Below are 60,948 nucleotides of genomic sequence, written 5' to 3'. Positions count from 1 at the left end.
GCAGGCTCCCCACGGAGCAGGGAGCCCGATGCGGGGCTCGATCCCAGGACCCTGGGATCATGACCTGAGCCGAAGGCAGATGCCCAACGACTGAGCCACCCAGGCGCCCCATCTTCAGAGCCTTCTGAAACACTGTCTCCTTGGCAAGAGTCCTCAGTAACCTACGGAGATCATATATCTACTTCCCCAATTTTGTGGTGTGAAAACTAGGGTCTACTAGCGAAGCGTCCCTCACAAATTGAGCATCCAAAAAGCTCAGCTGCTAAGCAGGTTTTGTAAGAGATTGCAATTCAGTAGGATAGGAAAGAGCTGAACACATGTAATGATTCGTTGGGAATTTATACTCAATCACCATGAATTTTTTATTTTTTATTTATTTTTTTAAAGAATTTATTTATTTATTCATGAGAGACAGAGAGAGAGAGAGAGGCAGAGGGAGAAGCAGGCTCCCAAGGAGCAGGGAGCCCGACGCGGGACTCGATCCCAGGACGCTGGGATCATGACCCGAGCCGAAGGCAGACGCCCAACCATCTGAGCCACCCAGGCGCCCCACCATGAATTTTTTAACAAGACGGTATAGCAAGACTATTACTCGGTGCCAAAAGGGATTCCAAAGGCTATGAACTGTGGCTGGCAGGAATTCCCCGAGCAACCGGCAGTCTGTGCAGAAGCCCTGGAGGACAGCGAAGCGCCGGGGTCTCCAAGCGCTTGCAGGACCCGAGCCTGCACCCACCTTCCCCCTCCCGCCCCCGGACAGCTGCGCGCAGGCGCCGCCGCGCCGGAGCCCGCAGCCGGCTGACCATAGAGCTTCCAGACCTCCAGGATTCCTAGAGAGCTTCCGGAAGTGCCTCGAGACAAGATGCGCGTTGGTCGATGTTGTGCCTCCGCGGGCCTGGAAGTTCGGGGCTGCGGGGCCCTGGTCGGGGTACAGCTTTCTGCCGGCTCCCTCGCCGCCCTTCCTCCGGCTGCGTCCGTCCTCTGCAGCCCGCCTGCCCCAGCCCGGGCCGCCGCTGGAGCTCGCGGTGAGTAACGGCTCGGGCCCCGGGCGGAGGAGCGGAGCGCTCTGTGGCCAGACTGGGCCGCCGCTGGGGACGGGCCTGAGGGTTGAGGGTCTGCAGGGGGCCCAGACGCGGGGGCGCCCCGGGCCGCCGGGGGTCGGGGTTGGTCCCCGCGGGCGCAGGCCTGGGCCGCGGCCCCAAACTCTCCACCAGGGCTCTCTCCCGGGGGTTCGCTTTCTTCATCCCGCTCCTCTTTGTGATGTTTTTGCCTTAAAACGCGAAGCCGCCCCCACGTTATCTTTTTTCCAGCTGCTTCCCCCGTCTGAGCTGCTTTTACTTAGCAATATTGCATTTCCTTCAAAATACGGTTTTTTTCCTTTTTTTTTCTTCCAAGCAGTATTTTGCTTTTGGAAGCCTAATTATCCTTGGAAACCTGTTTTTGCTCCTCTGCTCTGTAGTGTATCCAGAAAATGGTGGTGTATTGACTGGGTAATTGTACAAAAGACAGTTTTCACAATTTTGGGGTAATACGGAATTCAGCCTTACTCTACTTACCTTGCTTATGAAGGGTTGCTAAGGTAGATGCCTGGGAACTTCTGGAGGGGCCCCATTTCCAAAACTCAGGTCCCTCACGAGTCATTCTGTCAGGCCACTGCCACCTCCGAGAACAATCCAGATTTCTGTTGTTTGGTTAGTTCAGTTAAGTGTATTTATGCAGTAATCATAGTTTTTACAGATGTGTAAGTATTTTGAATTTGTGCTGTGGTTGAGTGTGAAATGTGGTCGATATTAAAACCGGCTTCTGCAGTTTGAGATAACTCTGAAGGACAGTTTTTGCTTCACTTATTTTTTCTTGATCTTTAAAGCCTGAAAAATCACTTTCTTGTTTTATTTTCAGTTCCCAAACATCCCAAAGTAGACTTACTTAGTCCTAAGGAAGAAAACATTCCTTCTTACCTCTTAAAACAATAATGCTTTAAAATCTGAGTTGTGGGGCACCTGGGTGGCTCAGTGGGTTAAGCCTTGGACTCTTTTTTTTTTTTTAAGATTTGATTAATTTATTTGTCAGAGAGAGCCCACAAGTAGGGGGAGTGGCAGGCAGAGGGAGAAGCAGGGAGCTGGATGCAGGACTCAATCCCAGGACTCTGGGATCATGACCTGAGCCAAAGGCAGACGCTTAACCAACTGAGCCACCCAGGTGCCCCAAGCCTCTGATTCTTGATTTGGGCTCAGGTCATGATCTCAGGGTCCTGAGTTGGAGCCCCATGATTGAGCTCAGCAGGGACACTGCTTGAGATTCTCTCCCTCTGCCCCCCATTCCTCTCTCTCTCTGAAATAAATAAATCTTCACTCTCAAAATGCTGACAAAATAATGTTTAAAAGAATAATAATGAAATAAAATCTGAGTTTTGCCTTTAGTAGTTGACAGGATTATAGCGTTTGAGATCAGAAGAGTCTTTACAGATTGACTATTTTAACTTCCTAAATCAATAAACTTGACCAAGTATTTTTTTTAAGAGATTTATTTATTTATTTTAAAGTTTTATTTATGTGACAGAGACAGCGAGAGAGGGAGAAGTAGGCTTCCCGCGGAGCAGGGAGCCTGATGCGGGGCTTGATCCTAGGACCCCGGGATCATGACCTGAGCTGAAGGCAGATGCTTAACGACTGAGCCACCCAGGCGCCCTGAAAATTATTTATTTATAAAGATTTTATTTATTTATTTATTTGAGAGAGAGGGAGAGTGTGTGCACGCACACACAAGCGGGGGGCAGAGGGAGAGAGAGAGAAGCAGACTCCCTGTTGAGCAGAGAGCCTGTTGTGGGGATCATGACCTGAGCTGAGGGCAGATGCTTAACTGAGTGGGCTACCCAAACACCCCTATTTATTTATTAGAGAGAGCGAGCTCACGGAGGAGGGGCAGAGAGAGAATCTCAAGCAGACTCTGTGCTGAGTGCAGAGCCTTCCCCAGGCTCGATCTCTCCACCCTGAGATCAAGAGTCCCACAACACTAACTGAGCCACCCGGGTGCCCCTTGACTGGGTATTCTTAAAAGAGGATGTAGGGCGCCTGGGTGGCTCAGTTGGTTAAGCGACTGCCTTCGGCTCAGGTCATGATCCCAGGGTCCTGGGATCGAGTCCCACATCGGGCTCCCGGCTCAGCGGGGAGCCTGCTTCTCCCTCTGACCCTCTCCTCTCTCATGCTGTTTCTCTCTCGCTCGCTCTCTAATAAATAAATAAATAAAATTTAAAAAAAAAAAAGGATGTAAGAAGCAGTGCTTACCAATTTAATGCAGATGTGTATACATGAAACTGAGAGGAAGGTAAATAATAGACTAATTTTGTAATCTGTATTTTTGTACTTGATTAGTTATAGGTTGTAATTGTCAAAAACTTGATTGGAGAGGAAAGAGACTAAAAAGTGGAAAAAGAGCCACTAAAAAGAATAGTCAGGGTGGGGAATGGACAAGACTGGTTGGCTGATTTGGTGTAAATTATGAACAAAGCTGGTAATTAGATGACTTCTATCAGTCTCACTATTGAGACTTTATTTAATATCATTTAATATGTTAATTATTTAATATCTTAAACAATATAAAGTTCTCGAATGGTGCACACTTAACATTGAAGTATTTTTTATCTACTGTTGGTAAGGATTGACTATAAGACGGAAGATGGCCAGTTATTCAGTAAAGATGAACGTTGGCTTTAAGGAAATTCGTAAGACAACATGGTGAAACTGTGACTGTGCAGCATCACATTCTAAACAATTAGAACTTAAAATAAATGTCCCATGGTAATGATCTTTTAAGTTTTTAAAACATAAGTAGCTATTTTAAGAACATTTAAGAATTTATTAAATTTTGGGCACCTGGGTGGCTCAGTTGGTTAAGCGACTGCCTTCGGCTCAGGTCGTGATCCTGGAGTCCCGGGATCGAGTCCCACATCGGGCTCCCTGCTCGGCGGGGAGTCTGCTTCTCCCTCTGACCCTCTTCCCTCTTGTGCTGTCTCTTATTCTCTCTCTCAAATAAATAGATAAAATCTTTAAAAAAATAATTAAAAAAAAGAATTTATTAAATTTTAATTAACTTAAAAAATAAATTAATTTAAAACCATGGATATTAAATCTGGCTGTTCAAAACAAAATTGATTACTCTTGTCTCAAACTCTCCAAAAAATCTCAGCTTCTTGCCCAGATTCGCTCTTCCCTCAACTCTCACTATTCCAGGAAATGTCCCCACTTCTCCACAAAATAGCAGATATTTTTCACATGGTCCAAATATAGGACTTAACCACACTATGTAGAGTACTGTAAATGTGTGCCCATGGCCATGGTTTTCTTGCAAATGTTTGTGGCAGTGACCTTTTCCTCTGTATGTCTTTTTTTTTTTTAAGATTTCATTTATTTGACAGGGAGCACACAAGGGGGGGCAGGAAAGGGAGATGCAGGCTCCCTGTGGGGCAGGGGTCTCGACACAGGGCTCCATCCCAGGACCCTGGGATCATGACCTGAACCGAAGGCAGACGCTTGACTAACTGAGCCTCCCAGGCGCCCCCCTCTGTATGTCTTTCTAAGCAAGAAAGTTGTATGAGTTATTTGTGTTCCAGAAAGATGGCACTGGCCGCCCTGCAGGCAGTGGAAAAGAGCATGACCAAAGGCAGCGTACCCAGAAGCAGTCGGCCAGAGATGTGCACGGTGAAACCACAGACCTGTGGTCTACAGAGCAGAGAGAGACAGGCCCTTAGAAGGAGAATCACGCTACATCTGTACACTTCCTGACATCAGTCTTCAAAGCAGTGCCTTTTTCAGGAGTGTATTTTTTTCTGGAGGAGGGGAAGGACGGGGTAGGGTTTCTGCGATCACATGAAAACACAGAATTTCTCCCTAGAAAAAAGTCCATAGGCACAAAAGTTTACAGTCAATTTCAGCAGAGTTCACAGACCTGACACCCATCCAATAACTTCAGGAACATTAAGAACCCTTACTTAGAGGGGTGCTTGGCTGGCTCAGTGGGAAGAGCATGAGACCCCTGATCCCCGGATTGTGAGTTTGAGCCCCATGTTGGGTGTAGAGATTACTAAAAAAATAAATAGAAACTTAAAAACAAAAACAAACCCTTACTTAGAGAGTGTGGACAGAAGGGGAAGAAAATTATCTTTAAAATTAGACAAGGCTGGGGGTTGCCTGGGTGGCTCAGTTGGTTAAGCTTCTGCCTTTGGCTCAGGTCCTGATCCCGGGGTCCTGGGGGTCCTGGGATGGAGTCCGCATCAGGCTCCTTGCTCAGCAGGGAGCCTGCTTTTCCCTGTGCCTGCCGCTCCCCCTGCTTGTGCTCACTCTTTCCCCCACCCTCTGTCTGACAAATAAATAAAATAAAATATTTTTTTAAAAAAGAGCCTGCTTCTCCCTCTGCCTGCTGCTCCCCCTGCTCATCCTTTGTCACTCTCTCTGACAAATAAAATCTTAAAACATATATATATATTTTGGTAGCACCTTAATCTGCTTGGGGTGGTGGAGTACAGAGTGGGGGTGATAGAGAAGACCTCATGAAAAAGGAAATAGGTAAGCTCAGACTTTTAAGTTAGAGTTGAATGGTCTCAACTAGACCAGGATTTATCACCCTTGGCATTGACACGGAGCCAGATCATCCTTTGTTGTGGGGATCTCTGTTACGCATTGGAAGATGTTCAGTAACATCTCTGGCCTCTACCCGCTGGTAGGCCAATAGCATCCCTTCCCTTCGGTTGTAACAACCAAATATGTTTTCAGACAATGTCAAATATCCTTGGGAGAAGGGAGCAAAATTGCCCCTGGTGGAGAACCACTGAGCTAGAGTAAAGAGCTCTGTAGCAGAATGGAGGTTTAAGAAAGCCACGTTTGGAAAAAGCTATATGAAGGTGAGCTTGTAGCAGATAAAGGTAGGCAGGTTTACGTACCATAAAGGGCCTTGCATATTGTGCTGAAGAGTTGGGTTCCCTGTTGAAAGATTTTAAAGTGATGAGTTGTATTACGTATTTGTTAAAACAGTCTCTCTAGCAGAGTATTAATTTCATAGGGTAACATACTATATAACAAAGTATCACAAGCTTGGTGGCTTAACACAGCAGAAATCTATTCTCTCTCAGTTATGGAGCCCAAAAGTCCAAAGTCAGGGTGTCGGCAGGGCCACGCTCTCCTAGCTTCTGGTTGTTACTGGCATTCCTTGGCTTGTGGCTTTGTAACTCCTGATCTCTGCCTCTGTAGTCACATAGCTCTCTTCTGTGTCTGTCTTCACATGGTTCTCTCTTTGTCTCAGTTTCTGTCTCTCTTCTCTTCTTAAAAGTACACCAGTCATACTGTATAAAGCCCTACTCTACTCCAGTGGCTTCACTTGATTACATCTGCAAAGACCCTACTTCTAAATAAGGTCACATTCACAGGTATCAGGGGTTAGGACCTCAACATATCTTTTGGGAGGACACAGTTCAACCCACAACAGGCAGCAATGTGGAACACAAATGGGATAAAAGAATAACCAAAGGCAGGAAGACCACTTACCCACTGCCAAGTGCAGGCAAGAGGTGATGTCTGTTACCAAAGATAAAGGCCATAGGATATATCCCACAAAGAAATAGGACCCTGTTATTGAACTCTTTGGACCTCCAGGTTTGTATCTAAACCTTGCTCTTTAGCAAATACAGATATATTCTGTGTTAGGTGTTATAAATAATAGCCTTTGAATGTTCTTCATTCTTTATTGATAGAATTATCAATAAAATAAAAGATATAGATCTATACTCATGGGGAACATACAATCAAGTTAGGAAGTCAAAACTTCTTTGCAACTAATAATACATAACTACAGGAAAAGTAACATTAATAAACACTTTAAAAAAACAAGTTATAAATCTTTTATTCTATGAATATGGTAAAATGAGAGAATACATTTTCCAATTTTGTATTAGCATTATATTCCTAAAATAAAAATCACTTGAACATCACAAAGTGATAAACATTTATGCAACAGAGGTATAGAGTAAGAGGGCAGTCACTTCCAAATGGAGTCATCAAAAAAGGATTTTATTTTTTACTTTTTTTTAAAGTAAGCTCTACACCCAGTGTCGTGCTTGAACTCACGACCCTGACATCAAGAGTCACGTGCTCTTCCGACTGAGCCAGCCAGGCACCCTAAGAAAGGATTTTAAAGGAGAAAACATTTTATTTTGTCCTTTAAGAATAGGTAGTAAAAAGCGACAGATTTATATGATCTGAAGAGAAAGAATAGGTAGTTTGGGCACTAATGAAAGCAATCAGAGAAGACTTGAATAAATGGAGAGACAGACTGTGTTTATAGAATGGAAATTAAAATGTCAGTGAGCTGTAGATTCAGCACAAATCCTGTTCCAGGGTTTCTTTTTGTAGGAATTTATATCAAAAGACAATGGAATTAGAAAAATCAAAACAATTTTGATAATATACAATAAAGTTTCAGGGCTCTTAGTACTTGATTCCAGGATTTTGAAAGCCACAATAATCAAGACAGTTTTGTTTTGGTGAAAGGATAAAGGTGTAGGTCAGTGGAACAGAATAGAGATTCCAGAAATAGACCCACACATATATGGTCAATTGGTTTTTGGCAAAGATGGGCAAAGATAATTCAGTGGGTAAAGAGTAACCTTTTCTGCAAACAGTGCTGGAACATTTTGGTATCTTTGTGCAAAAAAAAAAAATGAATCTCTGTCCACACTTCAAACTCTGTGCAAAAATTAACTCAAAATTTGGGGCGCCTGCCTGGCTGACTCAGCAGGTGAAGCATGCGACTCTTGAGTTTAGGACCATGAGTTTGAGCCCCAGGTTGAGTGTAGAGTTTACTTTAAAAAAACAAAAAACAAAAAACAAAAAAACCCTCAAAATGGATCATAGATCTAAGGTAAGACTTAAAACTATAAAACTCTTAGAAGAAAACAGGAGAAAATCTTTGTGACCATGGATTAAGCAAAGGTTTCTTAGATATGACACCAAAAGCACAATCCCTAAAAGAAACAAATTGACAAATTCGATTTCAAAAACGTTATGAATTTCTGTTCTTTGAAAGGCACTTCATTTCTGTTATGAAGAGGAGGAAATATTTGCTAATCACATATATTATGAAGGCCTTGTATCTAGAATATGTAAGGAATCCTGAAACTCAAAATAGAATCTAATTTTTTTTTTTTTTTAGATTTTATTTATTTATTTGACAGAGAGAGACACAGCAAGGGAGGGAAGGAACACAAGCAGGGGGAGCAGGGAGCCTGATGCGGGGTTCGATCCCAGGACCCTGGGATCATGACCTGAGCCAAAGGCAGACGCTTAACGACTGAGCCACCCAGGCGCCCAAAATAGAATCAATTTTGAAAACAGGCAGAAATTTTGAGCAGATACTTCACCAAAGATGTATGGATGACAAATAAGCATGTGAAAGGATGCTCAACATTATTGGACAGAAGGAAAATGCAAATTAAAACCATAGTGAGATACCAGAGAGTGGTTAAAAATAAAAGCAAATAAATAATAAATAAAACCATAGTGAGATACCATTACACATTCAGATACCTAAAATTAAAAATAAAACAATATTAAATGCTTGTCAGGAAATGGAGCAACAAGCAATTCTCACATATTGCTAGTGGAATGCAAAGTGTTACACCCACTTTAGAAAACAGTTCTGTAGTTTCTTATACAGTTATACATATACCTACCATATGACCCAGCAATTTTACTTTTAGATATTTATCCAGGTAAAATGAAAACATGTTCAAACAAAAACACATGCAGATGTTCATAGTGGCTTTGCTTGTAATCATCAAAAACTGAAAATGACTTGAGATATCTCTCAACTGAGAATGGATAAACATACATCCATATAAGGAAGAAACTACTGATACATGCAGCAACATTGATGACCTCATGTATTATGCTAAGTGAAAGATGCCAGACTCAAAAGACTACCTACTGTATGATTTTATTTATAAAACACTGTGGAAGGTCATTAGTGTGTGGGACTAGACTTTTGGGTTGCAGGTGTGATTAGGGCATTTAGGTTCCTTGGAGAGGCAGGACCAGTGCTCCAAAGAGAGTTGTAGAGGGAGGTAAAGTCCACAGTGGAAGTGGTTAGCCTTGAGACAGGAGGGGGGATGGAGAGCACAGTAGGATAATGACTTAGGTGGAGAAGAGCCTTTGGTGTTAGGATAGTTCTGGACAGTACCTTGAGCTAGACTGTATGGAAATTAGTCTCAGGGCACCTGGGTGGCTCAGTCGGTTAAGCGTCTGCCTTCGGCTCAGGTCATGATCCCAGGGTCCTGGGCTCGAGCCCCGCGTCAGGCTCCCTGCTTGGCCGGGAGCCTGTTTCTCCCTCTCCCTCTGCCCCCTGCCCCCCGCTTGTGATCTCTCTCTGTGTCAAATAAATAAATAAAATCTAAAAAAAAAAAAAAAAAAGAAATGAGTCTCTGTTGAGTGTGAGGGATAGGCTGAGAGCCGAAGTGTGTAGAGACAGTATGGATGGTGCAGCAGATGCCGAAAGAGTTCGATCATCACTGAGGGCCAGCTGAGGTTAAGTGCAGAACTTTAGTCTGACCCAGTCTGCATGGTTTCTTGACTTTGTTTGCTGTATTCCACATCCCCAAGGAGAGGAAGCAGAAGGGATGGACTATTCCCCAGATGGGTGTTTGGCAGAAAGCTAAGGAGGTAAGGAGTTACTTCTGGAACAGTGGAGAGGCTCACTTAAGTGATTGAGCCATGAGGTACATGTTGTGGTGAGGAGCTTGTTAAGATGTCGTAATGTATTACTGTGACCTTTGACTTGCTTTAATACTGTTTGACAGTTTCTCTACCCCAAGAATTGCCCTTACTGAAGAGCTCCTTGGAAGGTTCTTAAGAAGATAAAGAAGGTAGTGGAAACAAGCCTACTGAGCTTTTCCAGCCCTAAATGGCAGCAGAATCAAGAAAGTCGTCAGCCCCATCCCCACCTGACCAAGCTCCTGAAGAAGACCTTGTAATTGTCAAGGTAGAGGAAGATCACGGCTGGGACCAGGAATCTAGTCTGCATGAAAATAACCCTCCAGGCCAAGAGCTGTTCCGCCTGCGCTTTAGGAAGTTATGCTACCAGGAGACATTAGGACCCCGAGAAGCTCTGATCCAACTCCGCGCACTTTGCCATCAGTGGCTAAGGCCAGATTTGAACACCAAGGAGCAGATCTTGGAGTTGCTAGTGCTAGAGCAGTTCTTGACCATCCTGCCTGAGGAGCTCCAGACTCTGGTGAAGGAACATCAGCTAGAGAACGGAGAGGAGGTGGTGACGCTATTGGAGGATTTGGAAAGGCAGATTGACATATTAGGACGGCCAGTAAGTAGAAGGAGGTGTGCGTGCTGTGACTGGGAGGTCTGGAAGCGGGCTGGAGGGACATTAGCACTGCAGCAGAATAAATGCTGGGCATCCGTTTCTGTTGTAGGAGGATGACCATAGTTCTAGTGCATTGTCGCTTGTATTTGTAGAGTTCTTTTTCTGTGAAGGCTAGGTGTACATTTTTTATCCTTATAACATCCTTGCAGCTATTACTGTTCCTGTTTGCCAGGTGGGAAACTGATACGTAGAGAGCTTAAGTTACTTGAATTACTCTGGGCACTCATAATTAAAGGTAGATCTGAGACCAGACCTCAGATTTCTTCAGTGTTACCAAAGTTTTTTCTCCCAAATAGCACTGCTTTAAGTTTCTGTTTATCATTCTGCCCATGCCTTGCGAGTGCAAAACGGCAGGAAGGGCATCGGCAGAAATGATGCCTTTCTGTGCTAATGAGCTCGTTTGTGTTCTCACTGCCTGTGGAAAGTAGATGAAATTCTGCTTCTTCCTTTTAACAAGCACATATCCCTAGAGATGTGCTCTTGATCTTCTTTTTTTTTTTAATCAAGTGAATATGAAGCAGTGAAAGTGCAATTGCATGAAGAGCCCCATATTTCACATGTTCAAACTGTTTTCCAGTGTCTTTACTTGTAAGGTGTTGAAGGTGAGACCCACTCTTGAATCTTCTTTCTAGTGGTAGGATAAGGTACATATTGTTCTGGAGTGCCACTCACATTGAACTTAATGATTTGTCCAGATGAATTTACGAGCAGTAGGTGGTTTTGTTGTTGGAGGATCATCGGTCATACAGTGAAACCAACGATGCCATTCAGGGGGCACCATGCTTCCATCCACATCCCAAAATGTGTTTTTGCCATTCATTTCAGTAGTATATATAACCCATCGGTGACGGCCAAAAAACTGCTTGTTGTCTTCATAGTATTTGTTTCCGTATTTGTCTTCCCCCACTAAGGTACCAACCCTCACATCATTTGCCCTGAAGAAAACCCGTAGATAGCCACAGAGGCTGCCGTGGCCGCTGACCTGCTGCAGCCCGCGTTTCAGGACCTGCAAGAGCTCCATCTTGTCCCGTCGCTCTTGATCTTCTTAACGTTGTTTGCTTCCTTTCATGAAGGAGTTTCTTGTAATGCATCTGTCCCATTGTTTTCAGGTCTCAGCCCGTGCACATGGACATGGACTCTGGGAGGAGGTGGTGCATTCAGAGTCTGCACCAGAGCTTCCAAATACTCCGCTCCGACCTGGGGCAACCCAGCACAAATCTCCAGTGCCCCAGGGGCCAGAAGAGAGAGGTGAGGGGCCAGATTTCATTGATGAGGAGGGAGAAGTAGAAAAGAAAGAAAGTGCCTGTTGAGTTCCTGGAGAACTAGGAAGTAGAATTTCTGTTTACAGACCAGTCCTAAGATCTGGGTTTGAATGTTTAGGCTTCAGATACAGACTATCAGTCCCATTGGTAGATTCATGAACAAATTAAAGAATTTGGGGATTTTTACATCTTCACACATTTCTGTTATCCCAGTGTAGTAACAACATAGGCGTTTTGAGGTTTTGCTGGTATCATGCCACTTTCTTTGTAACTTTCAGTACATAATTCCTCACGCAAGAACATTTTCTTGGATAGCCACAGTAATGCGCCACAATTAGGAAATGTAATGCTAATACAGAAATAATCTGGGCTACAGTTCATATTTCTGTTTTGCCAGTTGTCCCAATAATGTTCTTCCAGAGTCCAGTCCAAGATTACCCTTTGCAGTCGGTTGTCATGTTTCTTTAGACTCCTTTAATTTGGAATAGTTGCTCAGCCTTTCTTTGCCTTTCATGACTTTGACATTTTTGATGAGTACAGGTTGGTTGTTTTATAGAATGGCTGCAGTTTGGGTTTGTGTAGTGTTTCCTTATGTGTAAATTCAGTTGTGCATGTGTGGCAGGAGCACCCCAGAAGTGCTGTTGCCTCCTCCGCTGTACCAGAGAAATTTGTCCTGTTACTGGTGTTGGTATCTTTGATGACTTGGTTATCAAAGTTGGTAGGTTGATCACTGTAAAGTTACTATTTTTCCCTTTATAATTAATAAGTAATTTGTGGAGAGATACTTGAGTGTGTTTCTTTTCTTTTTTTTTTTTAAGATTTTATTTATTTGACAGAGAGAGAGAGACAGCAAGAGAGGGAACACAAGCAGGGGGAGCAGGAGAGGGAGAAGAAGACTCCCCACTGAGCAGGGAGCCCGATGTGGGGCCCGATCCCAGGACCCTGGGATCATGACCCAAGCCGAAGCAGACGCTTAACGACTGAGCCACCCAGGCGCCCCTAAAACACTAGTTTTAATATTCCTTGATGCTTGACTGAATCAGTGATTACTAAGATAAAATGATTTTCTAATTGTGTCATGCCTTCTACATTTATTTGTTGTAATAGACAGTGTTCCTTCCTCCCCGTTTTATTAATTTGTCAGTATGGACTCTTAAGTCCAGAAATAAAATATCTATATCTGTCTTTATTTTGTTACCATCTTTATTTTGGTGCTTAAATTGTCTCCGATTTGGTCAGAGGAGGCCCCTTCAGTTTGGCTCCTCCGTCCTTTTGACATTTCCCCATCATTTTTTGAGAACTTCTTACCTTCTTGCAGAACAAGGTGTTCTAGCTTTATCTCGTACTTGCTCTGCATTAGTTTTTTTTTTCATTTATGTGGTTTATAGCAGTTTGTTCCATATAAATGGATTTTTAATATTTCTAAAGAAGCATAGAAACAGTTTCAGTTAGTAATATGATTCTTGTCTAAAGTTCTAAAGCCTGTTGTTAATTTTGGTATTGTAATGTCTGATATCTGTAGGAAGCAGATAGTGGCAGTCATGGTAGACATTTCAGAAAGGTAACAAGAGTTAGTAGATATAAATTGGTTCTCATATTCCATTTGCCAAGAGATCAGGACCTAAAGAAACACCGTACAGGAAGCACAAGGATTGAATGTAGCTTTGGTGGGAGAGAAGAAAATTGTAAAGCAATTCCTATTAGGAAACCAGTACTCTATTTTTGACATGTAACTTCAGGCTGAGCGGGACATCAATGTGCACATGTCTTGTGGGCAGCCACAGGTATAGACCCAGAGCTCCCCCCCCCGCAAAAAAAAGATTTTAAAAAAAGTTTATTTAAGCAACCCCTGTACCAACGTTTGAACGCACGACCCTGAGATCTAGAGCCGCATACTCCACCTACCGAGCCAGCCAGGGGCCCTTCAGCATCTTATGTGCAAAATCTCAGAAATGCACATGTTCTGAAATACAAGCACCGTTGGAATGGGTTAGTGCTGGCTGCCGCAGCTGTGGGACAGGGCTAGCCTCACTCAGCTCCTTTCTCCTCTCTCAGCCATCTCTACTTCTCAGAGTCCTACCCCTTCCCAGAAAGGAAGTCCTGGAGACCAGGAGATGACAGCAGCACTTCTCACAGCAGGGTTCCAGGTGAGTTGTACTGCTTCTCTCTCAAAGCCCCTGACTCTGCTCGGCAGTGTGGGTGGCATCTACCTAAAGAGGTCTGGACTCTCTGTAGCAGTACTGACCAAGAACTTGCTCCAGATTCTTTTTGCATGATTCTTGATTATCCCAATAAATCTGGTGCATTTCCCTCTTCTTCCCAGCTTCTTTAGATCCCTTTACACAGTATGTTCCCCCCCTCTCGATCCTCTCCAACCCTGGCAGATCTCTGACATTGTGGGCTGGAGCTATGGAACAGTCCCAGTCCCACATGGGGATTTTGTTTTGTTTCAGACTTTAGAGAAGATCGAAGACATGGCTGTATCCCTAATTCGAGAGGAGTGGCTTCTTGACCCGTCACAGAAGGATCCCAGCAGAGATAATAGGCCAGAGAATTACAGAAACATGTTCTCCCTGGGTAAGGAGAGCTCTGGTTATTGTTATCAGTTAAGATGTTTTGTTTGTTATGTGATGGTAGCTCTGAACTTTCTGAAAGACATTGTTGAGTTTAAACTCAGGAACTAACAGAGAGAAACAGTGCTATAAAATGGACTTCAATTTTCCAGTCCAGGACTTACTTTGGGTACTATTCTATATGCAGTTGGAGTCATTTCTTCTGCTCCCAGCCCCATGGAATCTTTACCTAGATGTCACCCTATTAGGCCTTTTGTGCTCCGCCCTTTCAGTGACTGTGGCTTTTTTCATTTCTGTCCCCATTAGGTCCTTCAGCAGTTCCATATTCCTTCCCACTCCCCTGCTTCTTGTCAGGTGATCCCTTCCTTGCTTTAGTGCCCTCCCAGCAACCCTCTTTCTTCATGGCATTTCTTCCCCATTCGGCCTGTGGTACTTCTGCTTGACTCTGCTTTCATCTCCCTCTCTGTTATGGCAGTATTTGGAGACAGATGGAAGTTTTGTGTTTACTGCTAGTTTTCCGTGTATATTTCCCATATGTTCGATTTCTTTTTAGCATAGAGAATGGAAAGTGACATTGGCTTGATGGTTCTCACATTTTCATTTCAGGTGGTGAGACCAGGAATGAGAACAGGGAATTATCTTCGAAACAGGTAATATCTCCTGGAATCCAACCACATGGAGAGACAGCTGCCAAATGCAACGGGGATGTTATCGGGGGTCTTGAGCATGGAGAAGCCCGAGATCTTCTGGGCAGATTAGAGAGGCAGCGGGGAAATCCCACCCAGGAGAGACGACATAAATGTGATGAATGTGGGAAGAGCTTTGCTCAGAGCTCGGGCCTTGTTCGCCACTGGAGAATCCACACTGGGGAGAAACCCTATCAATGTAATGTGTGTGGTAAAGCCTTCAGTTACAGGTCAGCCCTTCTTTCCCATCAGGATATCCACAACAAAGTAAAACGCTATCACTGTAAGGAGTGTGGTAAAGCCTTCAGTCAAAACACAGGCCTGATCCTGCATCAGAGAATCCATACTGGGGAGAAGCCGTATCAGTGCAATCAGTGTGGGAAGGCTTTCAGTCAGAGTGCGGGCCTTATTCTGCACCAGAGAATCCACAGTGGGGAGAGACCCTATGAATGTAATGAGTGTGGGAAAGCTTTCAGTCATAGCTCTCACCTCATTGGACATCAGAGAATCCACACTGGGGAGAAGCCCTATGAGTGTGATGAGTGTGGGAAAACCTTCAGGCGGAGCTCACATCTTATTGGCCATCAGAGAAGCCACACTGGGGAGAAACCCTACAAATGCAATGAGTGTGGGAGGGCCTTCAGTCAGAAGTCAGGCCTTATTGAACATCAGAGAATCCACACTGGAGAAAGACCCTATAAATGTAAAGAATGTGGGAAAGCTTTTAATGGGAACACTGGCCTCATACAGCATCTGAGAATTCATACTGGGGAGAAGCCCTATCAATGTAATGAGTGTGGGAAAGCCTTTATTCAGAGGTCAAGTCTCATTCGGCATCAGAGAATCCACAGTGGAGAAAAATCTGAATCCATAGGAGTTTAGGAGAAAAACCACAATCATAGTTTGGGCATTATTCAACTTTAGAGAAACCACAGGCTGGTGAGAGGTCTTTCAGTGTAGTAGAAAGAAAGTTTGTCGTCATGCAACCTCACTAGGGTCAGAATTGATAGTGGTGGCAGAGTTAGGATAGCTCTTCAGTAGTTGGGCCAGTGCCTTGATGCAGGTGGATTAGCTTGACTGTCTTGGGAGGCGTCTGATGGAGTGGAGCTCCTGATGGTTTAATGTATCCTTTAGAAACAAAATAGCATTAGAGCAAGTTGCTTGTCGTGGAGGCACTTAATTTTGTCTTTTGGGTGAGTAGCTGTAGGTTTGAGAGAGGCTACTCCTCCTAGTCCCTCTGCTGCTTCCCATTTCCTGTGACCCTCTTCCCCCATTTATTCCCCTGAGGGTCACTTATGCTCCAAATCTGACCTGAGAAGCTGCTTTAGAGTCTGAAGCAGCCTCTGTGTGAGACTTACTTTGCATTTAGCTTTCTAGGAACCTAGTTCTAGGGAAATTTTTACAGACACTTAATGTATTTATGCTGAAGTGTGTGTTTTGTTTTATTCTAATGTTCCTGATAGTCAGTGGAAAACCGTACTCCCACGCAAACTCAGAATGCTATATTTTTAACAGCACTCCAGCATTTTTCTTCATATATCACCTTCACTGACTCCACTGAGTCATTGAACATCCATACGTATCCTTCACCACCCCCAGTCCCAGTACCTGTGTCAGCAAAGGAAGTGATGGTTGTGGGAATGAAGCAGAGAAAGAGGTGAGTGGAGACAGCCTGGCTGCTCTTGAGCTCGGGTGGTTGTACGTTCTGGTGACTTCTGGCTCTCCTTTCCACCTTCCCACTGAACACTGTGGTGGCACAGAGGTGGTAACATTATCCCAGTTACAGCATCACATGGGAGAAAGGGGAGACAGGGGTGCTTGAAGAAGACCTGAAAATCCTTGCAAAGAACGTACACGCAACCCTCTGGCCCATTACAGTACTGCCCTGTCAGGTTCTTACCAGTCTGCACAAACCCCTGACCAGATGGTCTGTCACTCTTGTCATTACCCTGGTCCCACCTTGTTAGATGGCCTTAGCACCTCACCCTTCATTCCCCATCTGTTTCTTGCCATGAGCTTTCTGTGTCCACAGTGGAGATCTGTCCAGTACTTCACCTCACAGCTCCTCATCCTCCTGAATTCTGGTGTACTCCATCTGTAATCCAGCAGAGACCCAGTAGTAACTCATCATCGCTGGGCACTATCTTTCTTGGAGGCTTTCAGTATACCAAGGGATATTATTATATAAGGTGATGAGGCTGGTTTGAGGAACACACCAGAATTTATGCATCCAAATGTGGTTTGTCCTTTAAATTTGGCACTTCTGGTTATTCCGTTTGTGCTCCCGCTTCTCCAAATATTTGGAAGACTTTTACCCTTGAATAACGTCTCATTTTTTACCATTACCCATTTGTTCATCACATTTGGAATGGAGTTACTTTTGGCTTTTTTTCCAAAATCAGCTTTCAAAATTGGAATTGATTCCATTAATCCTATTCAGAAGAATAGGATACATGCCAAGAGAAGTTACACAATTTCACACTGTTCTAAACAGGAACAACAATTCTTAACACCTATTGGTGTTTTTCAAAAGGTCATAAAATCTTTCAGCATAAAGGTCTGCCTTTTGGATCGTAAATTCTTTCTCTATAAAATCCCTTCTGTGGCCCACCCTGATCACTAACAACATCGAGGTTACTACCCCTGTTTCATTGAGTCCTTGATACCCACCTATCATTTGCGATCCTGGTTTCCTTGGCTAACTTTTTCAAAACAGTGCTTTCCATTATCCTTTGTTTTCTTACTCTTTTTTTTTTTTTCTTTTGGCCTATAGATTCCCTTGTACTCAAAGGGAATTCCATTCCTCATTCCCTTGTACTTGAAAGTTCAAGAAACCAGAAACAAATCTGGTTGTCTCCAGATCCTTGCTCTCTGCTTCAGTTGTGCCTCAGCCTCTGTAAGGTACCAGTTCTGCCTGAGGCCAGTACGCCCTGTGTGCAAATACTATATATGATGAGTACATCGTCAGAGGGAAAATATGTGCACACGTACACGCGGTCCTCCCACGTAGCTCCGAGGAGCACTTGTCTTCTATTCCAGTGAAAGCTCTCAGAGCAACATGTTAAAATGACTGTAAGTATATCAGCTAACATCTCTCTACTCACAATAATGTGTAGCTATGTTACTGAAATCTATAATTACTAAGCATCTGGCAGAAATTCCAAGAAAAGAATATATGCCAAGAAAGATTAGTGTGATGCTGGGATGAATGAGGAGAGACCGTGACTTGAAAGAACTATCAAGGTTAGTTCAGCCCACATGCAGAAATAGCCATGTAGTGTAAGAGTAGAAAAGGCTGTTGTTTCTTTGGGGGCATACGTAGAAGTCCATTCTTGGTCTCCACTTCTCACTCTTTGCACTAGAGTGTTGTTGATCCATCTTTATGAGCCTGAGCTCCTGACTGAGTGATGTGTGCTAAGTTCCTTTATATCCTGCAGATTCTATTTTTATGCTCTTAATCTGAAATGAACTGTTCATCAGTACTTTCTTCTCCCATCATGATCTCATTTTAGGGTCCAGCATGACAGTGTGGTTCTTCTGTAACTCTGCTGCCATCCAACTTAGTCCTAGAAGACACATCTTAGGTTTCAAAGATTTCCGCCATTGAGCAAGGTGGCAGCGCTAGAATGTGGTGGATGATTCCTATACAGAGCAGTTAGCTTTATTCTTGGTCCTGAGACTCTAAATAGTAATAGCTGACATTTATTAAGCACTTACTGTGTGCCAAGCCCTATGCTAAGCATTTTTCATGGTTTGATAGATCGTATATCCCGCATTTTATAGATGAGGAAATAGGCTTAGAGGGGTGAGTGAGTTGACCAAGGTCATGGAGCTGGGAAGTGACAGAGCAGGGACTCTGCCCGACAGGGTCAGATTCTCGAGCCTGTGCTGCTGACCCTTGTGCTACCATGTCTCTGGTGAACACCCTGACCCTGGCCAGCCATGTGGAAATTCTGTATCCCTGGCCATAAGAGCTACTGGGGAAGGGAATGTACAGTATAATATAGTACAGATCCATTGCAGTTATTGGATAATTGGTTGAAAATGTTATTTTGGTTGATAACTTTTGATGCTCTGTAGTACTAGAAAGCTAAATGGTACAAGTAAATCATGTTTAAAAGAGTAATTCAGAGAATAAAGCAATAATGTACAGATTCGAGTACATTTCTCTCTAAACTGCCCCAGGGAACTAGAATTGTGGAGGGAAATGAAATATCCATGTGCCGTGCCAGGCCAGGCATGTGGTCGGTTGGGATGACAGTAAAATTTACCTACAGCATAAAATGTGGAAACCCTTCAACTTCACTGCCATTTCTAACTGCCATTCTGTTCTTCTGTCATTCATGGTTTTTCAAATGTACCATCCATCGCTCAATCCCATTTTCTCATTACTATACTTTTGAAACTTCTTACTGGCTTTTGTACTCAGTATTCCACTGAAGTGTCCTATGGATAAATATCAATGCCTTTTCTTAGTTCTTGTCCTTCTTGATCTGTATTTCACACTGTTGAGTTTACCCTGCAACTCAGGAATTCTCTTCTTTGGCTTGTAGGATCCTTTTTGGTCATTTTCCTCCCAGTTTCTAGCTTTTCTTTATTGGTCTTTTTTCTCCTCTCCACGGAGAATAACCTTCATGTCTTGATTATTCCAGTATTTTTTCTATATTCACTTCTATTTATTTTGATTGTTTACACTTACTGTGTTTCAGTAACTTATTTCCCACCCTGTGGGTCAGATACCTACACAACTTGGTATTCGAAAACAGACCTCATCACTCCTGTCCCCCAGCTCCCATTTTCCTTTTAATAGGCGTTATTGCTTAACTTCTTTACCCTGAAAAGACTCACTGCCCTTCATATTTCTTTTTTTTTTTTTTTTAAGTGGGCTCCATGCCCAACGTGGGGCTCAATCTCACGGCCCCAAGATTGAATCCTGTGCTCTACTGACTGAACCAGCCAGGCGCCCTGTCCTTCATATTTCTTATCCCTATCTTATAGTTGTCTTTGTCTTTTTCTGCTCTCCACTCGACATTCCGGTTCTTAGTTTTCTCCATGAGGCTGGATCTTTTACATTTCTGCCAACCCCTTATAGCCTTCTGCAGATCCATATCATATGACGCCCAGGAAATTGTAATTTCTTTCTAGTTTCCTTGCTTCCAAGATCCCCATCCTGTAATGCTTCTAAGGTCATCCTCCTCAGAATCCATTTTTAGTCCAGAACACTCAGCAGATGATTCTTATCAGAGCACTGGTGTTCCAAGTTCTCCCATTATTTTGCCCTTCATGCTTAATCTGCCTCTGCCTCATTCTCTGGCATATTCACCTCGACTCATCTTGTTCACACTGTTGTCTTACAAGCCCTTGCCTCTGTGCCTTTCTCATGCAGCATCTTTTGTTTAGATTGTTTTTTGGCCCCAGCTCTTGTTCATCACTCCCTTTAAGCCTAGCTTCTTTGTATCTTCGGAGTGAGCTCTCTCTGACTTCACCTTACACTGAGACCTCCCTTGTTCTGTGCTGCCTCAGCACTTATCCTTTGAGTTTGTACTGTGGTCCATGCACTTACTAATATGTTGCTTTGTAATTATTTTCTAGCACTCTGTACTGTAGTTCACATTTGTATTTATTTCCAAAATTAAATTGTAAGCTCCTTGAGGGCAGGAATAATGACTTCTACATTTGTATCTCTGCACCCCCTAGTGCCTAGTACAGTGCTGAGCACACAGTAGGTGTTTAATAAATGCTTGTCGAATCATTGTGTGGATTATTTATGGAGTTACCTACAGAAAATTTTAAGCTGTTTTCAAGGCTTATATGTCTCTCTTACCACTTTGTATGCAGATCTGTTTCTGTAGTACAACTATAACTGCCTGTTCCTCAAACTAAGACTAAAAAAAAATCCAACTTCAGGGGCACCTGGGTGGCTCAGTTGGTTAAGCGTCTGACTTTGGCCCAGGTCATGATCTTAGCGTCCATGGGATCAAGCCCTGCATCCATTGCAGCATTGGGCTCTGTGCTAAGTGGGGAATCTGCATCTCCCTTTCCCTCTCCATCTGCCCCTCCCCCCGCTCGCTCTCAGGCTCTCTCCAATAAAATCTTTATTTTTTTTAAGATTTTGTTTATTCATTAGACCGCGAGAGAGGAAACACAAGCAGGGGGAGAGGGAGAAGCAGGCTTCCCACTGAGCAGGGAGCCCGATGCGGGGCTCGATCCCAGGACCCTGAGATCATGACCCGAGCTGAAGGCAGATGCTTAACGACTGAGTCACCCAGGCACTCCCCTCCAATAAATAAAATCTTTAAAAAAAAAAAAAAATCCCAGCTTTAGAATATATGCAAAAACAAATATGAAGCTCTCCATTTATTTGGCCAAATGTATTTATTCATTAAGGAAGAAAATAGGAATAAGAAACTAGAGACTACTGTGTTAAGATTATCATTGCAAAAGTGCTTGAGAATAGGCTTTTGTACCTGAGGCTTTTATATCTGAGGTTATACCCAGTGGTTCTCAACTGGAGAAAATTGGCAACTTCTGGAGATATTTTTGGTTGTACCATCAGTGGACAGTTGGGATGCTACTGACATCTAGCAGATAGAGGCTAGGGATGCTGCTAAACATCCTGCATGCCCAAACAGCCCTCACAACAAAAGACATGTCTGGCTCCGTATGTTTATTAGTGCCATGAGAAACCCTGGTCTAGATATATTTAAGGTATATAGGAGAAAGAAGAGATACGAATACCAGCACTGCGATTAGAAAAATTAACTGGCAAACTTTAAAAGAACCCTGTGTGTATATGTTTTATAATATGTAAGATTAGAAAAGAAAAAGCCTTAAATGATGGGAGTTCGCGGCAATATACATGTTGGGGTGATGGTAAACCATAAAATGGTTGATGATGATGTTCTAAGGTTGCTTTCAGCATCAGATCTGCCTCCATTGTTGCTCCATCATTCTACCAAGTTAGGTGTTCTAGGACTACAAGTCTAGTGCTAGCCTTCCCCATCTTGGCTCATTACGTAGAATCAAAGATAAAACTTCGGCAGGGGGCCTCTAACTTATAAACGATTTAGCTTTGGGGACAACACAACCTTCAACAGCCCCTTTGGCAGTCCCTCTAGATAGGATTAACTATTCCAAGGAAGCCACAAGCCAGAAAGAGTTTGCCAAGTAAAACACCCACTTACATAGTTTTTAGCAGACTGTTAAGGAGAAAATGTGATTTCCTATGGTTTAAAAGATCAAGAGTATTCATCTTTTGTAGCTCTATGGCACCTAAATAGGTTTGGAAAGGATCAACTTGAGATAGTTGGTTTCAGTGTGTAACACACCAAAGAAATAACTGCGTTTCTCTGTTGTGTTTAATTATTCATGGTCTATAGAATGCTAGGCTTGGAAGTGACTTTTGAAATTCTGTAAATGGAGATGCAGAGGGGCCTGTGGCTTGCACTGGGTCACCCGTTAAAGTTAGTGGTACAGGTAGAGAATCCAGGCTTCCTGATGCTTTGCCCATTTCTTTTCCGGCTGTTTATACCCTCAGGTCTGACCCTTGTAATATGTTCTTAATTTGTACTCTGCCATGGGATGGATTCATACTAAGTGCCTCCAACTGTAATGTTTCATTTTAGGAACTACTTTTATCAGCTTGTATGTCCATACAAGTATACTGACTGGTGTCTTGAGTTAAATTCTTCCAGAAATGGCTAGTTCGAGGGAGTTCGCAGTGTTATCACAGTCAAGTTTTGAAAGCCCTGGTCCCTAATCTTAAAGCACAGAGGATCTGCAGCTCTGGCTTTCCGAGCTCCTGCGGTCCCGCGTGTCGGTTTTAGGGATCCTGTAGGGCCCACCTCGAGATGTTCCAAAATTCAAGAGTTGTCCGTCCTACACCAGCAAAATCGGGACGCCCAAAGCACATTCGGGAGTGGCGCCACACAGGCGCCCGAGGCCGGAACCAGTTTGGGGCAGCTAGAGGGCCCGCCCGGAAGTTTTCAGGGGGCCGCCCCGGAAGTGCCGGGACTTCCGGTCCGTGTGTGGCGGCGTGGCCGGCGTTGCTCGGCGGCACCTGCAGGTTGCCTCCCTCCCGCCGGGATCGAGTACCCTGGGGCCAGGCCGGCGGTGTTTGGGGCCGCGGGGGCGACGCCCAGGTGCGGCTGGCCGGAGGGGTTTTTCTCGCGGTTCGGAGCTGCTCCCTCTCGGGGTGGTAAGCCTGGGCTTTGGTACGGCCTCCCGAGCTTCATTGAGTCCCGACAACACCGTGCCTTCCTGGTAGGCGCGCAGCTCGCCTTCCCAAACGAAAGGGGGACACGGCGGACGACTCGAAATGAGTATAGGAGAGGCTTCCCCTCCCCTTCTTGTGCCCAGGACGACTCCCTCTGAACGCAGAGTACACCGCTGTTACAGCTTGGCGGTAGTTAATGGCCCGCCCCTCAAGCCGCCACTTCTCCGTCCACTCCCGCGCAGAACGGCCTCCCAGGGAGCGCGCTGCTGTTCTCCCGGCCCGGAGTGCCCCGGGACGATGTCGGGGCAGAGTCTGCGGCACAGGCCCCACGGGCTACCCCAGCAGGCGATGTGACAGCCTTCTTAGCAAATTAGCCCCCTGTTTGCGTTCTTTCCTCCCATCCCCTCGGTAGTTAGTGTAACACCTATGGCAGTCTTTGCCTTTTCTGTGAGTAAATGTTTCTTTTACAGAAGAAGGGTAACGGAAAAAGAGGCCCTTAAGAGGAATCTTACCAGATTGCAGACTCGAAAACTGTGTGGCAGACGTAGAGGGGTTGTTTTTGCTGGTTTCAAGAATTCTGTTACCAGAAAACTCTTGTCTCTCAGCTGGCTCCAGCAGCTCGGTTGACAGTGGCTGAGGAGGGTCAGGCAGGTCTGGGAGAGGGACCAGCATGGGGGCGGGGCGTCGCCGAGGAAGTGGCTGAGTTGGATGAACCCAGACAGCCGCAGAGGAAGGGAGAGATATTTATTAAGTCCTCGTAAAACTTTTAGTCTCTTACGTATGTGTCTTTTTTTTCTTCTATTTTTTGGGGCATGTACGTCTAAACCTGTGATTGTGGCCAAATCACTTAATCTCTGTGTGCCTCCATTTCCTCGAATGTAAACGAGGATGATAAAAAGCACCTGCCTAGAATTGTTATCAATATTACATGAACAGTATCTGATACATAAGTAGTATCTAAATATTTGTTGTCATTATTTCTTTTTCTCCATACCTCCCTGGGATGGGCCTGCTCTCTTGAATCATTTGTTTATACAGTGATACATTCATGATTTCATGTGTTTAATTTTTTTCCAGGTCCCAGCTCTTGCACACATTTAAGAAGTAATCTCTCAAGAAATACCAGCCCTGGGAGCAAAGGGAGAATCACTGTCTCTCCAGCTCCTACCCAGGAATACACCATTGAAATATCAACTATAGGGACCCTTTACCCCACAGGAGGGTAGTAAGTGTTAAACTTTGACATTTTGTGGTCTTCTGAAGGCTCTGGAAGTAAGGGACCTGGGGAGACTTTTTTGTTTTTAACTTACTTAACAAGATCAGAGTAAGGGTGTTGTTATGAACTCAGCAGAATCTGGTTCAAAGGGAGGGTGGAGCAAGAGGGCACCCAGCACACTGCTGCCGTTTCCACAGTATGTTATTGTCCAAGAGTTCCATGTTTACTACCTGTTGTCTGAGACATAAGGTGTATATATGTGCTCCATTTTTTACTTATCTTTGACTGTTTGTGGTGGTTTTGTTTTTTTTTACCTTGCAGGAATTTTGATTCTCTGTATGGACCCCAAATGTATCAGTCTTTTCATTCATTGCCTCTGGATTTGGGTTCATAATTAGAAAGGCTTTCTTACAGTGAGGTTTTAAAAGACTTCTCCCACATTTTCCTCTGGTACTTTTTATAGTTTACATTTGTAACACAACTTCAATTTATTTGGAATATTTACCTGAGTATAGACCAAGGAAGGAATCCAGTTTAACATTTTTCCAGATGATGACCTAGTTCTCACCATACATTTATTGAAGAGTCTACTCATCTTTTTCTTACTGATTTAGTACCTTTATTCTATGCTAAATTTCTCCCTCTGATTGCATCTATTTCTGGGCTTTCTATTCTGTACCATTTGTGTGTCTCACTCACCAGTAGGACACTGTCCCACTGAGACTTTATAATCTGTTAAAGATCATTTAGAACAAGTGCTCCTTCATTACCCTCCTTTTTCAGTTTTCCCAGAGAGAGTCTTGCTTGTTTATTTATCTGTGTGAATGTTAAAATCTACTTCTAAAAAATTTTATATTTTTATTGGAATAGTGTTAAATTTACAAATTAAGAAGTAATTTCTGAGTGCTAAGTGGAAGGATTTGGGAGTGCGATAGATCTAGGTTCAAATTTCCTCTCTGCTGTTTGATTAGTTGTCCAACCTCGAAAAATCTGCTTTTCAGTTTTCATATATATGAGAGGAGGATTGTAACGTCATCCTTGCGGGAATAAAGGAGATAAGAGGTATAAAATGCCTTGTTTGAAGTAAACAGAACCCTATCAGGTGACCGGCTCAGGAACCACTGAGAGGGAAACCTCCGGGGCCCTAGAGCGGCCCGTCAGGTGCCCGGCGCGGGTGTCTGCAGAAGTCGACGTCTCTGTTCGCGTCCCGACTTCCGTTCTCCCGGCGTGGAAGGTCCAGGCGGGGCGTCGTCTCGTCCTTGCTCTTGGGTTTTGGGTGCGCTCTGGGGCAGCCAGGTTGACTCAGCCGCGTGCCCTTTGCCCCCTCCCCCTGCTCCTCCTCTCCAAGTGCCGAGCCCTCGGCTCTGGGAAGGGGTGGTGGGGCCGCGTGTCCCGGGCGAGGTCCCCACGCCCCCGGCAGCCGCTCCTCTTAGTGCCGTTGACCCTGCTTGCCCTTCTCACAGGGCTGAATTTAGGGGGCGGGGCGGGGGGGGCCTCAGGGACCTCTCCAGTGTGTGACAACCTTCGTAGCTGAGGGACACTGCCAGTTCTTTCGAGGTGTTCCTGAAAACTTTTTGCTTCAAAGAAAAAAGTTAGCTGAAACTCCTTTCTTCGGCATTTTTGGTGCATTTTCCCTCGCCCCTCCCAGCCTCTTTCTTCTGTTGAAAAGATTAGAGCAAATGCCTCTCCTTCTTTTTGGTAGCTTTTCTTCGAAGTTAAAAATGTTAACCCAAAGCTATCTGGTAACAGAAGGGTATTTTACACATATCTTTAGCGTTAAGGTCATTTATTCAGAGAAAAAAATACATATATCCTTTGTAGTTGCCTGAAGTGTCAGCAGCTTGGAGCTGTGAGGGGAAGAGAAGGCACATGGAGGCGGGGACGGGAGCAGATAATTCCAGTGTGAGCAGGCTGCAGGCCCAGAGGGGTTTGGGTGGGACTAGGGAATTCTCCAAGTTTTGCTAATAATAGCACAGCAGCCTAGCCACATGCTTCCATGGTAACCATGTCTTCCGGATTCTAGGCAAGAGTCCGTGTGTCTGTGAGCCCGACACCAGTGAGCCTTTTTCAGGGTTGCCAGGAAGCTGCTGTTCAGAGGAACGTGATAGGACAACGTCACTGAGAAACGGTTCAGCTCCTGCGCCACGGAGGGTAGTGTCCATGTGCCAACAAACCTGTGCCACACTGGTGGGGAAACCTCCATACCCCATCCGACAACAGGAAGAAGGCAGCCAGGCGCTTTAAAAAATACGCGTTTGTATAAAGAAACATTCAGAGGCACAACAAACTAATAAAAATGCCAACCTCTGGGGGTGGTAAACAGAGGAGGATCATGGTGGAAATAAGACTTTCTCTTTGTTTTTTTAGAGAATTTTGACTTTTCAATTGTATATTATCTATTCAAAAACAACTCATTTTTTAATTTTTATTTTTTTGACTTTTATTTAAATTCCAGCTAATTAACATACAGTGTTATAATAGTTTCAGGTGTATAACAGAGTGATTCCACCATTCGATACTCATGACAAATGCACTCTTTAATCCCCATCACCTATTTAACCCATCCCCCACCCCCCTCCTCTCTGGTAACCATCATTGTGTTCTTTGTAATTAAGAGTATGTTTCTCGATTTGTCTCTTTCTCTTTTTTTCCCTTTGTTTTATTTCTTAACTTCCACATATGAGTGAAATCCTATGGTATTTGTCTTTCTGTGACTTATTTCGCTTAGCATAGTACACTCTAGCTCCATCCGTGTCTTTGCAAATGGCAAGATTTTGTTCTTTTTCTGGCTGAGTAATATTCCATTGTGTATATATGCACACACCATTTCTTCTTTACCCATTCATCAGTCAATGGATATTTGGGCTCCATAGTTTGGCATAGATAATGCTGCTATGAACATCAGGGTGCATGCATTCCTTTGACTCAGTGTTTTTATATTCTCCGGGTAACTATGTAGTAGTGCAATTGCTGGATCATAGGGTAGCTCTGTTTTTAACTTTTTGAGGAACTACCATACTGTTTTCCAGAATGGCTGCACCAGCTTGCATTCACACCAAAAGTGTAGGAGGGTTCCCCTTTTTCCATATCCTCATTAACATTTCTTGTCTCCTGACTTGTTAATTTTAGCCATTCTGACTGGTGTGAGGTAGTATTTCACTGTGATTTTGATTTGAGTTTCCCTGATGATGAGTGATGTTGAGCATCTTTTTTTTTTTTTTTAAGATTTATCTGTTTATTTTAAAGTGACAGCACAAGCAGGAGGGGCAGAGGGAGAGGGAGGGGGAGAGAGAATTTCAAGCAGACTCCACGCTGAGTGAGGAGAGAGCAGGCACAGGCAAGGGGAGCTGCAGGCAGAGGGAGAAGCAGGCTCCCCACGGAGCAAAGCCTGATCCGGGGCTCAATCTCATGACACTGAGATCAGGACCTGAATCAAAACCAAGAGTCAGACGCTTAACTGTGCCACCCAGGAGCCCCTTGAGCATCTTTTCATGTGTCTGTTGGCCACATATGTATCTTTTTTTTTTTTTAAGTTTTAATTTTTTAAGATTTTATAAAGAGAGCAGGAGCTGGTGGGGAGGCAAAGAGGGAGGGAGAAGCAGGCTCCCCACTGAGCAGGGAGCCTGATGTGGGGCTTGATCCCAGGACCCTGAAAACATGACCTGAGCCAAAGGCAGATGCTTAACCGACTGAGCCACCCAGGCATCCAGTATAGACATTGTAACAATGTTTGTTCTTCTAATCCATGAACATGGAATATCTTTCCATTTCTTGTGGTGCATAGACAAATTTTTTTAAAGGTTTTATTTGACACAGAGAGAGTGGGGAGAGAGCAGGCACAGGCAAGGGGAGCTGCAGGCAGAGGGAGAAGCAGGCTTCCCACGGAGCAGAGCCTGATGTGGGGCTCGATCCCAGGACCCTGGGATCATGACCTGAGCCGAAGGCAGATGCTTAACCGACTGAGCCACCCAGGTGCCCCATAAAGTTTATTTTTTTAAATTTTTTTAAAGATTTTATTTATTCGTCAGAGTGTATAAGCAGGGGCAGTGGCAGGCAGAGGGAGAAGCAGGCTCCCCGCTGAGCAAGGAACCCCATGTGGGACTCCATCCCAGGATCCTGGGATCATGGCCTCAGCTGAAGGCAGACACCCAACCGACTGAGCCACCCAGATGTCCCTGAAGTTTATTTTGATTTTATTTTTTAAAAGTTTTATTTATTTAAGAGAGAGAGAGCACAAGCAGGGGGGAGAGGGAGAAGCAGGCTCCCCCCTCAGCCAGGAGTCCGACATGGGCCCAAGCCGAAGGCAGACGCTAACCCACTTAGCCACCCACATGCCCCTTAAGTTTATTTATTTATTTTAAGAGCATGTGACTCTTGATCTTGGGGTCATGTTGGGTGTAGAGATTACTTAAAATAAAGCTGAAGGCAGACGCTCAACGACTGAGCCACCCAGGCGCCCCTAGACAGATTTTTAAATAAAATTTTTAGAATAGTTTCTGGGTGCTCTGGACATTTTAGAGTTATAAAAGATTTTGAAGATAGTACAGAGAGTTCCTATATACCCCACACCCAGTTTCCCATATTATTAATACCTTACATTAGTTTAGTACACTTATCATAAATATTGAATTACTGTTGATTATTATTAAAATCCATACTTTATTCACATTTTCCTCATTTTTACCTAATGTCCTTTTTCTGTTCCAGAGTCCCATGTAGGATACCATATTACTTTTAATTGTCACATCTCCTTAGGCTCCTCTTGCATGTGATGGTTTCTCAGACTTCACTTGTCTTTGATGACCTTGACAGTTTTGAGGAGTCCGGTTTTTTTGTAGAACGCCACTCATTTGGGATTTGACCGATGTTTTTCTCATTATTATACTGCTGTTAAAGGTTTTGGGGAGGAAGACCTCAGAGATGAAGTGCCATTCTCATCAAGGCTACATACTGTCCACTTACTACTGCTGAGACATAAAACAATTTGTAAAACGAAAGAGGCAGAGAGGAGATAATTTATGTAATTTGAGTTTGCGGCAGAAGTTTTAATCAAGTTTGGAGACAGAATTGGGTTTGTTGCCAGGGGTAAGAGAGAGGTGACAATCCACCAAGCTTCCACACGTTGGTCTGAACTGTAAAGATGGAATGGGCTGAAGGAGCCCCGTTCTTTGGAGAGGTGAGGGGTCTGATGTGTCACAGTTCCACGGGAGACAGAGCATCCCTGCTGGCCAGGTGCTGTCCCAGCCCCAGCAGCTACAGCAGTGCTGTAGCAGGTGGAGCTGCTTTTATCCCTAGGTTTCTCGTACAGCCCGAATAGCAGGGACTTCTGTGAGTGGTGAAAACACAGCTGTCAGTCATGTTACTGTCACTTTTCCAAACTTATTATCAGTTGAATTTCTGCTGCTTTTGCATTCTCTATCCTTCATCTGCTGTACTTTCTACAAATCTCTTCAATTCCTGTCTTGTGTCCCAATTTAGTTAAATATGATAAAAAGTCTGTCTAAGTAGGAACTATGTATTATTTTTATATTCACTTATATTCCAGATTCTGTGCTTTACATACCTTTATGAAGGGTAGATTTGAAATAGACGTTTGAGTCAGATGTTCATTCTATTAGTTTTGTGATATGTTCCGGCGTATAGACTAAAGAAAACATTTGATCTGGCTGTCATACAAGTGGTGTGTCCTGGGTTTATCAAACATGTTTGAGAGTAATAGTTAAGTCTGTATCCTGTCCTATTGCTTTAGCAGCAGGGAATAAATTACATTTGAAAGTCTGTTTGTTATTATTTCAGGAATCAAGGCCAGAGGTATGAATAAGGTGGCGATTCTGAAGGGAAGATTTTTGTAAGGATGGACCCACACCAGCAGATTGCCAGCATATATAATAGGGATACATTACAGATTCCCAAGTATGAAAAAACCTCTCAGTATATGAACCAGGTACAAAGGCATGAGGACAGGCCCACAGAAGAAAGACGGTATACATGTAGTGAATGCGGAAAGAAGTTTGCTCAGAGCTCAGGCCTTGTTCGACATCGGAGAATCCACACTGGCGAGAAGCCCTATGAGTGTCATCACTGCGGAAGAGCCTTCAGTGTGCGTTCAACCCTCACTGTGCATGAAAGGATCCACACTGGCGAGAAGCCCTATACTTGCAGTGACTGTAGGAAAGGCTTCAGTGTGCGGGCACACCTGATCATCCATCAGAGAATCCACAATGGAGAGAAACCCTATGAGTGTAACGAATGTGGCAAAGCCTTCAGTGTGAGCTCAGACCTTATCAAACATCAGAGAATCCACTCTGGTGAAAAGCCCTATGAGTGTGGCGAGTGTGGGAAAGCCTTCAGCGTGAGCTCAGCCCTCATCAAACATCAGAGAATCCACACAGGAGAGAAGCCGTACGAGTGTAAGGAGTGTGGGAAGGCCTTCTATGTGAACTCCGCCCTTATTAATCACCAGAGGATTCACTCTGGAGAAAAGCCCTATGAGTGTGGAGAATGCAGGAAAGCATTCAGCCAAATCTCCACCCTTATCCATCACCAGAGAATCCACACTGGAGAGAAACCATACGAGTGTGATGAGTGTGGGAAAGCTTTCCGTGGGAGTTCTAATCTTACTAAACACCAGAAAATACATGCCAAAGGAAAGTGTCCGCAGTGATTTATGTGGTGAAGATATTCCAGAGGCCTTTTTTGTATCAGAAGTTAACACCAAAAGAAGGGTATGGTAAAAGTAGTGTGTGTGTTTTTTTTTAAGTTAGTGTTTTAATTGATACTTGGTCCCTTAGAATATTGAAGAAGTGAGAAGTCAGTGAAAATGACTCCAGAATGGTGACTAGTTGAAATTCTAAAATCACAACTACTGAGAATGCCACTTTCCAACTCATAAGGTAAAGCCATTTAAATATATACCGTAATGTAGTTTGTTTTGGTTTAGGAAGAGCAAACGTCAGTAATTCAAACATTGTTTTTATTTTTCTCATGTACAAGCCTTTTGTTGTTGCTGCCAGTATTATGGGTGAAACCTATTAAGTTTTGAAATCGGAAGTAGTGTTAATTGGTGGGACAGGAACCACATATTCTCATTGTTTCTGGAAATACTAACCAATTGGTTTTCCTTTCTTTGCCTTGGATGTACCTCTGTTCTCTCAGGAGTGATTAGATAGATGGGTTAGTAACTTCCTTGGCAGAGAGTAGACTGCCTCTTTTTAGGTAGGAATCCAGTAGATAATTCTTCAGGGTCATTCTTGCTTTGCCAACAAAGTCCCAGGCCTTTTGACTTACTGATCCAATAAACCCCCTACACCTGACGGAGCTTCCTGAACTAAAACAAAACAAAAACAAAAAGCCAGGGGCGCCTGGGTGGCTCAGTTGGTCAAGCGACTGCCTTCGGCTCAGGTCATGATCCTGGAGTCCCTGGATCGAGTCCCGCATCGGGCTACCTGCTCGGCAGGGAGTCTGCTTCTCCCTCTGACCCTCCCCTGTCTCATGCTCGCTCTCTCTATCTCATTCTCTCTCTCAAATAAATAAATAAAATCTTTAAAAAACAAAAACAAAAAGCCTCTCTAAAAGCTTCAGGTGCTCCAAACCCTTGCATTTGGTGTTTCTCAAAGTGGGGTGTGGCATCTGCAGATTCAGGAGGTATGAGGATGGGACTCACTTGGGAACTGTTGAGTTGGCATTGGTTTTAGGATGATTTCCAAGGATCTATTTGAGTGACTCCTTGAAGCTTGATGCCTCATATCAACCAAGAGTTTGGTAGATTTGAGAAGTGGTAGAAAGTTATTGAGTTTACTTTGGAAAATGTCTTTTTTATCTCTGTGGAAATCCCAGAAGAGCTGTTCATCAGACTGTACCCTAGCTTTCCAACCCCATCCCCAGGCCTGAAACGCAGAAGTTATATATGCACATATGAAACTCAGGAAAGAGATCTGGACTTTAAAATTACTTTGTTACTATTTTTTCATATTAATAGTGATTTTCAACTCCTGGGTAACAGACCTGAAATTCTTTTGGTCCCTGAAACTAAATCCCTCGAGGTTGAAGATGAATACCAAATTGATAGAAAATGCAGATTGATTTGGTCCACAGTGTGGATAGGCAGGAGGAAACATTCTCTGGGAAGGTGAAATGGCATTCACTCCTCAGAGTAGGATGACTCTGTGTTGTAAAGGGATGCACAGTTTCCAGGATTTCTCATTTCAGTCCAGTCAGCCCATAGATACACTGGGTTCCATGAAGCTTTGCACCAACTAGTGCCACCAATCACTGAGGTCCAAGATGCACGTGGAAAAGCACATCACGAAGTCTCTGGTATTGAGGCAGTGCTTACCCCTCTGCCCAGGTAACTAGGCATGGACATGGGGGCTGAACCCAGAAGGTCATGGTTATGGTGCTCAAACTGAGGAGACAGGACCTCACCTGGGGCATGGGGCATGCTAGAGAGAGTGAGGCACATACTTATAGGCAGAAATTGAGGGCCTCAGCAAAACAGTAGGAAATTGTCTCTGCTATGCTGGATTGAAAGTGTGAATTCCTTTGCCCTGCTTCTTTCTGCCTTTTGACAGTTGAAGGAGACTGGTTTCTCCTTGCTCTGCCCTAGAGAGAGTTCCCTGCCACCCTGTTTCTGTATTGTTATCATTAGTGTTTTTAGTGTTTACCTCTTTGGCCCCAAATGTCTTGGTTTGTCCCTAGGATGGAGGTTTGCAGACAGACTCTTCTGGGATCAGCACTGAAGAGATGCTATATCCCACCCCAAACCAGCACAGCTGAATCCTAAGCAGTCAGTGGTGAGTATTCTGAAGACTTTGAAGGAGCAGACATTCTGGAGAAAAAAACTTCCTTTTACTGAAGAATGTAGTGTTAGGAAATCAGGATGCATGTAACATGGTTATTTCTTGTGAACTCAAATTAAGGTGTTAATGATCATCTGTTGTGGGTTGGGCCTTGTGCCAGGCACTAGGAATACAAAGATAAATGAAAAAAGCACCCTACTGTCCCAGGGCTTACAGTCTGTTTGGGGTCAGGAGGAAGGGAGCAGATAGGAAACAGTAATTACAGTGATAAAGCCACTAGGTTTGTACAGAGGGCTTGGCAGTGAAGGTGTAACAACCACTCGTGGAAGGGTTGAAAAGGCCTCAGAGAAGGGAAGAAATCTTGGAGGAAGAGTGAGTTCTTCAGCCACAGGAAAAGGGACAGGAAGGTACATTGGGATTCACATGCTAAAAGGTACGTGTCTGTGGGCACCTGCATGCCTTCAGCTCAGGTCATGATCCCGGGGTCCTGGGATCGAGCCCCGCATCGGGCTCCCTGCTCAGTGGGGAGTCTGCTTCTCCCTCTCCCTCTGCTCCTGCCCCCGCTTGTGCGGTCTCTCTCTCTTTCTCTCTCTCAAATAAATAAATAAAATCTTAAAAAAAAAAAAGTATGTGGGGGAAATGAGGGAGGATTTCACTGATTATAGAATATAGTAGGGAAATAGTGACAGATCACACTGAAGACAGTCGGGGGCCAGACCGTGAGATTCCTTGTTATCTGTGCTTGAAAGTGTGAAACATCCTCTCTGGGCTAGTGTTGAAATGTAGTGAGAAGTGCATTTTACCTTGTAACTCTATGCCATTGTTGGGAGGAGACAGCCCTTGTTGGGCCTCCCGCACTCCTGCATGTCCTGCTGGCTAGCACGGCAGGACCCTGGCCACACTCTTACCCAGGCCACTTGTTCGTATTGTTTGTGCCCCTGCTAGCCTTGAGAGATGAGGTCACATCTCTTGGACAAAGAGTAGACAAGCTCACTGTGCTTATTGGTTGGTTGGTGTTCTTTATGGAAAGTTCATGTATAGATACATGTTGTAGGAGTTATTTACATATTAATATGAGTCCCTTTCACAGAAAATGCAAATACCCTCGCCAACTCTATGGCTTGCCTTTTAATTTTCTTAATAATGATGCCTTTTGATGAGCATTAGTTTTTTAAACTTATAATAGTCCAGTTTATCTTTTTCTTTGTATCTTTTTGTTTGGTGTATCTTTTGAAGAATTCTTTCTCTGCCTTGCGGTCATGAGGCTAATCTATATTTACTCTTTACAAGTCTTACAGTTTTGGGGCGCCTGGGTGGCTCAGCTGATTAAGCGTCTGCCTTCAGCTCAGGTCATGATCTCAGGGTCCTGGGATCAAGCCCCATGTAGGACTCCCTGCTCAATGGGGAGTCTACTTCTCCCTCTACGTCTGCCCCTCCGCCCTACTCATGCTCTCTCTCACTCTCTTGCTCTCAAATAAAATCTTTTAAAAAAAAAGTCTTAGTTTTGCTTTTCCATTTATATCTATAACCCATTTAAAATTGATTTTTAAAAATTTTTAATTCCATTGTAGTTAACATGCAGCGTTCTATTTGTTCCGGGTGTACGATATAGTGTTTTGGCTGAAATTGATTTTATGTATGAATGAGGTAGTTAAATTTCATTCTTTTCCCATCTGAATATCCAGTTTATCTTGCATCACTTATAGGAAAGACTCTCTTTTTCCCCCACTGTTGTACAGTGCTCATTTGTCATATATCAATAATCCATATATGCATAGATCTGTTTCTGGTTTCCCTGTTATGTTCCATTGGTCTATTGGCCTTTCCTTGCGTGAATACCACTTTTTCCTAATTATTGTACCTTTACGTTCTGTTTAGGTATTCAGTGGAACAAATCATCTTACCTGAGGAGTCTAGCTCCATTTGTGTGTGTGATTTTTTAGACCTGATTATAGGTAATTACAAATGCTTTACCCCTCATAGGGGAAAGCTGCCCTCCCACACTAGACTTTGAGGCACAGCTAATGCATGCACTCTGAGTTGCACTCAAGGATTCAAGACTGCCTGGACAGCAGTGCTCTTCGACATCTCTGTCCTGCTAGCCCAGGCACCTCCATCTGGGGCCCATCACTGGGGGCCTTGCCTAAGCAACTCTGCCAAGACTCCCTTATTGGGGTAGAGGGAACTTGAAGACCCTTTCCCCACTCTAACTCAGTAGTCAGTACTTTTCCACTCGCAGCCTTTTCCCCTCTCCTTCCTCCTGGCCCCCAGGTCCATAAAATGACTGGACCCTTTTGTTCAGGGCTCTCTTGGCAGCGAGACAGTCCCCACAGCTGTGCTGATTCACCTCCCTCGCCTGGCACTGTCCATGGATAAGAAGGACAGTGCAGCTGCCAGCACTTTGTCTTGTTGAGCGTCTTGCTAACACCAGTGCAGTAAGTCAGGAAAGGCTTCGCGGTTCCTTTCCTGCTTGCCTGTGTTAGCTGAACACTGCAACACCTGGCGGCTGGGGCGCTGAAGTGCTGTGAGGGGGTACAAGTGACTTAGGCTACTTATGACCAACTAGCTTTGTATTATGTAACCAAGACTGCCTCCCCACCCTGCCCTGTTACTGCCCCAAATCTCAGTTGCTTACAGTACAAACATGTTCTTGTTTATGTTGTGCGTCAGCTGTGGGTCAGTGGCAGCTCTGCAATACATTCTCTCCACTCCAGGATCCAGGCTTAAGGAGGGAAAGAAAAACAGTGGTGGGGCCACACAATGGCTTCCACAGCATATAGTCCGGAGGAGTGTGTGTTATTTCCGCTTATAGTTCATTAGCCAGAGCAGGTCAAATGACCAAGCTTCTTAACTATATGGTTGGGGAAGAAAATCCTTACAAAGATGGCAGTAAGTAACTAAGCAAGTCTTCCATGGAGATAGTATATCTACCATGATGGCCAATATCTATGGAATACTTTCTATGCCAGGGCTTTTTCTGAGTGCCTTATATGTATTTTTTTCTCAATAAAAAACAATGATATGAGATACATACTACTATACTCCCATTTCACAGCTGAAGAAATGGAGGAACAGCGACATTAAAAAGCTTGGTCATTCAGCTAGGCAATGATCGAACCAGAAATTGAAACCAGAAGTCTAACCTGACAATCTGTTCTCTTAACTACTAACTAAAATATGAGAGTTTTAATATGAAGGTTGTTTATGTACCACATTGGGCTCTAAGAGCCAGTGTGTATTACACTGGTAAAAACTTTAAAGGTGAGATCCAAGAACCCCGTGAGATCTAAGAGCCCTCGGTCTCAACCTGTTTTTAACCTCTAAGTAACTGTATTATACTAGACTAACGCCACCGAGCTGGGCCTCAGTTTCTACATCCTTAAAAATAAAGGAGACAGGCCAAATAGTCTCTGATACCCCTCCAGCTTTGAGATTTTTATAATCTCCAGAGAGAAAGTAAAATGCTTTGTTGATGTGATGGCCTCTCTAATCTGCTTTATATGTTGTTATGTTCACAGGGGATCTCAAATAAATGTTGCATCTCCTTCCCAGTCCCTTCCTCTTATTTTACTTCTCCTGTTTTACATTATGATATCATACTAACAGTAGTAGCTTCCATTGATTGAGACCTAATCTGTGCCAGGTCCTTTTTCAAGCTTCTTAGTTTATTTATTTCATTTAAAAAATATAGATGCTATATTTAGAAAAGAAGAAAAACTGAAGAAAATGTTGTAAACATCCATTTTTGAGAACTTTTAAAAAAGCACAGGAAAAGGGGCTCCTGGCTGGCTCAGAGGAGCATGCGACCCTTGATCTTGGGGTCATGAGTTCGAGCCCCACCTTGGGTGTAGAGATTACTTTAAAAAATAAAAAAAAAAAAAAAAAAAAAAAAAGCACAGGAAAATAACCCAAAGAAAGGAAAAAGAAGAAAATACTAATGAAAAAGCAAGTATATATTCTTACTTAGAACTTCCACATATAAAAAGCCATGTTTTAGGTGATTTCTCTCTGTAGGCTGCTCTCATTTGTTACATTTGACTTCTTTCTGCCTCTAGGGAAAAAGATGCTAATTTCATGATCAACCTGTTCTTTCAGATGGTGACTCCTGGCCCTAAACAAGGAGTCCATTTCAAAGCAGAGTTTTGCAGAATTCCACCGCCAAGTGAGGGAGAAGCCCCTTGAGGAATTGGCTTACAGTGCTTCATGCCAAGCAGAGTATCTCTCTGATAAAGGGACCTAAGACACTTGGGAGAATTTGCCCTCAAGTTCATTTCTGTCACTGCTCTGGGAGTGGGAAATATTCCCTTACCTTGTGTACAATTTCTACTTGTAATAAACTAATAAAAGAAGCAGCTGCTCAGTCTAAAATGAGTGATCTAAAAATATCTCTCCCTAATAAAACAAACCCTGGAACACCAGCGGTCCTGACTAAGCACCAGCATGTCCAGACTTGAGGAAATCCTATGAGTATTCTCAGCCTGGAAAGACCTTCAGTGTAAACCCAAGGCTCATTACACTACACAACAGAGAAGCCATTCCTGAAGAAGAGTCCCACCAGAGTAAAGAATGTGGCAAAGCCATCAGATACTGGACTGGTCTTGTCAGATATCAGAGAACTGTTGGGGAGATCTTCAGTGTCATAAACATTCCATGTGAGCCCAAGTCTCATTAAACAGATTCCCTTTGGACAGGAGCAAGTAGGGAGGTCTTCATTTGGAAGCAGTGCTTATTACCAGAAAACCCATAAACATAAAAAAAGTGGGAAGGCCTTCACTAAAATCAGTCTTCTGTATCGGTAAATCCACATTGCAGCAAAACCCTGTATGTGTGACTGCTCTGGGGACGCTTTCAGCATTAGCTCAATTCTTAAAGTGTATCAAAGATTCCAGACAGAGAAAAGCTCTTTGAGTGTAAGTGATTTGAAAAAGCCTCCAGTCAAAGTTCAGATCTTACCAAACATCAGTCTGCATTGGAGAGGAGCCTTATTCCTGGGACAGGTGTGGGAAAACCTTTCAATGAACTCATCTCTTACCTGACATCAGAGGGTACAGAACAAATACAAACCTCAATTGTGAAATAATGTGGTAAAGGTACAGGACTTTTTCAACATAAAGCATCACCATTAAGAAAAAACTCAATTGGGGCACTTGGCTGTCTCTAATGGAAGAGCATTTGACTCTTGATCTCAGGGTCGTGAGTTCAAGTCCCACATTGTGTGCAGAGATTACTAAAAAAAAAAAAAAAAAAATTGCATCAATCACTTTAGCATTATTTTCTGGAATTACAGACAAGTGTTATAGGAGACTTCGTCAGGTCACTTCATGGGCAAAGTTGAAACATATCTATGACAGATCTCATGGGATTTAACTGTCTGGCACAGCTTTCATTTTCTGTAGAAAAGGTAGAAAATAGGGAGAAGTCTTTATAACTATTCACAACCTTTGGTGATTGAAACATTATTTATTACATTTATTTTCAGTTTGGAATTCATGATGCTAATTAAAATAGTTTTTCTACAAATGATTTTGACATTGGTTCCTCTGATGCAACAAGTATACCATTTCTACCAGACTTATTCCCTTTTATTTTTATAGTGTTCATAGATCTAGGAAATGCTGCAAATATCTGTGGTTAGGTAAATCGTTTCACAGAATTTCCTACCCCTTTGGGAGGAAAAATAGAAGTGTGGGTGGGCCACGTGAACTTGTTATTTGCTAAACAATGGACCATATTTACCTTGTTTGCTTTTGCGTGTCTAATATATGGAATAGTGACCGATACGGAGAAGGCTTGGAACACATGCTCGTTGAAGGACGCCTTGAAGGGTTCTGTTTGTGGGTGGTTATCTAGTCAACCTGAAGAGGGAGCTCTAATAGTTTGTCATAGGATCTGCCCCCTTCCCAGGCCTGGTCCACAGATAAGCTTGGGTACTCATTGTGGATTTGTTAAGAACTCAGTTCATGGTGCATCATAATCATTGGTCTGTGTGTGGGCTTCCTTTCGTTTTCATACATTTTACTTTTATCTCTACTCACATCCCAATCCCATTTCTCCCAATTTCCTCCACTCACCCTTATTTAAAAAACTGGTGTGTTCTATTTCATTCTGTGCCATTCTGCTTTTTGAAATCACTTAATTATGAATTCATTAATTACTATATGCAGATCTAATCCTTTAACTGCTCTACAGTGCTTACTTAGTCATTTGTTCATTCTTTTAATGAAAGCTATTTAGGGTTTTAACCAGCTTCGGCTCTGAACACCTTTGGGAGTGTTTTTTCTGGGAAACATAGGCGTGAAATTGCTGGGCCACAGGTTATGCACAGTGTAAATCTCTCTAGCATGTATTGATTCCTGTTCCTTGTGAACTAAGGGACCTATCTGGCATCTTAATCTGATTGTGATATCACCTTTTCCACATGGGTTTTCAAGAGCTGCAGACTTCCAAACCAGGTAGGCACCTTCTCATCTGGTGGCAGCTTGGGCTGAGGCAGATTTCCAAAATAGGAATAAAATGAAACTTCAACTTCAAAAATAATACCTGACTTCTCAGGATCTGGTGATGCAAAACTTGATTCTGCTACTTAAAATGCAGTGTAATCATAAGAGCTACATACCAGACCATGCTATGGGCAAAGGGGAAATAAAATCTTTTCTGTCTAAGAACATCCCAGAAAGGGAGTGTAGCAGATGCAAAGGTGCTGACATGTTGGAGGAACAGCTCGGCTGATGAGAAAGAGCAAGAAGAGACAGGCAGAGATCAAGAGAGAGGGCCCATAGCAGTGAGCTTGTAGGCCAATTTATAGACTTTGGTTTTTACCCTGAGTGAATTGGAAAGCTTATTGCAGGATTTTGAGCAAAGATGTGGCATAATCTGTCTTAGGCTTTGAAAGGATTCCTCTAGCTGCCTTGTGAAGAGTATACAGGGACAAGAGTGGGAACTAGAACAGTTAGGAGCTATCAAGGTAATCCAGGCAGAAACTAACAGTGTCTTGGACAAAGGTGATAAGCAGAGGTGGTGAGAGGTGATGGATCCTGATTACACATTGAAGATCATGCCACGAAGATTTTGCAAATGGATAAGATCAAGGGAAAGAAGAAGCAAGAATGACAAATGGCATTGGTTAACTGGAAGAATGGAGTGGTCTTAGCAGTGATGAGTAATTACCAATTAATTTTTGAACCAATTGAGTTTAGGGTATATATTAGTACCTCCCAGAAATTTTGATGTTTGAGGAAAGAGGAGGAACATTCTCAGCAGTCTGCCTCTCAGCCCAGAGCATCCTTCAGCCACACCTGGCTGAGTCCCAGGTGAAAGCCTTTATCATAGGCAGTTCCCCTCTCCCTCCATCCAGACACTCCTAAAGACCAAGGGCTTAAGAAAGCAGTATTTTCTCACCCACATATTAGGAAGGACTAGACTTAAATTGCTGAATGACAGACATCCTGAAGTTGTCTGATTTAAACCTATAGCATGAGATAAACTACCAGCCTCTGAGAGTTATGGCAGATCAGTTCTAACCTCCAAGTCCATGGTTTCTTAGGAAATACTAACTGTGGTACATTCTTGACTTTTTGAAGAACATTTAATCAAATTAGTTATATGTAAATGTTCTCTTAAGTTAGAATGTTAAAATAGGAGTTGGAATGGAAATCACCTAATAACTATTCACCCTGCAAAAACATGCACCAGAATTCTGCTTCCAGTAATGGTGGACAAAGTAATATAGACCTATTCTCCCACTGAGTAGTGGGAAAGCTGAGCAAAATGCTTTTTTTTTTTTTTAAGATTGTATATTTATTTGAAAGAGTGTCAGAGAGATAGAGCACCAGTCAGGAGGAAAGGGAGAAGCAGGCCTCCTGCTGAGCAGGGAGCCTGATGTGGGGCTCAATCCCACTCAGTCGGTTGAGTGTCTGCTTTCGGCTCGGGTCATAATCCCAGGGTCCTGGGATTGAGCCCCCCATCAGGCTCCCTGCTCAGCAGGAAGCCTGATTCTCCCTCTGCCTGTTCTGCTGGCAGCTTTCCCTGCTTCTGCTCTCTCTGACAAATAAATAAAATCTTAAAAAAAAATAAAAATCTATCTAAAGACATCAAAGAACTAATTCAAGAGTAAAATTATGGGCAAGAAGATGTAGATTGAAGGAGATTATCCCTTCTTTGGGCATCTTGATTCTGCAAGAGGTACCTGAGAGGCTGGGTCATACTTTTGATAGGTTCACAGAGGAAAAAGAAATTGGATTCTGGGTACTGCCAAGGTGGGGGTTAGTGCTGGTAAATGCGCTCACTCTCGTGTGTGGGACCCCCAGAGACTGCACTCAAATTGTAACCACACAGGGGGCTTGCTGCTCTGCTCTGAATCTTAATCTCTACAGTGGATTTAAGTGATTCCATAGTGCCAATGCCCTCAGGTACCAGGAAATCCTCTCTATAAGGACATGATATTCTCTTTGCTCTCAAATTATTTCTTCAAGCAATTTTACAAAAACAATTTAAAAACTAGGTACATGAGAAGAAAAATGACACAAAGAAAATCCAAGAGAAGCAATTGCTAGTAGAAACACATCTGGGAGTCCAGACTTAGTATTACTGGACAGATTTTTTAAAATGACAATGCCTACAATGTTCAAATATGAAAGATAAGATTAAGACTTTTAACAAAAAATGGGGGACAATGAAAGAACCATAACAATTCTGAAAATGAAAAACAATAGCCAAAATGAATCCATGGATACATATAACAGATAAAACATAGCTGAAGAAAAAATTAGTGAAGTACATAGTTGAGAAGAAAATATCTTGAATAAAGTGTAAAGGGACAGAAAGAATGGTCTACATAGGAAAAGGTTGAGAGAGAAAACAGAGATCCAAAATATTTGTAATTGGGTTTGAAGGAGAAATGAGTAAAAGTGGGGGAAGACAGTGTTTAAAGAGATAGTAGATAAGAACTTCCTAAAATGTAATATCAAACACAGATTCAAGAACCATATGAAACTCAAAAAGGATAAATGAAAATATTATTTATATTTAGTAATAAATATAAATAGTAAAAGTGCTCAAACTAAAGACAAGTATCTTAGAGGTAGCAAGAGGGAAAAAAAGAATCTTCAAGGAGCAACAATAGCTTATTTCTCAACAAAAAGATCTGAAGCCAGAAGACACTGAAATGACACCTTCAAAGTGCCAAAAGTAAAAAAAATGCTACATAGATGTCTCTACTTAGCAGAAAATTCATTCAAGAATAAAGGTAAAAGACATTTTCAGAACAAACAGAAGCTGAGAGAAGTCGTCACTGACAGGCCCTTATAAAGAAAATATTCGAGAAAGTTCTTTAGGCAGAAGGAAAATATTCCTCCTTGAAGGGTTGAAGATGCAGAGGTAATCAAGAACAAGAAAATGGTAACTATGGGTAAAGCTAAACAAATACTGACTGTATGAAACAAAAATACAATGTCTTGCAGTATTAAAAACTAAAGTATACCAGAAGCAAGTTGTTTGTTTGTTTGTTTGTTTTATGTTGAGAGAATAAAGGACTTAAATATCCCTAAGGTTCTTACATTAACTGGAAAGCTATAAAATTACCAATTAATTTTAGATTAGTCAGTAATGCACGCTGTGATCTCAAGGTAACCACTACAAGAACAGCCAGGGAGTATGTAGAGAAAGCAATGAAGCAAAGAAAAACAGAGCAAGTACGTCAAAAGAAAGCATTTAGTAAATGGTAGGTTTAAACTGTAATATTAAATGTATATGGACTAAATGCTCCAGTCAGAAGATAATTGTCAGGTTGGCTTTTTAAAAAATCCTGCTTGTATGAGGCACATGTAAAACATAAGGATATAGAAACTTTGAAAGTAAAAAGCTATATCATGTAAACACTATTTTGGTATCAGATAAAGTAGACTTTAATGACCTAAATTTATTTGGTCATTAAATGCCAAAACTGACAGAAAAAAGCAAAATAAATGATCATTTGTGGAGGAAAATCTTTCCACACCTCTCTTGCTGACATAAAAAATAGAAAAAAAATTTAAAAATCACTAAGTATTGTTTCAGTGTTCTCCAGAGAGAACCAATAAAGAGATATATAAATATATACATCCAAGAACCAGGAGCTCCAGTGTCCAAGGGCAGGAAAAGATGAATATCCCAGGTCTAGGAGAGAGAATTTGCCTTTTCCTTTTTCTACTCAGGGCCTCAGTGGAATCTGGACGATGTTTGCCTACACTGGTGAGGGCATAACCTCTTTGTTCAGTCTGCTGATTCAAATGCTAATCTCTTCCAGAAACTTCCAGACACATCCAGAAAGGACACCTTCCTAGGTAGCTGTGCATTGCTTAGCCCAATCAGGTTGACCCATGAAATTAACCATGGATGGCTCAGTTGGTTAAGCATCTGCCTCAGGTCATGATCCTGGGGTCCTGGGATCGAGCCCCATGTCAGGCTCCCTGCTGCCTGCTTCTCCCTCTGCTCCCCTGCTCCTGCTCTCTCGCTTGCTCTCTATCTCAAATAAAATCTAAAAAAAAAAAGAGAAAAGAAAAGAAATTAACCATCACAAATATATATTTGAAAAACACCATTAACAGACTTGCCCTGATGGAGGGAGGGAGGGGGGGATATAACTCTGCAGTCAACAGCAGCAGGATACGCATTCTTTCCAATTACAAAGGAAAAATGCACAAAGCCATATACTAGGCCATAAAGCATATGTTGATACATTTCAAAGGATGGAAATAACACAGAATAAGTTCTCTGACCACAGTGCAATTGAGAAATTAATGACAATAAGGTAACTAGGAAAAAAAAAACTTATTTGGAATTTAAGAAATATACTTCTAAATAACCTAGGCTCAAAGAAGAAATCACAATGGAAACTAGAAAATACATTGAATTGCAATTTGTGCTTCTGACAAAGATGGAGTCATTGGAACTGGATTTACTCTCCCACCAGGAAAAAAAAAAAAAAACTAGAACCAAATTAATAACCATTTTTAAGACATTGTATTTCAAGCAATGGAGGATGGTGGTGATTTAAAGTGGGAAACAAATGAAATGAGTGCTGGGATTGCCCCAGAGAAAGAGAATTTTGACCGTTGCACAGGGACAGAGAACCAGGTAGAGCTGGCAGATTCTCTGAGATGAGGGATACATCGAGCATGGGAAGAGACCAAGGTGGCTGCAGTTCACAGGGCAGAATAATGGAAAGGAAAGTGCTGTACAGAGAACTCTGGAGATATGCAGAGTCCCTCTCCAGACTTAGGAGTTGAGGGGCATGCACTAAAGGTACCCTCAGGGAAAGAACCATCTGAAAGAATTAAAGGGAAAGGTACACAACATTACACAAGGCCAAGAACAGTAGTACCTCTTCCCACCAACAAGACTGAAAAATGTTGGAATTCACAAAGCATTAGGTGAAGTACTAAGAAGGAGTCTGCCTCAGTAGTGAGGAATAGTTAGCTATATATAATTAGTGCCCTGTTGCTGCTGTAACAAGTACCACAAACACAGAAGCTTAAAACAACAGAAATGTAGGGGCGCCTGGGTGGCTCAGTTGGTTAAGCGTCTGCCTTCGGCTCAGGTCATGATCCTGGAGTCCCTGGATCGAGTCCCGCATCGGGCTCCCTGCTCAGCAGGGGGTCTGCTTCTCCCTCTGACCCTCCCCCCTCTCAGGTGCTCTCTCTCATTCTCTCTCTCTCTCAAATAAATAAATAAAAATCTTTAAAAACAACAACAACAACAACAGAAATGTATCATATAGCTCTGGAAGACAGAAGTCCAAAATGAGCCCCATTGGTCTAAACAAGATGTCAACAGAGCTGCATACCTTTTTGAAGGCTGACGGGGAGATTTTCCATTTCCTTGCCTTTTCCACTTGTAGAGGTCACCCATAGTACTCAGGTTCTGGCCCCATTTCTCCATCTTCCAAGCCAAAATCAGGTTGAGTCCTTTTCATATTATATCACTCCAACTTCAGCTTCCCTCTTCCGCTTTTAAGGACCCTTGTGATTACATTAGTCTCATACAGATAATACAGGATAATCTTCCTATTTTAAGGTCAGCTAATTAGGAACCTTAATTTCGTCTGCAACCTGAATTCCTCTTTGCCAGGTAGCCTAACATATTCATATAATTTAGGGATAGATACCTTTGGGTAGGGAGGAGAGATTTTTACCTACCACATTAGTCTATGCTAAATGTTGCTTTGCTCTTACCTAACAAATACTAAAAACAATACCTGAAAGGGGCACCTGGGTGGCTCAGTTGGTTAAGCATCCGACTCTTGATTTTAGCTCAGGTCATGATCTCAAGGTCGTGAGATTGAGCCCAGCATTGGGCTCTGTGCTGGGCGTGGAACCTACTTAAGATTCTCTCACTCCCTCTGTCCCTCCCCCACCTCGCTAAAAAAAAAAACAAAAAATAAAAAAATACCTGAGTGGAACTGAATTCTGTTGTCAACCAATGAACTTGGAGGAGGAGTCCAAGCATAAGATGAGAACTGCAGCCCTGAACAACACTTGGATTGTACCTTGGTAAGATTCTAAACAGAGGGTCGAGCCACACTGTGCCCAGTTAGTCATCTATGGAAACTGTGAGATTATAAATAAGCATTGTGTTTAAGTAACTAGGTTTTATGTAAGTTTTGAGTTGGCTGCAATAGAACACTGTTGACAAAGACACGGATAGGGTAAAAGCATGGAAAAACATGTGCCGTGCTCACATAAATAAGGTTTCAGTGGCTATATTAATACTGGACAAGGTAGATTTCACAGGTAAGAATGTTACCAGTAGTAAAGTTCTTTCATAATGATAAAGCAATTCCTGGAAAGGACACAATTCTTTTTTTTTTTTTTTTAAGATTTTATTTATTTATTTGACAGAGACGGAGCAGGAACACAAGCAGGGGGAGTGGGAGAGGGAGAAGCAGACTTCCCGCTGAGCAGGGAGCCCGATGCGGGGCTTGATCCCAGGACCCTGGGATCATGACCTGAGCCGAAGGCAGACGCTTAACGACTGAGCCACCCAGGCGCCCGGAAAGGACACAATTCTTAACATTGAGGCACCTAATAACATACCTTCAAAATGTCTGAAGCAAAAACCATTGAAACTTCATGGAGAAACAGAAAAATCCATAATGTCAGAGATTTTACTACCACCCAATAATTTAAAAAGTAGACAGAAAATTAGTAAAGATATAGAAGATTTGAAGAACACTCTCAACCAGTTTGACCTAATTGACATTTCTAGAACACTCTATCCAATAATAGTAAAACATATTTTTTTAAAAAGTTTTTATTTATGGGGCACCTGGGTGGCTCAGCCGTTAAGCGTCTGCCTTCGGCTCAGGTCATGATCTCAGGGTCCTGGGATCGAGCCCCGCATCGGGCTCCCTGCTCGGCGGGAAGCCTGCTTCTCCCTCTCCCACTCCCTCAGCTTGTGTTCCCTCTCTAGCTGTGTCTCTCTCTGTCAAATAAATAAATAAAATCTTTAAAAAAAAAAAAAAGTTTTTATTTATTTAAGTAATCTCTACACCCAACATGGGGCTCAAACCCACAACCCTAAGATCGAAAGTTACATAGTCCTCTGACTGAGCCAGCCAGGTGCCCCAGTAAAATATACTTTTAAAAAATCTATTCACAAATTTAGAGAAAACCTGAGATGTTAGAAAGTATTTTGAACCAAATGATCATGAAAACAATATATCAGAATTTGTGGACACTACTAAAGCATTAGTTAGAGGGAAATTTGTAGCACTAAACATGTATATTAGAAAAGGGTCTCAAATATAGCTTCCACCTTAAGAAACTAGAAAAAGATAAGGAAATTAAACACAAACTAAGCAGAATAATTAAAAAATAAAAAATAGATGAAATAGAAGAAAAATAAACAACATAAAACTAAAAACTGGTTCTTTGAGAACAGCCATAACATAGATAAGCTGTTAGCCAAATCTGGAAAAACGAAGGACTCAAGTAATGAATATCAGGAATGAAGGAAGGGGGTGCCTGGCTGTCTCAGTTGATGGAGCGTGCAACTCTTGATCTCCAGGCTGTGAGCTTGAACCCTACCTCGGGCGTAGAGTTTACTTAAGAGAAAAAAAAAAAAGGAATGAAGGAAGGGAATACTGATTCTACACATATTAAAAAGATAATACATGAATGTTATGAAAAACCATCATAGTAATAAATTTAACAATCTAGGTTAAATGGAAAATTTTTTTGAAAGACAAAAAGGCTCATTCAAGAAGAAATCAGTAACTCCAATAGCCCTTTATTTTTAAAAATCTAAATTGTAATTTAAAACACTTCTCACAAAGAAAACTGCAGGTACAGATGGTTTCACTAATGAATTCTATCAAACATTTTCGGAAAATATACTATCAATTCCACACAAAATCTTTCAGAAAATTGAAGAGGGAATTACTTCCCAGCTCTATATGAAGCCAACATTACTGTGATACCAAAACCAAAGGCAAAAGTCTGTAGACGTATATCCCTCATGAACATGGATACAGAACTGTCTTAAAATTTTAACAAATCTAACTGAAAAATATATAAAAATGGTAATACATCATGACCAAGTCAAGTTCATCTCAGTGATGCAAGGTTGGCTTAATATTCAAACAATAATTTAATTAGGCACGCCTGGGTGGCTCAGTTGCTGAAGTGTCGACTCTTGATCTCAGCCCAGGTCTTGATCTGGTTGTGAGTTCAAGCCCCTCGTTGGGCTCCATGCTTGGCAGGGGGCCTACTTCAAAACAAAACAACAACAAAATAATATAATTAAACATTAATAGACTAAAAATCATAGCATCTCAATAGACACAGAAAAATCATTTAATAAAATCCAAGATATATTACTAATTAAAAACTCAGCTCTTGAGAAAAAGAAAAAAGGGGCACCTGAGTTTGGCAGAGTTTGTTAAGCATGGGACTCTTGATTTCAGCTCAGGTCATGATCTCAGGATCGTGGAATCAAGCCCCATGGGGGGCTCTGTGCTCAGCATGGAGTCTGCTTAAGATTCTCACTCCCTCTCCTTCTGCGCCACCACCCCCCCCCCGCCGCGCACACACTCACACTCTCGCAAATAAATAAATCTTAAAAAAAAGCAAAACTCAGCTCTTGCAGGAGATGCAGTGGCAGCTGCAGCGAAACTCTGGTTGACCTGCTCTCCACTGCTCCTGTGCTTCACTATCTGCCCCTCACTCCCAGCTGTTCACTGTCACTGCGGAACAAGCCTCACCGCAGCCAGGGCTTGAAAGATACTGGTAGAACCAGAGGTGATGATTCCCTGAATTAGAACTACCCTAAGCAACCGCAAAGTAAAATCTTTGGAGGTGTGTGCTGACTTGATCAGAGGTTCCAAGAGAAAGAATCTCAAAGTAAAAGGATCAGTTCAGATGCCTACCAAGACTCTGTGGTGAAGCCTCCAAGACAGGATCGTTTTCAAGCGAGAATCCAGAAGCAACCCATGGACATTCACAGTCCTCCTGAGATTGTTAAGCAAATTACTTCTGACATTAGTGACCAGGAATGAAGGTTGAAGTCACTAGTGCGATGTTTAAGTCAACTATTTTAATAAATTGTTAGTTGTAAAACAACAACTCAGCAAATTAGTAACAGATGGGAAAATCTCAACTTGATAAAGGGCATCTATTGAAAACCTACAGCTAACATCATATTTAATGAAGAAAGAGTGAACACAGGGCACCTGGGTGGCTCAGTCAGTTAAGCTTCTGCCTTCGGCTCAGGTCATGATCTTGGGGTCCTGGGATCGAGCCCGGCATCGGGCTCCCTGCTCAGTGGGGAGTCTGCTTCTCTCTCCCTCTGCCTCTCCACCACTCCCCTCCCCCGCTCCTGCTCTTTCTCAAATAGATCAATAAATAATCTTTTTAAAAAAGAGTGAATACTTTCCCTTTAAGAACAAGGCAAGCAGGGGCATCTGGGTAGCTCAGGTTCCTGGGATTGAGCCCTGCATCGGGCTCCCTGCCCGGCGGGAAGCCTGCTTCTCCCTCTCCCACTCCCCCTGCTTGTGTTCCTTCTCTCGCTGTGTCTCTCTCTGTCAAATAAATAAAATCTTAAAAAAAAAAAAAAAAAAAAAAACAAGGCAAGCATATCTGCTCCCACCATTTCTATTTGACACTATACTAGAGAGTCTAATCTATACAGTAAGGCATGAAGATGAAGTAAAAATATTGAAAAGGAAGAAATACAACTCTTTATTCTTAGATGATACAATTGCCTGTTGGTAATAGGCTTGAATCTATCCCTGAAAGCTACCAGAACTAGTAAGTGAGTTTAGCATGGTTGCAGAATTCAGGATGGATATACAAAAACCCAACTGCACTTTGTATGTACTGTGACGTGAATACACACACATGTATACACATATATTGTGTCATGTTGTGTAATCGTAAAATCAACACCCATATATATGTATGATTCTTTTTATCATAGAGCATAAGTATACATGTGTATATACAGACTTTTGCACAAGACCACAATAGAAAACCATGAGACACTGAAGAAATCGTACTTTTAAATAAATGAAGGAATGTGTCATGTTCATGAACTTGAGAACTGAATATGATAACCATGTTAATTCCCCAATCCTTACTATATGTTCAAAGCCATCCTAATCAAATTTCTGACATCATTTTTTTTTTGGCTAAAATTTATATGGAAATGCAGAGCAAGAAGTAACTAAGATAGTCTCTCTTTTTTAAAGAATTTATTTATTTGGGGCACCTGGGTGGCTCAGTCATTAAGCGTCTGCCTTCGGCTCAGGTCATGATCTCAGGGTCCTGGGATCGAGCCCCACATCGGGCTCTCTGCTCGGCGGGAAGCCTGCTTCTCCCTCTCCCTCTCCCCCTGCTTGTGTTCCTTCTCTCCCTGTGTCTCTCTCTGTCAAATAAATTAATAAAATCTTAAAAAAAAAAAAAAACTCAACTGCTTTTTTTTTCTGCAAAAGTTAAAAAGCTGATCCTAAAATTTCATATGGAAATGTAACAGACCCAGAATAACCAAAACAATCTTCTTAAAAAATAAGAAAAAAGTTGGAGTACTCATATTTGATTTCAAAACTTACTGCTAACAAAGATACTTTCCTTGATCAAACTTAAGTTAGGCTCCTAAACCTCCTAGGCCCATCTGTGCATTTCCTTTAAAAATCTAGTTTTAGCAAGAACCCTGCTAAGTCATTTTAACCAGAACCTCATCACTCTGCATATATGATCATTCTTGACAGCTGATCAAGTTTCTCATCTTCCACCATATCCCATGTAATGTCTGATCACCTTAGCCTCTCTTCAGCAAGAATTCTGGTAGGTCATTTTAGCCAGAACCCTCCTCTCCCTTGATGACATTTCCTCTTAGTAATTTTCCATCCACTGACCCTGACCTTACTCCTTGGCTATAATTTCCCACTTGCCTGATTTGAGAGTTGAGCCCGATCTTTCTCCACCACAGTAAAATCCCATTGTAGTGTTCCCTGTACTTACTGCAGTGGACCTGAAGAAAGTCTGCCTTACCATCTTTAACAAGTATCACTGAATATTCTTTTTCTTTAACAATAATCAAGACTAAGAGGTACTAGCATAAGGATAAACATGTAGATCAGTGGAATAGAAATTAGAGTGTAGAAATTAACCTATGCATTTATAGTAAATTGGCTTTTTTGACAAGGTATAAAGATAATTCAGTTGGGTAAAATAGTCTTTCAAGAACTGGTGCTGGGACAACTGGATATCTACATGCAAAATAATGAAATTAGATCCCTACCTAACAGTATATAAAAAAATTAACTCAAAATGGATTAAACACCGAAAGATAAGAGCTAAAACTTTAAAACATTTAGAAGAAATCAGGTGTAAATACGACCTTGGGTTAAGGCAATGATTTCTTCAATAACACCAGAAACCCAAGAAACCAATTTAAAATAAAGAAATTGGATTTCATCAAATTAAAAACCTTTGTGCTTCAGAGAACACTATCAGCAAAGTGAAAAAACATCCCATGGAATAGGAGAAAATATTTGCAAGTCGTATATCTTATAGGGGTTTAGTACCTAGAATATATAAAGAACACTTACAACTCAGCAACAAAAAGACTGACAACCCAATTTAAAAATGGCCAAAGGATTTGAATAGACATTTCTTCCCAGAAGATATGCAAATGGACAATAAATAAGTACATGAAAATCATCTATTCTACCTTAGGAAAATGCAGATCAAAACCATGCAATACCCCCTTCACACCCACTAAAGTGACTATAATCAAAAAGACAGTAACAGTTGTTAACAAGGATGTGGAGAAATTAGAACCCTCCTACATTGCTGATGAAAATATAAAATGGTGTAGCCACCTTGGAAAATCCTTTGGAAGTTCCTCAGAAAGTTAAACATAGAGTTACCATATAACCCAGCAATTCCACTCCTAGTTATATATCAAAATAATTTGAAAACAGGTGTTCAAATAAAAACTTGTACATAAATGTTCATAGAACTATTCACAATAGCCAAAATGTAGAAACAATCCAAATTTCTGTCAATGAATAAATGAATAAACAAAATATGACATAATCATACAATGGTATATTATTCAGCCATAAAAAGGAATGAAGTCTTTATACTTGCTATAACATGGATGAGCCTTGAAAACATTATGCTAAGTGAAAGAAGTTAAACAAAAAAGGCCATATATTATATGATCTATTTTTTAAAATATTTTATTTATTTATTTGACAGAGAGAGACACAGTGAGAGGGAACACAAGCAGGGGGAGTGGGAGAGGGAGAAGCAGGCTTCCCGTGGAGCAGGGAGCCCGATGCGGGGCTCAATCCCAGGACCCTGGGATCATGACCTGAGCCAAAATGCCCAAAATGGGCAAATCCACAGAGAAAGAAAGTAGATTAGTGTTTGCCAGGGACTAGGAGTATGGGAAGTGATTACTAATGGTGTGGATTTATTTTGGGATGATGAAAATGTTCTGGAATTAGATTGTGGTGATGGTAACACACATTTGTAAGTATACTAAAAATCACTGAATTATTTAAAAGGGTGAATTTTATGTTATGTGAATTACAGCTCAATAAAAATATTAAAATATACTATTCCATGTAGGGGCAGGGAATACCCAGTCCTGGTCCCCTCTTATCCTTCCGTGTAGGGGAATGAAAAAAGCAAGCTCCAGGATTTTCTATCCTTCCTGCCTCACCTAAGGAAGGGAAGGGGAACAAAAAAACTGAGAAGCACTTGTGAATGTCACAGTCCAGGGCCACAGGCTCATTAAAAGACTGAAACTTAATCATAGGACTCTAGAATGCTTCTCACCCCTCACCTTATCACCACATTAATAGGGATCCTACATAAGAAGAGGAGAATACAACTGGAAGAACTATACAACTTAGTTCTCTTTAAGAAGTCCATAGGGAAACCCAGAAGCAAAAGGTAAGGCAAAAACATGGACCCCAGACCAAACTTTAGCCTCTGATACCTACAGCTATAGCAAAAAATAAATACCCAATTTCTACCTACAAAAACATAAAACCCCACACTATTTACCTAAAGGCCTATTTACCTCAGTTCCTTTTATCTAATGTATTGTGTCTGGTTTTCTTTCTTTCTTTCTTTTTTAAGATTTTATTTATTTATTTGAGAGAGAGCATGGGCTGGGGGGGGGGGCAGAGGGAGAGAGAAAAGCAGACTCCCTGCTGAGCAGGGAGCCCAAAGCAGGGTTCAATCCCAGGACTCTAGGATCATGACTTGAGCAGAAGTCAGACACTCAACCAAAAGAGACACTGAGGTGCCCCTTGTCTGGTTTTCAAAAACAACAAACAACAACAAAATAAAACAAAACAAGGCATATTAAAAGATAAAAAACAGGGGTGCCTGGATGGCTCAGTCAGTAATGCAAGCAACTCTTGATCTCAGGGTCATGAGTTTGAGCCCCACATTTGGTGTAGATTACTAAAAAACTCAAAATAAAAAAAGATTTTAGAGACAGAGCCATAATCAGAACCAAACTCAGATATAGCAAAGATGTTGGAATTATCAGACCAGGAATTTAAAACAACTATGGTTAATATGCTGAAGGCTCTAATGGGAAAAGTAAAAAACGTGAAAGAACAGATTTGTAATGTAAGCAGAGAGATAGAAACTTTAGGAAATAATGAAAAGGAAATAGCAAAAATAAAAAACACCTTAACAAATGAAGAATACTTTGAAGGGCTCATCAATAGACTGTGCAATGCCAAAGAACCAGTGAGCCTGAAGAAATGTCATCAATAGAAACTTACCAAACTGAAATGCAAGGAGAAAAAAAAGAATGAAAAGGAGAGAAAAGAATATCTAAGAACTGTGAGACAAAAAACAAAGTATAATTGATATGCTAAGGGAGGGGAATGAAATCAGATAAAATGCTCAATTAAAATCAGAGAAGTCAGAAAAAGAGTGGAAGACAAAAATAGAAACAAACAAGAGCAATGAATAGGAAACAGTAACAAATATTGTAGCTATTACCGAACTATATCAATAATCACCTTATTTTTTTTAAGTTTTATTTATTTAAGTAATCTCTACACCCAACATGGGGCTCAAACTCATGACCCTGAGATCAAGAGTTGCATGCTCCTCTGACTGAGCTGTTCAGACACCCCTCAATAATCACTTTAAACATAAAGGGTCTAAATATAACAATTAAAAGAGACTGTTAGAGGGAATTAAAAACAAAGAAAAAACCCAACACCAACTTTAAGTTCTCTACGAGAAACCCTCTTTAAATGTAAAGACACAGATTAGGGGCGCCTGGGTGGCTCAGATGGTTAAGCGTCTGCCTTCGGCTCAGGTCATGATCCCAGGGTCCTGGGATCGAGTCCCGCATCGGGCTCCCTGCTAGGCGGGGAGCCTGCTTCTCTCCCTCTGCCTCTGCCTCTCTCTCTCTCTGACTTTCATGAATCAATAAAAAAAAAAAAAGTAAAGACACAGATTAAAAGTAAAGGGATGAAGAAAGATATACCATGCTAACACTCATCTAAGAAAGGTGTGGAGATACTGATAGAAACTGATAGAACTGCGAAGAGAGAAGATCTAAATGAATGAGATATTCCATGTACATGGATAGGATGACTCAATATTGTCATGATGTCAGTTCTTCCTAACTTAAATGATAGATTCAACGTAATCCCAATCAAACCTCAGTTATTTTGTAGACACCAACAAATTGATTCTAAAGTTTATATGGAGGGCACCTGGGTGGCTCAGTTAGTTGAACGTCTGCCTTCGGCTCAGGTCATGATCCCAGGGTTGGGGATCGAGCCCTGCATCAGGCTCCCTGTTTGGTGGGCAGCTCCCCCTGCTTGTGTGCTCTCACTCTGTGCCAAATCAATAAATAAAATCTTTTAAAAAATTAATAAATAAAGTTTATATGGAGAGGCAACAGACCCAGTATAGCTAACTCAATATTGGAGAACAACAGAGGACTGACACTGCCTGACTTCTAGACTTACTGTAAATCTATAGAAACCAAGACATGTGGTATTGGCCAAAAAATACATAAATAGATCAGTGGAACAGAATGGAGAGCCCAGAAATAGACACATATATAATCAACTGATTTTTAACAAAGGAAAAAAGCAATCAATGAAGAATGGATAGTCTTTTCAACAAATGGTGCTAAGCAACTGGACAACCACATACAAAAAAAAAGAGAGAAAGAAAAAAGAATCTAGACACATCTTACACATTTCACAAAAAAGAACCCCAAATGGTTTGTGGATCTAAATATAAAATGAGACTATTAAACTTCTTTTTTTAAAAGATTTTATTTATTTATTTGACAGAGAGAGAGAGATAGCAAGAGAGGGAACACAAGCAGGAGTGGGAGAGGGAGAAGCAGGCCTCCCACCAAGCAGAGAGCCTGATGCGGGGCTTGATCCCAGGACCCTGGGATCATGACCTGAGCCGAAGGCAGAGGCTTAATGACTGAGCCACCCAGGCGCCCCTAAGCTTCTTTTTTTTTTAAGTTTTATTTAATCTCTGCACCCAACGTCAGGCTCAAACTTATGACCCCAAGATCATGCTCTACTGACTGAGCCAGCCAAGCACCCTGAGACTATTAAACTTCTGAAAGATAATATAGGAGAAAATCTAAGTGACCTTGGATTTGGTGATAACTTTTTGGACAACAACAAAAGTATGATCCATAAAAGAAAATAAAAGTAATTCTACTGCGGGGTGCCTGGGTGGCTCAGATGGTTAAGCGTCTGCCTTCAGCTCGGGTCATGATCTCGGGGTCCTGGGATCGAGTCCCGCATCGGGCTCCCTGCTCCGCGGGAAGCCTGCTTCTCCCTCTGCCTCTCTCTCTCTGTCTCTAATGAATAAATAAATAAAATCTTAAAAAAAAAAAAAAGTAATTCTACTGCATTACATTAAAAACTTCCTTTTTAAAAAAATATTTTATTTATTTATTTATTTATTTATTTATTTGATAGAGTGAGAGAGCACAAGCAGGGGGAGCAACAGAAGGAGAAGGAGAAGCAGGCTCCCCACCGAGCAGGGAGCCCAATGTGGGGCTCAATCCTAGGACCCTGGGATCATGACCTGACCCGAAGGTAGACACTTAACCATCTGAGCCACCCAGGGACCCCTACATTAAAAACTTCTTTTTGGTGGGGCACCTGGGTGGCTCAGTCAGTTAAGCCTCCAACTCTTGGTTTCAGCTCAGCAGCTCAGGTCGTGACCTTGGGTCATGGAATCAAGCCCCGTGTGGGGATCTGCACTCAATGCAGAGTCCGCTTCAGATTCTCCCTCTCTCTCCCACTCTCTGTCTAATATATAAAATCTTTTTTTTTTTTTAAGATTTATTTATTTGACAGAGAGAGATAGCGAGAGAAGGAACACAAGCAGGGGGAGTGGGAGAAGGAGAAGCAGGTTTCCTGCAGCGCAGGGAGCCCGATGCGGGGCTCGATCCCAGGACCCTGGGATCATGACTGGAGCCGAAGGCAGATGCTTAACAACTGAGCCACCCAGGCGCCCCTCTAATATATAAAATCTTTAAAAAATAAAACTTCTTTTTGTGAAAGACACTGTTAAGAGACTAAAAACCACAAACTTGGAGAAAATCTTTGGAAAACACATATCTGATAAAGGACTGATATCTCCTAAAACTCAACAATAAGAAAACCTCAATTTTAAAATGGAACAAAAATCTAAATAGACACCTCACCGAAGAAGATATACAGATGGCAAATAACCATCTCAATAGATGCTTCACATCATATGTCATTAGGAAATGCAAATTAAAGCAACGAGATACTACTACATACCTATTAGAATAGCTAAATTGCTGAACAGTGACAACATCAATTGCTGGTGAAGATGTGAAACCCTGGGAACTCTCATTTGTTTCTGGTGGGAATGCAAAATAGTACAACCACTTTGGAAAACAGTTTGGCAGTTTCTTACAAAACTAAACATTCTCTGACTCTGTGATCCAGCAATTGCATTCCTTGGTGTTTACTCAGATGAACTGAAGACTTATGTCCACACAAAACCCTGCATAAGGATGTTCATAGCAGCTTTATTCGTAATTGACAAAACTCAGAAGCAAGTAAGATTTCCTTCAATAGGTCAATGGATAAACAAGCTGGTATATCCAGACAATAGAATATTATTAATCGGGCGCCTGGGTGGCTCAGTCGGTTGGGCGTCTGCCTTCGGCTCGGGTCATGATCCCGGAGTCCTGGGATCCAGCCCCGCATCGGGCTCCTGGCTCAGCCGGGAGCCTGCTTCTCCCTCTGCCTCTGCCTCTCTCCCTGCTCAGGCTCTCTCTCTGTCTCTGTGTCTCAAATGAATAAATAAAATCTTTTTAAAAAAACCAAAACCGCCGTGTCAGTACCGGCCCCGTAATTTAACAGAGGTACCATACTAACACAAAATGTCGCCACCACCCGCAAACTTGGTGGAGGGGGTGGTCAGGAGGTGACGTCTGGGGAACTCTGCACTTTTTGCTCCCTCTCTTCTGTAAACCTGAAAGTCCTCTTTAAAAAATAAAGTCTATTAATTTGAAAAGAAAAGACATCATTAGTTGAGTGAAGAGGGAAATGGGAGCCGAAGTTTGGTGTTCCCGCAGCAAAGAGCTCACACCCCCAAAGCAGAGAGAACGTCGACCGGTCCCTGCACGAGGGCAGAGCAGGAGGCCAGCACCGGGCGGTGACGTCGGCTTCCGGGGAGGCTCGCACGCGCTGCGGCGGGACAGGCCGGGACCGAGGCGCGGAAGCGGCCCCGCCCAGCGCGGCGACCATAGAGAGGACGGGCCTCCGGCTTCCTAGCCGGGCGCCGGAAGTAGCCTGGCGACGGGGCGGGGCGCCCTGCGCGGCCGGCCGCCTCCGCTGCCCGCTGCCCTGCGCGGCCGCCCTGCGCTCGGGGTTAGCCGGAGCGCTGGTCCCGCGGGCGTGCGCGTCCCTGCGGCGGTGTCCCCGGAGCTCCGGCTGCTCGCGCGCGGGCCGGCTGCAGCACCCCGGCCCCGTGGCCCAGCCGGCAGAGGGAGCGCGGGAGCGCGGGCCCCCGAGGTGCTGCCCCGGGCCCCCCACACGTGAGCGCGAGGGAGGGCGACGCGCCTGTGACGCCTTGTCCCTTGTTTTGTGTTTAGACGGTGAGACAAACCGGACCCGGGTTCTTCGTGTCACCCGCGGGTCGGCCCGCACGACAGGTGCCCAGAGCTCCGCTCCCCGCGCGCACCCTGTGGCCACCTCGGGGGGCTTTCGTGCCTCCGTCCCCTGACGAGCGACAGCAGCCTCCTCCTAAAGGCCCCGGAGCTTTTCCTGGGACGCTGCGTCCGAGTGGGCCTACGAGAGCGCGACGACAGCCCGCGCCTCGCGAAGGGTCTGGAGGCCTCCTCTCGCGTCCGGGGCGACCCGAGACCCACGCCGGGGGCCGGGGCAGTCCGGGGACAAAGGGACGCCCTGGCGCGTGGCGTACGTGCTCTGCTCCTCGCGCGACGTTTCTGCCGTGTCTTTCTGACCCGTGGCCTTCTTCCCACGCGATGGCAGTTCTGATACGCGGTGTACGTCGCTTCTTGGCCTTTGGGCATCAGCCGTCAGGTCCCGTTCTCCGGGACTCGCATCTGCCTGCCGGGGACGGGACGCGGCTGCTGGCACGCTGCTCCGGAGCGTTCGCACCCGGGCGGCGAGTCTTCGCGAGTCGAGTAGCTCCCTGACTGCCCCGGTGGTTTTGCGGTGCTCATAGTGGGTGCTCCTCGCACGGACTCCTCCGATCCTGAGTTTCTTCTGACTCCTGGGATGTAAGACAAGTGACTCCGGCCGAGCGGTGGTCGTGCAAGTCGGCCGCCAAGCTGAGCGACGGCGCAGCCTTGACTCCCGGGGTCCCCGCTGCAGGGGAACAGGGGGCTGAGCGTAGTGAAGGTGCACCACGGGGAGCGCCGTCCTTGGGAGCAGAAGCCGGGACAGCCAGGCAATGCGCGCCTTATCAGGAGCTTTTCCATCAGCGCTTCAGACACTTCCGTTGCCAGGAGGTCCCGGGCCCCGCGAGGCGCTGAGCCGGCTCCGGGAGCTCTGCCGACGCTGGCGGCGGCCCGACACGCACAGCAAGGAGCAGATCGCGGAGCTGCTGGTGGGGCAGCAGTTCCTGACCCTCCTGCCCGAGCGAGGGGCTGCAGGCCTGGGCGCGGGGATGTCGTCCCGGGAGCGGGGAGCAGGCGGTGACTGTGCCGGAGAGCCTGGAGACAGAACTTGGAGATAAAAGACAACAGGTGGGGAAGGGTTAATCCGTTGGTCATTTATTAGAGCACCAAGGGTCTACCAGCAAAGAGTGGGCATGTGTAAGCAAGGGGATTTCTTTTAAAGATTATATTTATTTGTGAGAGAGAGCACAAGACGGGGGAGGGTCAGAGGGAGAAGCCGACTCCCCCTGAGCGAGCAGCCCAATGTGGGGCTCAATCCCAGGACCCTGGGATCATGCCCTTAACCGACTGAGCCACCCAGGCACCCTCTTTTTGTTTTTCTTTGAAGCTCTGCTGCTTATTTATTTTGTGAATTGGTTAAGACACTGGTTTCTTTATTCTGCTCCCTGTATCCATAGAAACTTTTTTAAATCAAATTTTGAGGTTTTAGCTATTGCCTGATATCTCTGATCATTTTATTTTTTTATTTTTTAGATTTTATTTATTTATTTGAGAGAGAGAGAGAATGAGAGAGAGAGAGAGCACATGAGAGGGGGGAGGGACAGCAGGGAGCCTGATGCGGGACTCAATCCCGGGACTCCAGGATCACGACCTGAGCCGAAGGCAGTCGCTTAACCAACTGAGCCACCCAGGCGCCGTCTCTGATGGTTTTATAAACCCAGCTCTACTTGTACATCCTTAGGTTCAAGCCAGTGCACACTACAGACAAGAAGTGCTATGAAGGGAGTAGGACTTATAAGCCTTGCAGAGCGGCTGCTGACTATCCAGCCAAAGTGCTATCTTTGGGAGTACAGTCCTGTGCAAGAGAATGGGTAAGCCTTAAAATGTGAATCTTGTGTGGTTTTTTTTTTTAAAGCACTGCATATATAGCATCTGCTAGGAAGGAGTATTTCTGGTGAGAAAAATGATGTCTGGGGATTGAATAAATTTAACACCAAAAGGTTATTTAAAAGTGAGCGTATCCAGAGCCAATTTAATTTTTTTTAAGATTTATTTATTTATTTTAGGGGCACCTGGGTGGCTCGGTTGAGTGTCTGCCTTGGGCTCAGGTCATGATCCCAGGGTCCTGGGTTTGAACCCCACATCAGGCTCTCTGCTCCGCGGAGAGCCTGCTTTTCCCTCTCCCTCTGCGTGCCGCTCCCCCTGCTTGTGTTCTCTCTCTCCCTCTTTCTCTCTGTCAAATAAATAAATAAAATCTTAAAAAAAAAAAAAGATTTATTTATTTTAGTGCAGGGGAGGGGGAAGGTGCAAAGGGAGAGGGAGTGAGAGAATCTCAAGCAGACTCTGCACTGAGCACAGAATCCCACTCGGGGCTCCATCTCATGACCCTGAGACATCAACCTGAACCGAAACCAAGAGTCAGAGGCTTAACCGACTGAGCCACCCAGGCACCCCAGAGCTGATTTAATTTTGAATTGGGATATGTGGTTGGTTTTTTATTACTTTTAACTGGTTATGGTAGTGGTCTTCAATTCTAACTGTGAATCCAAATCACCAAGGAGCTGTTTAAAAATATAGATGCCCAGGGGTGCCTGGGTGGTTCAGTCGGTTAAGCATCTGCCTTTGGCTTCAAGTCATGATCCCAGCATCCTGGGATTGAGCCTCATGTAGGGCTCCCTGCCCAGCGGGGAGTCTGCTTCTTACTCTCCCTCTGCTACTCCCCCTGCTTGTGATCTCTCTGTCAAATAAATAAAATCTTAAAATATATATATATAGATGCCCAGATCTACCACAGATTTACTACAATGGGTCCTAGTATTATATTTTTTAATTAGTTATTAAAAGTGCTATTATTATAGAACAATAGTAGTGGTTTATATTTTTTTAATTGTAGTAGGTAGAGGACATAAAATGAAAATAAAAGTTCCATTCCCATGAGTTAACCACTGTTAACATTCTCTAATATATATTCTAAAATCTTCCTATGTGTTTTTCAAGCCCCTGTCCCTCTTTTAGGTCAAGTAGTAGTATACTGTATTGACTTTTCTTATTTTCTATATTCTTGATGCCCTGGCATTTGGGGCCTTGATCCTGGTCAGACTGCCCCTCCCAGGGCTAGCTGGGAAGATTCCTAGAGACAGCAGAGAATA

General features: G+C 43.1%; 2 protein-coding genes, 1 long non-coding RNA gene and 1 pseudogene across 9 annotated transcripts in view; 3 read left to right on the top strand and 1 right to left on the bottom strand.

Annotated features, from left to right (window-relative positions):
- The first annotated feature begins 864 nt into the window (after window positions 1-864).
- ZKSCAN8 (zinc finger with KRAB and SCAN domains 8) lies at window positions 865-20,690 on the top strand. Its single transcript, XM_045866231.3, has 6 exons — window positions 865-1,022; window positions 9,839-10,359; window positions 11,526-11,664; window positions 13,734-13,825; window positions 14,132-14,255; window positions 14,858-20,690. The coding sequence occupies exons 2-6, from the start codon at window positions 9,943-9,945 to the stop codon at window positions 15,817-15,819; spliced, it is 1,734 nt and encodes a 577-aa protein (XP_045722187.1). The 5' UTR covers window positions 865-1,022; window positions 9,839-9,942; the 3' UTR covers window positions 15,820-20,690.
- On the bottom strand, window positions 10,914-11,507 carry LOC123837370 (NADH dehydrogenase [ubiquinone] 1 alpha subcomplex subunit 12-like; annotated as a pseudogene).
- Window positions 20,691-24,237: 3,547 nt separating the features above from the next.
- LOC123837367 (zinc finger protein with KRAB and SCAN domains 8-like) lies at window positions 24,238-38,418 on the top strand. Of its 4 annotated transcripts, XM_064598443.1 has the most exons (5): window positions 24,243-24,377; window positions 26,392-26,519; window positions 30,165-31,261; window positions 33,066-33,160; window positions 37,262-38,418. In XM_064598443.1, exon 3 carries the CDS (start codon window positions 30,223-30,225, stop codon window positions 31,030-31,032), a length of 810 nt encoding a protein of 269 aa, XP_064454513.1. In that variant the 5' UTR covers window positions 24,243-24,377; window positions 26,392-26,519; window positions 30,165-30,222; the 3' UTR covers window positions 31,033-31,261; window positions 33,066-33,160; window positions 37,262-38,418. The 4 variants fall into 4 exon arrangements, with proteins under 4 accessions (XP_054361670.1, XP_054361669.1, XP_064454513.1 ...); XM_054505695.1 differs by lacking the exon at window positions 26,392-26,519 and having other exon boundaries at window positions 24,238-24,377; window positions 30,165-31,093; XM_054505694.1 differs by lacking the exon at window positions 26,392-26,519 and having other exon boundaries at window positions 24,238-24,377.
- A 19,086-nt stretch (window positions 38,419-57,504) lies between these two features.
- Window positions 57,505-60,948, top strand: part of LOC123837374 (uncharacterized) — a 5,487-nt gene continuing 2,043 nt past the window's right edge. For 3 of the 4 annotated variants that reach the window (XR_010413895.1, XR_010413894.1, XR_010413893.1), the window contains exons 1-2: window positions 57,505-58,927; window positions 59,541-59,670. This is a non-coding gene — a long non-coding RNA (uncharacterized LOC123837374). The remainder of the gene's footprint in view (window positions 58,928-59,540; window positions 59,671-60,948) is intronic. The other variant, XR_006789196.3, reaches the window with a different exon arrangement.

Source organism: Mirounga angustirostris, unplaced genomic scaffold (genome assembly GCF_029215605.1).
Source record: "Mirounga angustirostris isolate CCGP_5_RB_7025 unplaced genomic scaffold, mMirAng1.0.hap1 SCAF_8, whole genome shotgun sequence".
NCBI classification, from domain to species: Eukaryota; Metazoa; Chordata; class Mammalia; order Carnivora; family Phocidae; genus Mirounga; species Mirounga angustirostris.
The sequence above is the reverse complement of the archived record's forward strand: the minus strand, read 5'-3'. Positions and strand labels throughout refer to the sequence as shown.

What these genes read in the sequence shown, in the direction of transcription:
- ZKSCAN8 (XM_045866231.3), top strand. Translation starts at nt 9,943, where the DNA reads ATGGCAGCAGAATCAAGAAAGTCGTCAGCCCCATCCCCACCTGACCAA. An exon ending in TTGACATATTAGGACGGCCA is followed by an intron (nt 10,360 to 11,525) that starts GTAAGTAGAAGG and finishes CATTGTTTTCAG; the next exon opens with GTCTCAGCCCGTGCACATGG. An exon ending in CAGAAACATGTTCTCCCTGG is followed by an intron (nt 14,256 to 14,857) that starts GTAAGGAGAGCT and finishes TTTTCATTTCAG; the next exon opens with GTGGTGAGACCAGGAATGAG.
- LOC123837367 (XM_054505695.1), top strand. Translation starts at nt 30,223, where the DNA reads ATGGACCCACACCAGCAGATTGCCAGCATATATAATAGGGATACATTA.